This window comes from Achroia grisella, unplaced genomic scaffold (assembly GCF_030625045.1).
Source record: "Achroia grisella isolate CSIRO2021 unplaced genomic scaffold, CSIRO_AGI_Agris_v1 utg2896, whole genome shotgun sequence".
NCBI lineage: Eukaryota > Metazoa > Arthropoda > Insecta > Lepidoptera > Pyralidae > Achroia > Achroia grisella.
This window is the reverse complement of record NW_026712778.1, coordinates 193993-266081: the sequence shown is the minus strand read 5'-3', so window position 1 is coordinate 266081 and position 72089 is coordinate 193993. Positions and strand designations below refer to the sequence as shown.

Here is a 72089-nt window from a genome sequence, read left to right as displayed (position 1 = left end):
ACTCTTGAAAATCATATAAATAGGTTTCACTCACATACTAAAAGAAATTTCTACGGCGAAGTACATAAGAATAGAATAGAAAATCATTTATTCAAATAAACTTAATTTAAGCACTTTTGAATAGTCATTGTTATCATTCTTTTAATCTACCGCTCATTCGGGAAGCTGTCTCATCAAAGAAAGAAAAAAAAACATTTATTGTCAACCATTATTACATATACACCTTTGACAATTGTACACTTTACATATATATATATATATATCATCACAAGAATAACGAGCAAGAAACTTGCGTGTTGCTCTTTTAAATAATCCTTGTAAGTTTACATTTCCAATTCGAAACTTGCGTATACAAACTACCAACTAGCACTAATTTGTTAGGATCCAATAAAAAGACACAATAATAAATCAGTCCTAGTGATTAGAGCAGACCAGTCCCTACAAGCAGCACCCGTTCACGAGTATGACGTATGAGCTAGCCACCACTGCGCTCGACCTTATTTTAGTGAACCCAATAACTCGGCCCATCACGCCGCCACATGTCTGGACATTTTAGTGAGCATGACTACTCAAATCAATAATAATAATAATAATCTCAGGACATTTCACACAGCGCCATCTAGACCCAAGTTAAGCTAGGTAAAGCTTGTGTTATGGGCACTAAATAACTGATACAAATACATAGATTTTTTTTCGTAAAAACTTACATATTATATAAAGAAAACACCCGGACCTATAAAAACAATCATACTCATGAATACAAAATATTTATGCCGTGCGAGGAATCGAACCCGCGACCATCAAACGTAAAGCGGTGTGCTAGACCGCTAGACCGCCGAGGTCGTCATACTAATTACATAAAAAGCAGAAATAACTACATACCTTTATATATTCGTCCTCTTCAAGCTTGAATTGAATTCGAATTGAACTGCTGCTGTAGTTTCTCATACGCGTAGTTAATGTAGAACTGCTCGAACGAGTTGATTTCGAAGGTTTCAAACGTAGATGTCCAGTGTGCCAGACCGGTAGAGCACCGAGGTCGTCATAACAAGGTTGAGAAATACGATTTAGACATTATCAAGTAATTTTATATGTGCAGAATCTAAACAACGCAACATAATCCCAATAATCTACCGGCCGTGTCGGCTGCCCGTTAACCTCACATACTACCACAAGCTGATTTACCAGCCCGACAAGTGGGCGCCGTACGACTTCTGGGAGAAACTCAGCGAGTCGCTGCGACAAGTGCAAATACCTAGGTAACACTTGTGATATTTATCTGTACATATAATATAATATAATAATCTCAGGACAATTCACACAGAGCCATCTAGACCCAAGTTAAGCTAGCTAGAGCTTGTGTTATGGGGTACTAGATAACTGATACATATACATAGATTTTTTTTTTTTTGTAAATACATACATATTATACATAGAAAACACCCAGACCGATACAAACAATCATACTCATGTATACAAATGTTTGTGCCGTGCGAGGAATCGAACCCGCGACCATCGGTCGTAAAGCGGTGTGCTTGACCGCTAAACCACCGAGGTCGTCAAAATAAATATTAAAATATATCTGTAATAGAATAGAATAGAAATAATCTTATACAGGGTTACTGGTAACTCGACGTATTCCCGTCAGGACGAGATAGAGGAGCTCAAATGCAATAATTTTGACCCTATATATGTCAAGAGTTGATAGTTTTCGCCTTGTTTTGAATTTTGAGATTTTTAAAAAAATATCCAATACAGCGTCTTTAGAATATTATTAAAAAAAATTGGCTTGTTGAATGTCTTTCAACCTAATTTTTATGTGTAGAGGACATGGTAACAAAACATAATGACTCTAAGCGTACAAATTACTAAAAAACTTTCTCATCTAATAAGCTATCTAAAAAGGTATAATAGTCAATATTTAACTGAAAATGAATATTAAAAAAAAAAATTACGGTAAGGAGAATCTTTAAAAGGTGTCAATTCATTTTGGACAGTTCAATGAAACAAATTTATACAGAAATAAAAGTTTATTATTTTTACAAATCTTGCTCAATATGAAACCCCACAATTTCGAATGCATATACGGACACGTTTTCGCATTTCGGTTTTTGTAATCCGTGACGAAAATGTGCTTTTCAGTCGGTCAGTTTTAAAGAAACTCAACTGATACGGTTTGACTGTATTTCTATATTATACATAGAATCATTCAATTGAAATCATTTTATTTCAGAGCAAACGGCATGTGCTCTTCAACGTCGACTCTCGACATAACGGAAATGTCGAACACCATGACCGAATTCATGACCAGCTCGCAGCTGAGCGTGAGCACCAGCGACATGGACACCAACCATATCGTCATCACGCACCCTGATGATAGCACCTCCATCAGCGACTTCAGCAGCGGCGGCAGAGACAAGAAGAAGAATGGAGTGTTCCGTAAAGTTCGCAAATTCTTCCGGGGCCCGAAGGACCCATAGACTTTATATTTGCATTGACTCATGTAATCTTCGCTTGTTAACTCTTATTTGTATTGAGAATTATTTCTTTTTAATATGATGAAGTCTGTGGTGCAGTACATGTATATAGACAGTTGTTGTCACATTTTTTTTATGTAAGCGAAATAGCAAACAATGTGTTCGACCTGATGATAAGCAATTAAAAAGGATGGTAATCCTGATCACCTAGGTTACTGGCGGTCCTGCACCGAAAATTGTTGAGAAACCTTACCGCTCTTTGAGAAACCTAATTCTGGAATCAGCTCCTACTAGAGATACTAGATGGTCTCGGTGGTCTAGTGGTTTAGCACACCGTTTTATTTCCTATATTCGGGGGTTCAATTCCACGCACGGTACAAATGTTTGTATTCATGAGTATAATTGTTTGTATCGGTCTGGCTGTTTCTGTGTATTATGTATATATTTATATTAGTTATCTAGTACTCATAAATGAAGCTCTGCTTAACTTGGGACTAGATGGCGTTGTGTGAATTGTCCAGGGGTATTATTATTTCTGCACCGATATTCGAAACCAAAAAAATGAGCTTATTCCTCCTTAAAAGGCCGCCACACTCACCAGAGTAGTTACAGACTATATCTTAAGCATGTAAAAAAAAGTGGCAACGTCGTATCAGATGAGTCGTCAGTTTGTTTACTATTTCGGTTACGGTTTAGTATATATATACAAAAAAGAGGATGTTATATATGTATAAATGATTATATTTTTTGTATATTCGACACTCGATGTCTACGTCTTATTATTGGGCATAGGGGCTGTATGGGTATTTTATGTTTTATGACAATAACGTCTAGCGGTCTAATGAAAAAAAGTTTTTATGTATGTCTGTCTGTTATCTAGGGGCCATCTATAAATTTCGGTATACGTTTAGGGGGAGGGGGTTGATAAATTATAAAATTTTGTTACAAGGTACGGAACGGGCTTTCATTTCGTAACATTTCAAAATGTAGGTAGTGTAACATATAATAATTTAAAGGTAAGCATAAAAATCCAGCTCCTTCTGTATAAAGATAAGGTTTAAATTGCTTTGTTTCCTGTTTATACTCAATTTAAGAAGGAAATATGTGATGTCGTATGTCATATTTGACCCCTCTCCCATCCTTGGTACAGCAAGTCACATTTGTGACACTCTTTAGTCATAAATGTGACTTACTATAATAAAAATCCAGCTTCAACCTTATAAACATAAGGTTTAAATTACTTTGTTTATCAGTTATACTCAATTTGAAAAGTAAATATGTGACGTCATCATACATCATATTAGACCCATCTCCCATCCTTGTCACATAGCAAGTCACATTTGTGACTAGGGAGTGTCACAAATATGACTTGCTATGTGACAAGGATGGGGGAAGGGGTCAAAAACTATGATATTCTTGTGATCTAATTTATGATTGCCCCTAGGACCCAGTACGAGCTCTGTTTAGTTTGAAGCTAGATGGTTTGTGACGGTTAATTTACAAAATGATCATTTTCCACTTGAAATGTCTGCTATTCTGCTTGTATTGGTATTGAGTTCATGTTGTGTATACTGATATGAAATTAATATAATAAATTAGTTAATAATTATGAAGTATAATACTGAACTGTGCTGGATTATCATAAAACTGATTTTATATTAATATTTTCAAACATATAACATTAGAGACCTAATTATAGGACTTTCAATTATTGGCGATTGGATTGTCAATCGCAATAAGAAATTGTACACAAGTGAAATTTTGTTCTTGTTTCAAATAAACACAATAGCTGCATTTACACAAAATGTTCTTTAACGCTCGATATAGCGTGGGAAAGCAGGCGCGTTCATGATTTTTTGTGTATATAAATTTTTCTATTCACGTTTTGATTTCTGATTCAGATCAAATCAAAAATATTTTATACATGTAGGACATTTTAGCCGCTTATGAACATAAAGATTTTTGTATTAATATTTATTTCCTACCGTCCATTCATTTTCTTTCACATATAATTTCACTTTCTCTTAAAATGTTAATTTGTAATATTCCAGTTGGAAACACTATATTTATTTTATTTGTAGCAACATTAAATTTATTAGCTGGCAACTCTCTCTCTTTCTCCGTCCGTTCATCAACGTGCATACAGCTCGCTTATAAATATTATAAATTTAAACACTATTCAATTGTAAACTTCAATAAATAAAAAAACATCAATTAGGAGACGTATTATTGAGCCACTATCAACCATCACCCACGCAGGGAAATACATCGCCTCAAACAAACGAACAGCAAATACAAAACAGCACATGTTTTTTTTTTTGTGTTCTTAACCTAAATGAAAAAGATAATAAAAACTACAAACTAAATTCTTAAATTGATTTAATAACAATCATGATTTATGATAGAACTAGTAGATAAAAAAAGAATTATTAAAAGAATTATAAAAGGAAGAATTATTTTAGGTCATATACTAAAAAATGATTAAATCTAATCAATCCAAGGAAAATTCAAAAACAAAAATCACTAAACTAAAAGAAAGATGCTAAAATAAAGTCATGTCTCCTGTCTTGGCAACCTTCATCATCAAGTCATGGTTCTTATCATCAGTTCTCATTTGACCTAATGTTGAATGGCATGAGGAAACCAAAGCCTTCGCATTCTCCGTTAGCATGATGTCCTCTGCAACTTTAGATACCCTCTTGATAGTAATTAGTCCAAAAAGTTTAAATATAGCGATTCTAGCTTTCTCTGGAACTGCAGTAGATTGGTACCTAGCACGGTAATATATGAGAAGTTTAATAAGAGGGGTGACTACTTTGTCTTTCCTGTGTATGATGTCATCTAATTTGATAGCAGTCCATATCATCACAGGATGGAAATTATTCCCTTTTTCTTCCACTAATGAATTAGGACACACAGATGGCAATAAAGGGCAGCAGATGGCATGAGTGTCGGGTTTGAGTGATCCAGGAAATATCTCATATGCCACTATTTCCTTCACTGACTTCTCATGGAACATCCTGACTGCTGTACCAGGGAAGACTTTTACAATCCTAGGGAGTGTGATCCTAGATTTCTGAGAAGTTCCACTCTTGTGAATATTATCATCTATAACATACTTCTCCTTTAGCATGTTTAGTATGTCATCCACTCCTCCTCTGGCTTTCTTTATGATCTTGCCAATATGATTATTCGTGGCAAGGAACATTCTTATCAAGAAATTAATATCTTTGGAAAAACTCTCCTGATTAGAGAATCTGTTCTTCTCTTCTGATGCTGGTGTCCACTTTAAATTATCTCTATCATTTGCCAAATCCCATTGAATAAGGGAGTTCTTCTGAGCTTCATAGCTCTTCCTATTCCTAATCAGCTGGCTCATAATCACTCTGGGATTAAATCCTTGGTATTCCAAGGCTGTGCTGACTAGTTTCACCCAATCATCTTGGACGTTAATAATCTCCTTCAAATCAGTTTCTGAGATTACACCCTTAACCTCTAGGTCTGACAAGAAATTTTCGATTATGTCTGGTAGAGACAAAGCAGCTGATGCACGTGATGATGAAGCCATAGCTCTGACAAACCTGTGAGGGTTAAAAATAAGATATAGAATGTTGTCTAGATTCGCACCAACAATGCACCAATTATCACAGTGATAGTCAAATTAAGTTTTAATTGTTAACTATGACGTGATTGATGATTGTTGATTGTTAACTACTACGTTTGAAGCACCATTAATTAAAAATGGTATAGTCAATAATCAAGTAATCTGAAACGGAACGTCAGAGGCCAGAAACAAAGTAATCTGACATTGACAAGGGGATGACGGATGATTGAACGTAGGCAGCGGGAGTTTTGGAGCGAAAGTGTTTATATTATTATAAAAACAATAGGTATTGTGTGTGTGAATATTGTAGGCCTAAGTCGTCACTAGTGATTTTAAAAGATCAGAAGCGGTACCAATCCCGCCTACAAATTCGACCGTAAGGTAATTCTGACTAGAAGTTGTGGTAAGTCAATTTACGTTAATAACACGCATACCATTAAACGCAGTATCTCACTTGTTTTATTGAACTTTTGGATGAATTGCTTTCTACATATTAAATAGATTTAGTATGTACGATAACTTGCGAGAGTAATGACATGACATGTAGCACGATATTGAGGTATACAATATACCTAAGAAAGAAGTATTATGAATACATTGAGTATAAAACAACATGGATATCTAATTAGTTTAAAATACAGAGTAACTATTGTTATGTTATTAATGCCTATGATGATATCAACAGATTCGAAACAGTTACATTAACTATGTTGACATACATGTTGAACATGAGAACACATACATATAAACAGTGTAATGGTATTGCCGAGTTTGTTGCTAATTCACAGTAAATTAGTCAAACTTCCTGTTCAGTTTTGTGTGTTTGTTCTACGTGAATTGAATTGAAGAATTGTTATTATTCCTTTAAATATTCAAAATTCAAATTCAAATTAAAAATATCTTTATTCATGTAGGTCTATTACAGACTCTTATGATATGTCAAATCTACCGTCAGTTCGGAATGATTTCGAGATGAGAAGAACTGAGAAGAAACTCAGCTCGTATTTTTTTTTTAATGTTGTACATATTTACAATAATACTATTTCATTTAAATTCAAATTTGGGAGAATAGAGTGACCACCAGCATATGCTATATAAAAAAAATCATAGGTACACATATATGTTTGATGATCCCATTTCAGATAAATGACAATCACAGGCATATTCCAGGTATATGTCTTGATGGTGGTTATATTCCAGTAGTGATTAGAGCAGACCAGTCCCTACAAGCAGCACTCGTTCACGAGTATAACGTATGAGCTAGCCACCACTGCGCTCGACCTTATTTTAGTGAACCCAATAACTCGGCCCATCAAGGGGGATGGGGATTGGTAGTAATGTGGATTGATAACCCCATTGCTAGAAATGTACCATGTCAGGTCGACCTCCACGCGGTTCCCTCTGGAAACCATCGTGTTGAATTCCTGGTGAATTTGTCACGATGGGCTAACTGACCTGACCTCATGCTCATCTTATCATCCTCCACTGGTGCCCCGCCAGCGTAAATCGTTAGCGCAGGCGGGTTCACCATTCCATTATCATCCACAAAAAAAAAACTCGGCCCATCACGCCGTCACATGTCTGGACATTTTAGTGAGCACGACTACTCAAATCAATAATAACAACAATGATCTCAGGACAATTCACACAGCGCCATCTAGACCCAAGTTAAGCTAGCTAAAGCTTGTGTTATTAGTACTAGACAACTGATACAAATACATAGATTTTTTTTCGTAAATACATACATATTATACATAGAAAACACCCGGACCGATACAAACAATCATACTTATGAATATAAATGTTTGTGCCGTGCGAGGAATCAAACCCGCGACCATCGGACGTAAAGCGGTGTGCTAGACCGCTAGACCGCTAGACAGCCGAGGTCGTCATACTAATTACATAAAAAGCAGAAATAACTACATACCTTTATATATTCGTCCTCTTCAAGCTTGAATTGAATTCGAATTGCAACTGCTGCTGTAGTTTCTCGTTCGTGTAGTTATGAGGCCTATGACAAAATGATGCCGCTCAACTTTAAGTTTAATCGCATGGATTTACGCACACATACAGTAATACACGCACACAGACGCAAATAAACGTGTAGCGCAATCGGTGTGGATTTAGTATGAACCATTTTGATCCTTGTAATATTTTAATTAATAATGTGATATGTTTTTACTTAACTGAGTAACTAACGTACTTATTGGATTTTTTTAAATAACGTGATTTATATTATTTATCAAAGTGCTAATAATGACCATATTTTTTTAATATATTATTCCTAGAGGGTTGATGTCAGGATGCTGGACGATTGTACAACTAAAAGCCAAAACCTTAAGTAATATGAGTATCAAATAATTGGGATAAGGACAGGAAGATGAAATTACTATAACATAAATTTACTAATTAATTCCTCTTATATATTAATTCAATTTATTTATTAATAAGTACAATATAATTTATTATAAGAGTCGGATACATTATTGCCATATTCACTTGTTCTAAATATTAAACTTAGGCAAATAATATTTTATTTATATATAATAGTTGTTTTCATGGCTTTGTTTCGATTTAAAGGTCCCATCCTTATATGTATATTAGGTGTGTCCGCGACTTCGTCAGCGTGGTATAATGAAATTGACCAAATAAAGGAAATATATTTTGATTATAACCCAAAAAAGTTTCATTGTTTCACTTAAACAATGACGATACTTTTATACAACCTTTCATCTCCGCTTTCAATCCCCTACAACCCTTTTTATATATTCTTTATTGCACTTTTAAATACAGTTGTAAACTTAAACATATACAGAGTGAGCAAAGGTGGACTTATCTCTAAGAGAGATCTCTACCAGTCAACCCAACAATGTGGCATAGCTAGTAGTGAGTAGGTAACCTGTGCAATTAAAACTATTATGTTGAAATCTCCAAAAGTTGAGAAAAATAAAATATTTAAAATTCAACATATTAAATAAAGTTATAATTATATTATAATTATAATAAAATATACAATAATAAATAAAATAAACATTAATAAAATTTATATATATATATATATATATATACAATTACTATAGACATCTACATATATTACACAAAATACAAATAATAAAATACATGATGAAACGAATCATACTAAGGTCGATAAATAGTACGATTTTAACCTTTTCTTAAAACAACTTTTTTCGCACTATAAAGTAGTCTATGACCTTTCTCAGGGTATACTATCTATCTATATAGACTATCTGTGTATATATATGGCAGTGAATTTACAGGGTACAGGGGAATAACACCCGAGTTCTCAGGAATGGCAACGCATGGGGAGATCATGGGGGAAACAATATGCGGATATGAACATGTCAGGTACTGCTCATGTCTATAGGCGACGGTTACCCCTTTCCATCAGGAGAGCCGTCAGCTTGTTTGTCATTCTAAGTTGTATAAAAAGAGCTTCAACTGCTATCATTACTGTTCCTGCATCATTGACGTCGCCGCAAGATATTGGCTGATATTGCAGCTTCACGTTCTTGGTTGGCCGATTCTTGATTCTTGATAAATAATTACGAGCTAATATATTTTTTTTTTATAAATTATTACAAGACGCCTCATTGATTATGGTGATTTCATTGATAATGAAATCACCATGTAGTTCTCTATAACTCTCTATAACTAATTTATCTCCTTTTTTATATATTGGCTTAACTACTGATACTTTTAGGATTTCAGGAAATGTTCCTTGAATAAATGAGTTATTAATTAATATAACTGAGTATTGGAGCCAATATTATAGCAGTTATTTTTATTAACTTTGTCGGTAAGCCATCGTATCCTACAGATGTGTATTATTTAAAGAATGTATAATTTTATTGATTTCATAAGCGTCAACGGGAAATAAAAATATACTATTATTATTATTATTTAGTGTCATATTATATTGTCCTTTGCTTTTGTTATTAAATTTATTGTTTATTATTAGTCATATTAATAAAATATTCATTGAACTTATTTGCAATTTCAAGGGGATTAGTAATATATCGTTTATTTTCTATAAGTTTGTCAATACTTGGTTTAGGTTTATTTGTTTACATATTACGTTTTATTATATCCCATGAAGATCTACATTTATTTTATGACTTTAGAACGTATTTTTCGTTGCTCAAGCGTAATGCAGTATTTATGCAGCGATTTAAAATACGAGTATAGTTTCGATATTTTATTTTATTTGTTACATTCCGTGATTTATAATAAGAGAAGCGTAAATATCGCTTATTGATACAGGCTTTTCTTATTCCTGTTGTTATCCAGTTCGTGCAGGATTTTTTCTTTCTCACTTTTATGCTATAAGTGGGGAAACAAAGATTGGAGAATAGAACTATGTAATATTATGTTATCTGTGATAGAACTAACGTTTCATGAAATATATTAAAACTTTTATTAACGTCATTTTGAACTGTTGAAATTATTAGTGACAGGGAAATAATCAAGTAAGGTTTTTTGTTGTTTACTTTTTTTAATTTGTACTTTGTGTTGTTATCAGTATGCCTTTTTAAGTAACCGTTTGATATTGGTATCGGTTTTTTTATTAAAGTATAAAAATCTATTTTCGTAGTCAATTGTGTCAATTATAAAGTTTATACGTTTACATATTTTAGAAATAGATAGATTTTGTACATTTATAAAATGGCAATTAGTGTATTTTTTAAAATAAGGCGTATTTGTTTATTTAATTTACTTTCATTCAAGGAATTGTTTTGAATAACACTTAATAGAAGTATATTATTATTTTTATGTTTCTGTAATATCGTACATAGGTTAGACATTATTTTAATAGGATTTGAGTCATTTTCGCCAATATTTATAATCAGTTTGTCATCTTGATTTAATATAATACTCTCGCACCCATTCCAGACCTCTTCAGTTGGTGCATATGGTTTAGTTAATCCAATTATGGAGTACTTCTCATATGGGCTGTGATTTCGAGATTTAATAAGTTGTGATGTATTTGGATATATTTATTTCTTTTGTTTCGTTATTCAAAATTTGTGTCGAATCTTCACCTTGTTCTTGGATTGAATTGTCAATATGATATCTTTTCTATTAAACGATTCGTAATTATATTTGTAATGTTTCCTCTTATTTTCAAGGGTCATTTTTTCTTTTATTTCTGGTGTTCAATTTCTTTATCGTAGTTATTTTGGATTTTAATGGATATATTTTTTTATTTCTTTTGTATATCGTTATTCAAAATTTGATAATTTGGATATGTCTTCACCTTGTTCTTTATGCTTGCCGCGTTTTGTTATGAAGCATGTAGTACTAATTCAGAAAGACTTATAGTGTTTTCATTATCGTAACACATATTTTGTACAGAAGACAAATTGTTATTTTCTTGATATTTTGGTTCTATTAAACGCAAGTCATGTTTATTCAAAATTTTTTGTGTTATATTAATGCTTTGTACAACATAATATTTTAAGGTATTTAAAATTAATGTTGAAAGATGATATGTTTCCTGACTTGATTTTCAAAATAAATGGGATAAGGATGAAGCAATTTTTTGATTTTAAACAGTGATTCTCCGATATATTAATGTTCAATTTCTTTATCGGCACTAGTTATTTTGGATTTTAATTCACTAGGATTTATATATTTCTATTTTGAATTAGATGGCATCTAATTAGATTGTGAATTTATTACTAAGTAATGTTTAAATAGTAATATTTTTCGTAGTCGTACAAAAAATGTCAAAGCATAGGTGATTATTCCAAACTATGTACAACTGCTCCAACAGCTGCTTGTGAGTTTATGGTGAAATAGTGGATATTATAAACGTGTTCGTTACAACATCTTCATTTGAATAACGAAATTATACAACAACCGCACTTTTTCTGATTTTAAACAATAACATTTTTAACACTGACTTTTGCTGATATTTTTTGTAATAGTCGTATTTTTGTTAGAATATATACCACTGGTATCAGAAAGTATAATTTGCACTGTATTTAGCAACGTCAGATTGATATTTTTTTTAGTCTTGAAATCACTTATTTCACTTCAAATTAAACTTTCAATTATGCACTATTGTTGGGGATAACACTGTCACATGATATTTGGATAATATTAATTGTATATTTGAAGAAATTACTTGCAAATAATCAGAGATAATATTTATAAACTTTAAAATATGCAGAGCCTAATGTTTACAAGATGACAGCGCCATCTGTCTCTCTCTGTATATATTGCTTACTAAAGAATTGAAAGACAATTTAATTGTAGACCATTATAACCGGTACGTTACCTGGGTAACCAGCTCATATACCAAGAATACCGATGATTCCAACTGATCTGCCAATACCATTTTAACGGCTTCAATTTCCGGTTAAAATATCTTCTACACATGTAATAGATCTATGTACGTTTTGATCTTAAAAAACTACGCAGATTTTGATTCGTTGTTATTTAACAGACATAATAGATAGACTCAAGAGGAAGGTTTATATATAACGTCCCAATACTGTACACGGATCTTTAAACGCGCGATAACCTATATATCCCATGTTCACGCGGGCGAAGCCGCGAGCTGCAAGCTAGTCTCTAAATAAAAACATTTATAAAGTTGTTGACTTTTCACCCAAACACATATAATTATTTGACATAACTGTACAGTAATGAAAGTCCAACCAGTTTAATAACACAATGGCTGCAATTTAGAAATATCTGTATTGTGTAAAATAAAATAAAGTAAATTGGATAAAATATCTCTAAACATTAGGGAATATAATTTATATATAATTTGGTAATTTATTTACAATCCACATTGCATACTAGATAATATAACACAAGACAAATGTACGTAAAAATAATAATGGTATTTTTATAAACAATATATTTTAATTTAGAAAAAACTACAAAATAAACATAAAGTAAAATTCGTTTCTTACATTTTTCTCTCAGATAAGCGTTATTTTTAAAAATACTACTACGTTCTCTTTTTTAATTTTAACAATTAATTGCCATTAGTGTGACGAAATACCACGCTCTTGTGCTATTCATAGTGCAGCGGAGTAGGTAGGTTTTATTTGTAGCATAACTGTACTTTTGTCTTGGCGTGCTAAAATAAATATTATATATATAACAACTTTAAATTAATATTCGTAGAAATATGTATGTATTAGCAAAATTAATTAAATATTGCTTAAATTATCAAAATTAGTCGCACTATACTAATGTTCACTGACAAATGTTTACGAATGTCTTATCGTAGCGGTGTCGTATATTAATTATATTCGTAATATTAATATTTGTAATATCAAGTAATTCGTTGAACTGAGGTTTGTTATGTTGAAGTTAGGTTGGTCTAAAATTCGTATAAATAAAGAGGTAAAAGAATAGTGCATGATTTTAATCTTTTACTGTTTACATTCAAACAACTTTCTTCTGAAAACTTATCTTTAAATTTTAAAATTGTAGCCAATATACTTGCGGGAATCCCGAACTTATTAGCTATGTCTAATTTTTTCGTCATAGGTAGATTTTGGTCAACATAATTAATGATGTTTCGCTTTTCTGCGACCGATAAGGAACACCTTTTATGTTTCTGAGCCATTTTAACTTAAATCTTTAACAATAGTGACGAGCAGAAGTCTTTACATTACTTTCCATCAAACAACAATGTTTACGAACAAAAGCGTGTCGAAACATGTCGAGACATGAATCACATTATAAGATTAAAGATAAAGATAAGATTAATAGTTATATTATTGGTGGGAACTTTATATAAAGGTTTTGGGTTGACAATATTCGTTAATTAGAGGTATGAATACTTTTTCTTGACAGTTGAAAATTCGTTATAAAGAGTTTGTTCGCAATGTAAAGGTATGTATATTTTATATAAATGTATATTTTATATTGACTCTTATGGACAATTCAAGGGGATTACGAAGAATTTGTTAAATCGAGGAAGTCGTTATATTGTGGTACGTTATATTAAGGTTGCACTGTTGTTCCTTATTCAATTATTAATTAGTATGAAATCCAATTGAGATCTATTAGGATCCTCAAGGTTATCATAATCATATGATATTGATTATTAATGTGTGGAAAAAGCACCTAGAGATTGATATCCAATTCCTCGAAGGTGTCTCATATTGAATGTATTATATGTTTGAGCACTTGGTTCACTTCTTTGATGCTTCTCTTGAAATTCATTCAAATAGTAAAATGGAACCACTTAATCTAGTTCTTAAAAAAAATTAATAGAATAAAAAGTAATAGTAAAATTTGATGGGAGCGCATATAACCCCATAGTTGAGAGAACAGGCTTAAAAATAGATATCTAGTACTATTGCTGATGTATTTAGTGGTAAACAATGTAGAAAAACAATATAATAAAAAATATATGTCTATATAAAAATATATGTAAAAATAGAAATATCCAAGTACCATAAAGAATATGACTAGTTGGAGGCCGTGACTCCTTGTGTGCGCAAGCGGTGAATGCCTCATTGAGAAAATGGCCAGTTGTTAAATATTTGAAGTGTTTCAGTTGGAGGCCGTAGCTCCTTGTGCGGGCAAGCGGTGGCTGAGTCTAATAAAATCCAGATCTATTGAGACCGTAGCTCTTAGTGGGTGTTTGGTTCTAACATGTATTTCACTAATTAGCTAGGCAGCCGTGTTTGCAGAGATGCTGACTAATACCTGGTGTGAAAAATGAAGTGATACAACTTAAGGCGGAAAAATATAACAAAGACTGAACTCATGATGTTGAAATGTAATGTGTAGTTGTCAGTGGCAACTTTCATATTTTAAGTATGTAAATTATCTCGAACTAAATTTTATATGATTTTAATTTTATTATATTACCCGATGTTAACGGTTATGATAATATCGAATGAGGCCCTTCGATAACGTTGGATGGCCGAAATGGCAACGAATACCATCGACTAAGTATAAAGTGAATAGTAAGCTTACTAAACTCACGTTCGTTTGACGAAAGTTAGTAATTCGTTTTATGGAAATTGCGTAAGGTTTTACAACAAACTCCCAGAGTCTGTACTCAATTTGCCAGAAAATAATTCAAATGTATCATAAAATATTTTCTTTGTAAAAAAAAAAGCTTATTGTAAAATTGAAGATGAGCAAGTCAGTTTGCCCATCGTGATTTAAATCATGAATAACCAGAATTTAACCACATGGTTCCAAGGGGGAACCGCGTGGAGGTCGACCTAACATAGTACATTGCTAGCAATAGAGACCAATAGAGACACTAGACCCTATTACTAACAATTCCCTTTCCCACTGCGCTAACGGTTTACGCTGGCGGGGCACCAGTGGAGGATGATAAGATGAGCATAAAGTCAGGTCAGTTAGCCCATTGTGATAAATTCACCAGGAAATTATCACAATAGTTTCCAGGTGGAACCGCACCAGGTGGAACATGACCATTAGTCCACATTACTAACAATCTACTTTCCCCCTACTGCGACCTATTGTGCTCGCCTTTTTCAGAGTTCGATATCCGTCAGGGACAAGAATTGAAGGAAGCGATGGTTTTTATCTCCTCGGGAAAGAGTGTAAACTTTCGTTTATGCATGAGTGGGCTACAACCACATAGGATGTGTAGTGGCGTTTCCTCTTCAGTTTGGCAAAATCTGCAGATCTTTGTTGTTCATAGGCCAATAATTTGAGATGTCCCAGTTTTAGGCAACGAGGTACGCCACAGAAGGATTCGGGGTCCAGTTGGGCGGTCTTTGCACCTAACTTTGACAGATGGCCGAAATTTTCATTGCTTTCGATGTGTGAGTGCCCGGGGACCCACCTCAGTATCAATATTTGTTTAACATTCATGCGAAATTGGGAAGGGCCGTCGTTTATTAAATATAAATAAGTTCTAATCAATTATATGATACTCATAATAATAATAATCTCAGTACAATTCACACAGCGCCATCCAGATCCAAGTTAAGCTAGTTAAAGCTTGTGTTATGGGTACTAGACAACTGATACAAATGCATAGATATATTGTTTTTGTAAATACATATTATACATAGAAAACACCCAGACCGATACACACAATCATACTCATGAATACAAATGTTTGTGCCGTGCGAGGAATCGAATCCGCGACCATCGGAAGTAAAGCGGAGGTGGAACTCATAAGACAGGCTCAGTTTAGTTTGGGACAAAATGGAGCAGTATTGAAAACAAAAATGAAATTAATAAATACGTTTATTATCACGATATTGCAACGCTGTGAATACGGACGAGGTAGTCACTGCCACAGCTGGCCAACAGTAGCCGGTCGCCGCTACTTTCCTCGTGTTTTGGCCGGAATGACAACTGCTTCACTGTGAGATGATGAGCAGCACTGTAAATAATAATTTAATATTAATATATGTAATAGCCAACAAAATATATGTACGTTTTTATTATTTGACGACCTCGGCGGTCTAGCGGTTTAGTACACCGTTTTACTTTCGAAGGTTGCGGGTTCAATTCCTCGCAGGATGCAAACATTTGTAATCACGGATATGATACAATACAAACAGTATTGTATGGGTGTTTTCTATTTATATTAAACTACTTACTCGCCCCGGCTTCATCCGGGTGTGTACGTGTATTATATATATCAACCTTCCTCTTGAATAACACTATTTATTAAAAAAAAATCTAAATCCGTTGCATAGTTTTAAAGATTTAAGCATACATAGGGACGGACAGACAGCGACAGCGACTTTGTTTTATACTATGTAATGATATGTATTCATGTATTTATCTCAGTTGTCTAGTATGCATAACACAACATCTGCTTAGCTTGGGACTAGATGAGTCTGTGTCAATTGTCCAGGGTTATTATGCTGTTAAATGCTGTTGGTCGCAATAACTTACAGCTTCACTGGAGTTGTTTAATAAAATTATTTTAAAATCGAAGCTGAAATCGAAAACATAATTAACATCTAATTAGAAAATTTTTTCAATATATTATATATTCAATATTTTTTCTATTTGAGTATTTAATTGAATTAGTGCTAATTGGTGGTTTGTATTCACACACTTAAACTTAAAAATGTAAAGTAATAATAAAATTATTTAAAAGAGCAACACGCAAGTTTCTTGCTCGAACAAGAAGAACTTGTGATGAGACAGCTTTCCGAACGAGCGGTAGATTAAAAAATAATGACTATTCAAAAGTGCTTCAATGTAAGTTTATTTGAATAAATGATTTTCTATTCTATTCTATTCTATTCTAAAATATACCGCGTTGTAGACTCTGTTATAGTGCCATCTACCGTTAAAACAATGAATTAATACCAACAACTACTGTTTTAGTAAACAATTATACTCTGTGGTAGCATGGTGCAGGTGGCAGTTACTAATTTAACATTTAACAATTGCTACATTTAAGTTAATACAGTTATTAATATATTACGAGTGTAGTACAGCTGAAATACTAAGTCATAATTTGTAAATCGCCCAACTTTTAAGAATTAATGAAACTGTCACCTGCACCATGCTACAGCGCATGGTATACGTCATTTACTCACCCATTATCTAATTCGTACAATAAACTCCATCCGTCGATTAGAAAACTGTATATCCTCACGACGCCGGACTCGAACCCGGTAGCTACCACTCTGGCATCCCCGACCAGCAATGGGGCGAAGGCCAGAGCGGTGACCGAGGTGTTGGCCAGCTCTAGAGGCTTCCCAAGAAGCGCGTACTGTCCGAGAGATGTCTGTACACTGGCTTGAGATTCGGACTTTGACCATACGCACACCTATGGATAAAGTAGAAGAGACATATTAAACAAATATAAAAAATAGCTGATACGAGCAAATACGTCTGCGTCACACTTGATATTCTTATACTAACTACCGCGATATATTAGCCTATGAGTTATTCTGATGTATACGCTATATTACTGTAAAGTTTCATAAAATCAGTTCAGTAGTTTTTGCGTGAAAGAGTAACAAATATATAAACAGTAATAAACAGTTCTATAAAACTATTATATTACACATATAAACATTTCCTTCGAATTTATCTATTGCTGAAAACTGAATTAAAATCCGTTACGTAATTTAAAAGATATAAACGAACAGACAGTGGACACTTTGTTTTATACTATGTTAATATTTCGCCCAATTTACATAATATCTTTTAAATTTGTAGCCTAAGTGTTATTCTGACGTATAAGGTATATTACTATTAAGTTCCATGAAAATCCGTTCAGCAGTTTTTGCGTGAAAATGTAAAAACTATCACAAAATATTTCCTACATTATGAACATGTAATGCATAGGAATGAAGATAATATTTTAAGGAAGGTGTTACATATGCATGTGGATTGTTAATAAGGGCAGAGGAAGGCCGAAAAAGAGATGGATGGACTGTGTGAAAGATGATATGGAAAGAAAGGCAGTAAATAACGAGATGACTTGAAACAGGGATGAATGGAAGGGAAAAACATATTACGGTGCCCCAAATAAATAGGACAAGGAAGAAGCAGATGATCATAAATATTTCTCACCTTCCCGTCCCTGGAGCCTGTTGCGAAAGCATAACCGTCGTGTGCCCACGCGCAGCACCATATGATCCTCGCGTGGACGCCATTGCTCTTGTCTGTGGTCGCGACCGTCTCAAACCAAGTTGAACCCTCCTGCCTCTGGTATAAGGTCCATCGGCGGTCGCGGGATACTGACACCAGTTTGAGACCGTCGGGTGAGAACTCCAGTTGGGTGACTGTGAGTTGGTGGGAGACTAGCTTCTGTATCTGCTGCCAATTGGTTGTCTCCCTGTTGGTTATGTTTATAGTTAAAATAAAGATTAGAATGTACATTCTAAGCTTACATTACATGTAAATGTAGAAAAAGTGAAGAAGAATGACTGTTTCTTTTAGAGTTTTTATAAAATAATTAATTATCAATGAAAAATGGCGGATATCTGACTATGCAGAAGAAACATAATTATAATTATTAATAATTTACAAATTGTAAACGTGTTTCTGGAAAATAAAATAAAAAAAATTAAAACACGTCACATACACGCCAACTTGCGCCAACGAAAGACTGATAACTGAAAAATAAAATCTAAAATTTGAAGACAGTGAAACGACATATTCGCTATCACGAGCGAAAGCTTAAACAAAAATAGTTAAGTACAATCCTTCACGATTGCACGCGCAGATAGGGTGACAACGACGCACCCGATCCAACAAAAGTACTACGACATAAACACAGCTCTATCTAGAACTTGTTATTTTATAGTCTCGTGGCTAATTTGAAACTGGACGCCTCTGTCGGTGACATTCATTTTTATGAAATGGCACACAATTGACCTCTATAGTCGTATTTTTAATTAGACGAAGCTAGCTGACAGTAGCTAATGTCACATTGTAAAATAATGTTGCCATATTTAAAGTAATAGTGATGCGTTCAGTTCTCAGTTAGATGAATGAACAATGAGTGTGAATAGTTAATCATTACAAACTACAAAAGAAAATTGTATAAAAGTGCTCTGATATAAGTTACTAGTAACTACAATCAGTTTTTTGACGGCTTATTACAAAGCGCGCGGCTACTAGTGCCAACACAAATCAACGTCGCGAGCGTCTGTCGCCATTTTGTTCGTAATTCGGCTTCTAACCTCTGGTCTGAGAGCACCAATGTTTTTTTTTGCGCTCACGCTGTTTTATTAAGTTTTTCCTCATGTTGTGTTTGTGGTAATTGTTGGGTATATTGTATATTTACTATATTGTTTCATACAAACAATATGGATCCTCAACAAAGCACGTCAAGCCAAAGCTTGTCTCCAAGAAAGACGTTACCGAAAAACTTATGATACAAAACGTCTACAAATACGTATTTGAGAAAGCTGCTTCACTATTACCTATTGAGGCTCCCAAAAAAACAAATGTATTTCGAAAACAGCTGACATTTTGGGAATTGGTGTGACCTCAGTCTACAATGTATTAAAATAATACAAAGTGAACAATTTAAGTCTCCGGAGAAACGTGGAGCGAAACACTGTTTCAAAGATAAATTATTATCAATTTTTAGACAGATTTATAATTAATGTCACTGAAAGCGACAATGATTTTTTTATCTGATGATGAATAAAAACAAATTTTGTAATAAGCGCAGTTTTTTATTTTTATTACCTAACTATATTATGTTATATATTGTTATATTTTGTACATCTATAGTTTCAATTACATTATGAATTGTAATTAGGACAGTCTTAAAAGTTTCCACGCAATTTTTTCTTTACGTTTAAAATACTCGGTATTCAGTATAGGTAGATACAATAGGAACATAATCGTCGTAAACTCGTTGGTATGTATAAAGCACGGCTAAAATTCAAACCCCGTACCCGATATCGGCAGTTCGGCACACTAACTATTCACTAGACAATCGAGGCAATTCCATTAATTCAGAAATGATTCACTTTGTCACAACACTATTTTTATTTCATCAAATACTGACAACACAGTAAACGTCAGTTGACTTCGTCTAATTAAAAATATGACTATAGTGGGGTATCTCATAATGATAAAATATAACGATAGACAAAACTTTTATTGCGTTAAAGGCACAATAATATAAAAATGTAGATATTCAATTACATTAGTCAGTTAATAAAATACAATACAGGTACAAACGTGTGAGTAACGTAGTGTGTGCATCGCCCATACGCAAAAAAGGCAGCGCCTCAATATGATATTTATATTAAAAAAATATTTTGAACATTATTGTCTGTCCGTCTGTCTATTTATTTTCCCGCGCTAAATCACGCACGCTCCTGATTGCGCGCAAAAACGTATCGTGTAAAAGCCGCTACTGACTGGCTCCTTTCTTAATTAATTTAACGTACCATATGAGGACGGCAGCGTGCTCGGCGGTGGTGGCTCGGCAAGCAGATGCCAGCACGGCCGGCGTGGTGGCCGTAGCAGTGGAAGCTGCGAGACAGTACACCTCGTACCCGTGTCCGTACAACTTGTGGGTTTCTGGCCACAGCGTGTGCTGCTGCAGCGTCTCCTCCGTCGGGGGAGCTGGAAACAAATTTCATTATCAATTTAACCTTAAAATTAAATAACCTCGTCATCTGGTCACAAGGTAAGAAGAGATTGTGTTATTGGTACTAGAGAACTGATAGAAATATGTAAATACGTTAGTTGACGTGACGTGACGTCACTTTCACCGCTTGTTTCTCTCCCTGCCCAGCTAAATCTGGTAAGATCCTGATAGTGCAGCTTTAGATACATATTCTAGTATAGAACTTACTATAGTCTGGCCAAGATCTTTTAGAAATTTTAATCCAACCTTAAGAACCGAATCAAGCTATTGTCTGGAAAAATTGCTACAAGCCGCGTATTGGCTGTTTACGGCTATGATGGGGGCTCTTCACCTCTTACACTCCCCCAGCATGGGGGCTGGGGCCGCAGAGGGAGGTGAAGAGATTCTCTGAAGAGTATGAACCTGACTCATATTGTGGCTGCGTATATAATTATATTGTATATATTTAATCGAATTAAGTGTTATTTTGTGGAAGTCTATTCCACTACTCGATGGATTTATATAATTTTGTTTAATTCCGCTACAATTAACATGTGTGAGACCACGAATATTCGGTGTGGAAACCTGACCAGCGCTACGACCTTCTCCAGTGGTGATCAAATTCCGACAGATCCGAACAGCGAGTCGCTATTTGGTCGCCGATGAGTCAACACTAGGCTTCCGAGCTGTACCCGAACTCTAATTAACGCCTGATGATGCCTCGTTCAGAGGCGAAACACGTGTCGCGATATGGGTGTAGACTCAATAACGGTCGGAATTTGATCACCACTGGAGAATTTCGTAGCGCTGGTCAGGTTTCCAGCCCGAATAGAATATTGTAGTATTAAGAGTGTGATATATATGCATAGGAGAGTTTTCAACAGGATTCGGTCCCGAATGACAAATCTGTTATTTTTTCTTATTCCGAGGTCACTAGGCAACGGTTTTTTTATATAACAAAATGGACTAACGAACTTGCGGCTCACCTGATGGTAAGTGATTACCGCCGCCCATGAGCACCCGCAACACCAGGGGAATTGCAAGTACGTTGTCGGCCTTTTAAAAAGGAATAAGCTCTTTTCTTGAAGGTTTCAATATCGTATTGGTTCGGAAATACCATTACTGGAAGGTGAATCCACAATGTGGTTGTGCGTGGCAAAAAGTTTCTAGAATGTTAGTGTATTCGCCATACGCTTAAAACCCGGTACTGTTCTCATGGATGGTAAAACATGGAAGGTAGCACATATATATCAATGTGTTTGTACGTCTGTTCATTTACCCAGTTTCCATCTGGCAAACCATCATTTCTGATTCATCACGACACGATATCTCATTCATTCATTTAAGAGCTGTGCTCTTGTCGGTGGAGCTCCCGCCACCTTCCACGATCTTCTATCAGTCTTTTTAGCTGTTGATACGACACGACTCCAACTTTTTCCTTAACTGTCTTCCTTAGATATCTCATAGATGATTTTTTAAATATAAGTGTATGAGTGTTTATAAAAAGAAATCATCTAAATAAATAGCTGGAAGTTATCTAGACGGTCGCGGTGGTCTAGCGGTTTAGCACACCGCCTTACTTCCGATGGTCGCGGGTTCGATTCCTCGCACGGCACAAACATTCGTATTCATGAGTATGATTGTTTGTATCTGGGTATTTTATATAACATGTATGTATTTATAAAAAAAAGCATATCTATGTAGTTGTATCAGTTGTCTAGTACACATAACACAAGCTTTAGCTAGCTTAATTTGGGCCTAGATGGCGCTGTGTGAATTGTCCTGAGATTATTTATTTATTATTATTATTTGAACATATTTACCCTTCAGATCCACAGGGACGAAGTAACCGTCATCTTCGGTCTGGTCCGCATCACTGAATACAGCCTTGTTGGAGAGCCCTAGTGACGGCACAGAAGCCCCTTTCGGACCTAGAATTTTTTTATATCTTAATAATATTATAAACGCCAAACTAAGTATGGATGTTTGTTACTCTTTCACGCAAAAACTACGGAACGGATTTTGATGAAACTTTACAATTATAGCTAATGCATCAGTATAACACATAGGTTATATTTTATATTGAAATGAAATGAAATAAAATTTATTTGTTATAAAAGTAGTACATAATAGATGGTATGGTTATTTATGTTATATAGATCTCACTTTTAGTCTTTACAGACATGCAAATACATATTTGAATTAATCTATTATTATTCTTTATACAATTCAATTAAATTACATCTTATACATTTATTATTATTATAGAAGGAATAATAAAATTATGTCAAGTTCGTTTATATATTATGTTTTCTAATAATTAGTTAACATTGTTTATATAATCATTTATTGTGTAATAACATTTGTCAACTAATAAATTAAATAAGTGTATTTTAAATTGTGTCGATGGCAATTCCTTTAAAGGGGTCGGAAATATATTGAAATTCAACGCGGATGAAACCTCCGCGGTTTCACAGCTAGAATATTATGAAATGAAAAATCTCTTTATTATTCCTCTCACACAAATAAAATAACAATTACATAAACTATGTGTACCAAATACCAAATATAAAAATATATATGTATACCAAATATAAAAACAACAATTACAATACAGAGGTAACAATGGGCGGCCTTATCGCTAAATAGCGATTTCATCTAGGCAACTTTATAATGTAGAGGACTGATTAAACGGAGTCTGGTTACTATACATATTTTTATTTATTTATTAAAACTTTAATGCACAAATAAAATAATAAAAGGAAGTAGGTATAAATATAATTAAATTAAAATATAAACAAATACATATAAAATAAGTACATATATATTATATATATTTTATTTTTTTTTATCTTTATGTATATTGTATTAGTATCTGTATTTTGGACATTATATTTTTATGTTTAGTTTTAATTATTTTAGACATTTTCATAAAAAATATAATTTGCACATTTTAACAAACACTTCCTATGTCACGCTCTATTGGGTTGACTGGAAGAGATCTCTTTTAGAGATAAGTCCTCCTTTGTTAACATTAGCTGTAATTAATATACTTACAAATGTATTTAAGTGCAATAAAGAATATTTAATATATATACAATATTGTATTTAGTAAAAATTTATTGGTGTTCGTTTCGCTCGCTAGCTCGTTAGTCTCGCTAAAACTCGAGAACGGCCGAACTGATCTAGCTAATTTTCATTTTGAAATGTTTGTGGACGCTTAGGGAAGGTTTAAACGGTGATAAAATATGAAGAGATTGCATGTAAATTAGTAAAAACAACAATTATATTTTCCCATACAATATAAAAAATATCAATATATAATAAAAAAATTTTTGAACGCACCCCTGATTGTATACTGTGTGACTATAATCAGATATAGTCATAAAGCTGATGGCAGATGGAAAGAGAAAAGAAAAAAAAAAGAAACTTTCCCATACAAACATGCGTTCAGAAATTTGTGTAACTAAACTTTAAAAAACCTTTGACATATTTAATTTGCAATAAATTAACAACAGCAAGATGTTGCTTGTTGTTCTTGTGATCAGATAGATTTCCAAATGAGTGTTGACTATTCAAAAGTGTTTTAATGTAAGTTTATTTGAATAAATTATTTTCTATTCTATTCTATTCTTATTCTGTGGCCGCATGAAATAGCAGGGGTATCATTCCTACCTTCACTCCCCTCGTCGAGTACATCGCCTACAATATTTTTGAAGTTCTGCAGGAAGTTGTGCGGCGCTCTGAACACCCTGATGACCTTCTCCTCAGCTGCAGATGCGAAGACTGTGCTGGACACCATCGCCAGTGACGCCATGTCATAGCCGTGAACTTGTGGACGACTGATTTCATGCCACTCTGTACCTTCTCCTGTAACAACATTAGTACTAGATTTAAAGACAAACTTGATCTTCCCAAGGGGCAAAGCAGCTGATATAAATACAATATTTATTTTACAAAAGAGGGCCATTCGCTCCATTTATAGCATGGGTTCCAGGGAGTCTTTGCGAGAGTGCTTTAAGGAATCAAATATCCTCACCGTTGCTTCTCAATATATTTATGAAAATATCATGTATGTCAGGAAGAATATAGACAGTTTCAAAAGAGTTAGTGATTGCACTAATAAAAGCTTACGTAACAATAACAAACTGATTTTACCTAAATGTCGTTTGGCTAAAGTTAGTTATTCGTTTTATGGCAATTGCGTAAGGTTTTACAATAAAATACCAGAGTCTGTTATAAATCTGCCAGAAAAAAGATTTAAATGTCAAATAAAACACTTCCTTTGCAAAAAAGCTTACTATAAAATTGAAGAATTCGTTAACGATAATAATGTTTTTGTAAAAAAATTTTAAATACATAGCACTGACAATATTATCTGATTACACTAATAATGAGTGCGTAGCGATTTCTATGTTGATTGTCGCATGCCTCTTACTTGTTACACTGTAATTATTTATATAAAAAAAACATCTATTAAAAAGAGCAACACACAAGTTTCTTGCTCATTCTTCTTGTGATGAATCTGCATTCCGAATGAGTGGTAGAATCAAAATATGACTATTCAAAAGTGCTTGTAATGAGTTTATTTGAATAAAGATTATTTCTATTTCTATTTCTATTTCCAAGTATCGTTTAGAAAAAGTCTGGTGTAAAAAATGGGTCTTATTGGAATCGGTATAAAATTTTACAATAAAGATATACTTTTAAATAATTTTAAAACATCTGGTAAGTCATGTTTATTGAGCATTAATAAATGTTTTAATTTCAATTCTGACATATCTTATATATAAAATTCATGTGCCACAATGTTAGTTACCATACTCCTTCGAAACGGCTTGACCGATTTTTATGAAATTTTATATGCATATTCAGTAGTTCTGAGAATCGGGTACTATCTATTTTTCATACCCCTATATGACAAGGGTTAATCCTTAACATATTTTTTTATTGTTTTCGATATTTTTTTATTATTTTTTGTAATGTGGTGTTAAAAATACATACCAAACACACCCCAAATTTTCAGCTTTCTAACACCAACCCCTATTTTTTATTAGCGATTTTAATTTCTATCTCAAATAACGTTGTCAGGATCAGCTAGTACTGGTATATATTTTAAGTAAAATGGTGGGGAAAGGATGTAAATAACGAGATGACTGCGAACAGGGATGAATGGAAGAGAAAAATATATTACGCCGACCACAAAATGGGATAAGGAAGAAGCAGATGATGATGTATTATGCTAAGACCTGTAAAAATATCTGTATGTGTGGAAATAAAATAAATAAAAAAAGATTGGTGTGCACTGACCGTCTGGTCGCCGCCAGGGCGCGTGCAACCTCGTGGTCTGGTCAGCAGCCACACTCGTGAGGTGTAACCCGCGGGGCTCCCACTGCGCCGCCTCCACCGCCCCGAAGTGACCTCCACACACCACCTGCGGCTCCCACTGGCCCGTCTCCTGTAACATTCACAAGTATTCATGCGAATGTTAATCGTCTTCATGGGAAATATACTACTGAAAACAAAATAATAATAATGATAATCTCAGGACAATTCACACAGCGCCATCTAGACCCAAGTTAAGCTAGCTAAAGCTTGTGTTATGGGTATTAGATTACTGATACAAATACATAATTTTTTTTTCGTAAATACATACATATTATACATAGAAAACACCCAGACCGACACAAACAATCATACTCATGAATACAAATGTTTGTGCCGTGCGAGGAATCGAACCCGCGACCATCGGACGTAAAGCAGTGTGCTAGACCGCTAGACCACCGAGGTCGTCAAATAATAATGTTGTATTTCTGTATTAATAGCCTTGTATATTAACTTTGATTTGAGGTGTTTAACCTTTCGAATGTCCGTCCTCTGTCAAAGCGACCGAAAGCGAAGAGACAGTGTGCGCGCGCCAACTGCATTTTTTCAAATGCGTTTCGATCTTATTTCGTTTTAAATAAGGACTAAATTGGTTAAAAAGAAGTCACGGTTTTGCGGGTACAGACTGTGACAATAAGGTAATACGGTTTAAGAGGGGTGCACAGATATGTATCAAAACGTTCGAAGGGATGAAATGGTTTCTTTGAAATTTAATTAAAAAAAATTAATGGTTGAATTGTTTATAATTTATTAGAAAAATTGCATTTAGGAAAAAAAACTACAATGTTTTATTATTTAACAACAAGAAAATTAAGAAAAAACAACTGTTTTAAAAAATGTGTCATTATTAAAAATTACGTTTATCGAGTAATTTGTTTATTTACTACATTTTGTAACCTGTTCATTACTGTGGCTCTTATGTTGTTTTAAGTAGTTTATATTAATAACTAGCTACTCGCCACGGCTTCGCTCGGGTGTTTTTTCTCTATAACACAGGAGACAAACGAGCTTGCGACTCACCTGATGGTAAGTGATTACCGCCGCCCATGAGCACCCGCAACACCAGGGGAATTGCAAGTACGTTGTCGGCCTTTTAAAAAGGAAGAAGCTCTTTTCTTGAAGGTTTCAATATCGTATCGGTTCGGGAAAATCATCGCTGGAAGGTGATTCCACAATGTGGTTGTGCGTGACGAAAAGTTTCTAGAAAAGCGGTTTTCTATAAAACATATACACCTGGGTGTATATGTTTTATATATATATACCTTGCTCTAGAATCACTCGTATGTATCAAAAAAATCCGTTGCGTAGTTTTAAAGATTTAAGCATACATAGGGACGGACAGATGTAACGAAGCTTTAAAATTATCTTTATTAAAAAAAAAAGTTTAATCCATAGACCAAATCGTACTCTACCTCGCAAACTGACCATATGTGAAACGATCCATTATATCCATGTCCCATAAAAGATTTTCCGTTGGGACCGAACCTGCTACCGTAGAAGCCCAGACCGTTCCCGCCCACTTCTCCCACTCGTATCCGTTCCACCCACGCGCCCTCCCCCTCCCCTCGAGTTGGGGAAGCGTCTGGTTCCCAGACAATCAGCGTCTTGTCTAAAGATGATGATAGAAGCCTCAAGACTGGTACTTTTTTATTAGTATCTGTAATGTAAAATAGATATAAAAAAAATGATTAAAATGGTTAAATTTGATTACTAGTGTATGTCTGTTTTGTGCCAAAATAAAACAAAAAGAGTTTGTAATTGATATTCAATAAGTTGCACTTGTTAGTGTATCTTATTGATGGGTCGGTGGTCTAGCGGTTTACACACTGCCTTACTTCCGATTATCACGGGTTCGAGTCTTAGCGCGATACAAATATATACTTTCTCGTGATTTCGTCTTCCATGACCGTTATAGATTTTTTTTATAACGCAGGAGACAAACGAGCATACAGCTCACCTGATGGTAAGTGATTATCGCCGCCCATGAGCACCCGCAACACCAGAGAATTGCAAGTATGTTGTCGGCCTTTTAAGGAATAAGATCTTTTTTTGAACGTTAATATCATATCAAATTGAAAAACATTCTGTGTCCGTTCTATCCATAATGCATGAAATTGCATATTTGAAGTGAAGATTGAATGTAGTCTCTGATTACAAACAAGTTTTTTCCCACACCCTACTATGCTAAAATGTTATACAGTAGGATGGTGGAAAAAATTATAATATAAAAATTTGGTTGGAAAAATCATTCCTGGTGGTCACGACCCTCAGTCTTGAGGAATCAACAAAGAAAAAAAAATTAAAATCCAATAAAAAAAATCTTACCTTTATCAACCCTGTAGGGATGCCACTGTACCCCATACACCCATCCCTCATGTCCGGCGAGCACAGCGTCCAGTTTCACTGACCAACTAATTCCATAAGCAGTGAACAGCTTCTGTTCAACTCTAATCCCACCAGTTGCCGGCTCTTCCGTGTGGTGTTCGATTCTCCACAATCGGATATATGTATCTTGAGAGGCAGATGCTAGTAATATTGTGGAATTATCTGTGAAATAACACTAATCTGTCACAATATTGTTATTAAAATCATCATCATTGCCTTGCCTTTATCCCATTCAAATTTTAGTATACAGATATTGTATCCTGAGAAAGTATAGGCGGAGACGAAAAAAGGGTTGTAAGGGGTTGAAAGGGAGATACAAGTATGTCATTCTCTTCCACTGCTCTCTATCGGTCGTCATATCTAAACATACTTTTCTCTTATTCATATCATCTTTCACACAATCCACCCATCTTTTCTTAGGGCGTCCCCTCCCTTTACATCTTTACATACATACATTGTTATTAAAATGTAAACCATAATTAATATGTGTTAAAGTCCAAAATTAAATTACATAGCTTTTTTATTTTCATATCTTGCAATCGGCTTACTACGCCTCGAGTAAATTTTTGATGGGAATATGTTGACGGGGAGAGCAATTATATATTTGGATCAAAAACCCTACAATTAAGTTAAAGTTCCTTTTCCATTTTCACTTGATTATTATTTTATTTAATTGCTAAAAAGTTAGAAGGCATCCCGCAAATTATTGATAAATTCCACGAAATTATTAGCATTCTATAGATTAATACAGAGTCCAAGTCCATCGTGAGGTAAAGAGAGAAACTGCCAAGAAAAACTAGCCACAGTGGAATACCATAGGCTGTATACATTGAATATAAGATACCAACATTACAATAAAATAAATTAACAGTGTCTGCGGTCTAGTGGTTAAGCACACCACTTTACTTCTGATGGTCGCAGGTTCAATTCCTCGACTGGATGTTTTCTATTATATATATATACTTTATTGCACTTATTATGTACGTATTTACAAAAAAAAAATCTAAGTAATTATATCAGTTCCCAGTGTCCATAACACAAGCTCTGCTTATCTTGAGATTAGGTTGTCACTTAATCCCAATGTCTTGTATGAATTGTTCTAGGTTATTATTATTACTACATTCATCTAATAAAAGAATTGTAAGAGTAATACAAATATTAAAACAATAATATAAATAGAAAATAGATTTTACCAATATTTAGAACATCTAATCCTCGCACCCAATCTTCATGTCCAACAAGAGTATGAACTCTATGGTACTCATCACCAGCAAATATATGGATCTTGTGATCATCCAACGCACAGATCAGTGCTGGCTTGTTCACCACTGGTAGAAGATGAGCTTGGAATGTCAGGCATAGACCAGAGTGTAGGTCTATTGTTTGTCTATGAGTAGTCTGGCCTGAAAAATAATTGATATGATGTAGATGTAGATGTAGATGTAGGTTGGACTTATTATTACTACATTCATCTCAAAAACAAAAAATAAAAGATAATTGATATATATCATCAATAGCCTTTATCCCATATTTAGAACATATGTCATTCTCTTCCACTGATCTCTATCAATCGTCATATCTAAACATACTCTTCTTTTATTCATATCATCTTTCACCACATTCCATATATGGATCTTGTGATCCATCCACATTCATATTATACACTTTCCATAAGACATGGTCCTCGTTCCTCCACATAACATGCCCATGAATCTGTTACCTGGAATTTTCTATAACCAGAAACTTCCTCGTATATACTCATTCCTTATTCTGTCATTCCTGGTAAAAATATTGATATATATATATATGAGTTTATTGTTATTTTATTTTGTAGACATATTTGGTTGTGTCTAGAGATTCTCTTACAAGAGTTTAACTGTGGCTCTTAAATTATGAATAAAATATAGGTATTTATAAGAAATATATTTTAGTTGCTTTTATTAATTAACTAGCCACTCACCCCGGCTTCACACAGGTGTACATGTATTATATATATATAAACCTACCTCTAGAATAACTCAACAAATAAAACAGATTTTGAAGCGGTTTATTTTAAGAGATAGATTTGAAATAAACCACTTCAAAATCTGTTTTAAAGATTTAAGCATACATAGGGACAGACAGCAACAGCGACTTTATTTTATATAATGACTAGCTGTCCCAGCAAACATTGTTTTGCGTTAAAATAAAATAAAAAAATTTGGGAGTGGTGGATTACCCCTAACATTTAGGGGGATGAAAAATAGATGTTGGCCGATTCTCAGACCTACTCAATACGCTCACAAAATTTCATGAGAATCGGTCAATCATGTTTCGGAGGAGTATGGAAACGAAAACTGTGACACGAGAATTTTATATATAAGATAGTGTTCCTAAATTAGCTATGTTTAACAAATAATTATATGATAAAAAATATTTTTCACTATAATTAAAACTCATATTTAAAATGGCTGGCTACATTGTGTTAATTTAATAGATATTGTCATAATCTAAATAGAATACTTTCACATTTATAATATTAGTTAAAAAACGAGTATTACAGCCTGGTGGGTAATATCATATATCAATACATATTATCTACACATATAAATAAAATTGGAGTGTCTGTTTGTAATATTGAAAAAACTGTTTTTTACTACATGCATATGAATATAAATACGGTACATACAATAAAACAAATTTTTTTTACAATTTTTGTCTGTCTGTCTGTTCCCGCTAATCTCTGAAATGGCTGGACCGATTTTGACAGGACTTTTATTAGCAGGTAGCTGATGTAATAAGGAGTAACTTAGGTTACCTTTATTTTAGAAAAATAAAGTTAAATTCCATGCAGACGAAATTGTATGTACAGCTAGTATACTATATAATAATACCCAATTGACACTGAAAGGTCTTGGGTTGGCATCTGGCCGACATCAATATGAACATGTAAGTGTTAAGTTCACCACAATATAAATTTGACATCTCTGACTACCCCAACTGGATTAACAATAGTGAACATATATTTATATACATACCGTTGCACCTCTCCCATATCCTAATAGTAGAATCTATAGATGCAGTATATATAACTAAGTTATTTTCTTCTGTGTAAATTGCACACACACAGGTAACACCATCTGTATGACCTGTGAGAGTGCTTGTCACTCTCCAAACACCATCTTGTAAACTCCATATGACACCAGTCTTATCTGCAGAACATGACACCACTTCTGTACATGTATCATTGGGTTTAGAAACCCATTTCACTGAGTTCACTGTGGATTTATGATGGCAGAGTACAGTAAGAGGATCTTTGCCTTTTATAGTCTGAAAAAAATAAAACTTTTTATTATTATTTTTTCAGTAATAAAAAAAAAGTTACAATATGTTCGGCCTTATAAGTAATATTAATTTTATATCAAAATTGTTTAATAAAAGGATACCTATATGAAAAGTGTAATATTAAAAGTTGATCTTACTGTATCGTAAATAACAACAGCATTTGTGGCTCCAAAACACACAAGTCCTTCTGTGTTCCAGTCGGCTATTTCTGGTACTCTGTTGCAGGCAACAGAAGTATATACTTGGTCCACGGACACTTTCATATTTCACAATTTAAAAGCATTAAAGAATTGTATTTACAGATGTACTTTTGTTGATGAATTTAATTTTAGAGGTTATTATAACCTGCTTATTTATTTCTTATTACTTTTTGTTCGCAACAGCTGAACAGTTAAGACGTCAGTGTCAATTGTTAGTGACTTGTCAAAAATATGTTTCTCACTGTAGCGGAAACTCTATATAGCTTCAGAGGCAAACGGCTCACACTCACAACTCACAGCGGTAACAAAATAAAGTTAAGGTTTAAAGACACTGAATAGTAAATAACACTATGTAATTACAGTAATCTTCGTATTTTTTGGGATCTAAACATACAATCTTTTTTTACTATCCCAATTTTTTATCATAAAGTCTTTTATAATATATCATATTTTCTTAAAATTATGTGTCTCTATTTTGCTTATTGGTGATGAAAATTATAACATACAATTTTTTTCATTCCTCAGTAATAACTATACAATATTTTACCAATTGTCTATGGCAAATTGACAAATCCTCCAATACCTTGAAATAGAAAAAATACTGCAATTAAAATATTTACCGCCAAAATACAGCCTGAAATACTATTGTCCTAATTATTTATTTAATATACTTAACTATGACAGTTTTAATGTGAATATATTTCTTATACATGTGCGTAGTAAGAATCGTTTCAACATTATCATGCCAGAAATAATGATATCCGGTATACCCGTTAATTTCCCATTTGACCCATATGATGTCCAGAAAGCATATATGGAAAAAGTGATTGAAAGTTTACAAAACAATACTAATGCCTTATTGGAGTCTCCCACAGGAACAGGAAAGACGTTAAGCTTACTTTGTTCTTCGCTGGCATGGTTATTAGTAAAAAAAGCTCAGTTGCAAATGAACGCGCAAGTCGGCAATTTTTCGGAACACAGTGGTTTCAGTGGGTCATTGAAAGATAATTTGAAGTCTGGTGCCGGGAAAGGAAAGGATAATGTATCGTGGGGAATGCCGAAAATCATTTATTCATCCCGAACACATTCACAACTTACTCAGGCTATGCAAGAATTGAAAAGATCTAGCTATAGACATGTTAAGGCTGCAGTTTTAGGCTCACGAGATCAAATGTGTATTCATCCAGAGGTTTCAAAGGAGACCAACAATACCAATAAGGTCCACATGTGCCAGCTTAAGGTTAAATCTCGAACATGTCATTTCTATAACAATGTTGAGTCTAAAAAAGATGATAGGGCTGTAAAAGGTGATGACATATTGGACATAGAAGACTTAGTGGCTGTAGGGAAAAAAATAAAATGTTGCCCCTATTATTTATCAAAGGAATTAAAACAGGATGCAGATATTGTGTTTATGCCTTATAATTATATTTTAGATCCTAAATCCAGAAAAGCTAATGGGGTAGAGCTTATGAATAATATTGTGATACTAGATGAAGCTCATAATGTTGAGAAAATGTGTGAAGAATCTGCCTCTTTACAGGTTAGAACTACCGATGTTGCTGTTTGTATTGATGAAATAACTCATATTATGAGATCATTCAGTGAAAATAGTGAAGACCAAATGGATTCAACAGGTGATAGTGGTCAGACTAAAGATTTCACCTGTGATGATTTATGTGTACTAAAAGAAATGATGCTAGCATTTGAGAAAGCTATTGATGAAATTAATGTGGGCAGCGAAGGTGTAACCTACCCAGGAGAATTTATATTTGAACTACTATCGAAAGCTGAAATAAAGGATCACAATCAGATGGCGGTTATAACACTAATAGGGAATCTTATTCAATACTTATCAACAGCTAGTGCATCTCCATTTCAACGTAAGGGAATTGGTTTGCAGAAAATAGTAGATTTATTAAATGTTGTATTCAGTGGCACCACACATGCCTACAAAGAGAGAGTTAAATTATGTTATAAAGTTCATGTCCAAGTAGAAGATAAAAAGAACAATAAAAAGTCAGACAGCTGGGGATCTTTAAAAACAACAAATTCTAAAACTGCAGAGCGAGTCCTTAGTTACTGGTGTTTTAGTCCAGGGTTTGGTATGCAACAGTTGGTAGAACAAAATGTTAGAAGTATAATATTGACCAGTGGCACCCTAGCTCCCTTGAAACCATTAATATCAGAATTGGGTATTCCAATTGGAGTACAGTTAGAAAACCCTCACATAATTAAAAGTAAACAAATATGTGTAAAAATTATAAGCCAAGGCCCAGATTCTACACCTCTAAATTCAAATTATCAGAATAGGGATAATCCCAAATATATTTGTTCCTTAGGTAGAACAATATTAAGTTTTTGCCGTGTTGTGCCAGATGGACTTTTAGTGTTTTTTCCATCTTATCCAATTATGGCAAAATGTCAGGAAATGTGGCAAGCAGAAGGAATTTGGTCAAGTATAAATAACATAAAACCAATTTTTGTTGAACCACAGAGAAAAGATACATTTAACAGTGTAATTAATGACTACTATTCTAAAATAACTGATTCCAGCACTAAAGGAGCTTGTTTTTTAGCAGTATGTAGAGGCAAAGTTTCTGAGGGTCTAGATTTTGCTGATATGAATGGAAGAGCTGTTATTATTACTGGACTACCATTTCCACCACTTAGAGATCCAAGAATTATATTAAAGAAAAAATATCTGGAAGAGCTTCGTACAAAAGGAAAAGATTTTCTTTCTGGGGATGAATGGTATTCTTTGGAGGCCACCAGGGCTGTGAATCAAGCTATAGGTAGAGTTATTAGGCATCAAAATGATTATGGTGCTATTTTACTGTGTGACAGTAGATTTAATAGTCCTAAGCTGAAAGGTCAATTATCTGCATGGTTGAGAGATCATATTAATGTATCTAATAAGTTTGGAGAGACAGTCAGTGAGATATGCAGATTCTTCAAAAATGCTGAAGCATCATTGCCACCTCCGAAACTTAAACCTTTGCTTCCCTATGAGTCAAATTTGGGTTCCAAAGAAAATACGACAACTAGCATTACTGGTGTATCATTTCCTGCAACCAATGCTAGAGTTTTACAAAAAAGTAAAAAGTCAGTAAATCAGTATCCAAACTCAAATGAAGTGTATGCAAATTTTTCTATGGATTTTTACAAAAATGCACAATCTGCATATGTGAATGAATTTAAACCGAAACAAGCAAAGGATCTTTTTAGTGCTTTAGATTGTAGTAATGAGTCTGCTGTGCAATCAACATCACAATCTTTAGTCAACATTCACAAAAGGAATTCAGTTGAAATTGAAGGTGCAGTGGTTGCTAAAAAAAAGAAGTTAAAAATCAAACCATTTGGGTTTGAGGAAAACCTGCAGAGTAGTGTAACATTGAGTAATAAAGTAGCTCCAACATCATTAATAGATTTTGTGAAAGAAATTAAAACATTGCTCGAAGCAGATCAATATAAACAATTTCAACTATCCATCTCTGCATATAAGAAAGATGGTGACTACACACAATTTATACAATTTTTAAAAAGTGTAATGGAAAATAGAAAAATGTTTTATTTATTCAAAGGTATGAAAAGATTTTTAAAGGAAGAACATAAAAATGTCTTTCAAGAGTACTGTGATAATGTAAAATTTAATGACTGATGAAAGATCTTTTAGATAATTACAATGGTTAATATATGAAATAAGAAATAAAAAAAATATGTGAACTACATATTGTTTGTTTTATTGATTCTTAGTAAATGAGTTCCTAATACTATGTTTAAAATATATTTTTAGCTGGTTCATTGATCTTATTAGTAATTTCTACAGAGTTTATTCGAAGCATTGTTTGTTGTGCTCGTTGGAAGTTGATTCTCATAAATTGTTTCCTCCTCTTCTTCTTGAAATGTGTGCGGGTGTGCGAAAGTCCTTTAGAAATTATAGTAGCAGTTACATTAACTAGTCCTGGCTGTACAAGAGGTCGACCAATCAGAGAAAAGTCCTTTGTTGCAGCGAGTAACACCTTTTCCAATTTGATCTTATCTCCAATGTTCGGTGGCCAGTAACCTTCTACTACTAGCAGGTCACCGTCTGTCACTCGCCACTGTTTTCCCAGCAAATGTATTATGGCGAAGTTTCTTGATTTATTCTCTTCTATTAATTTATTGCAACAAGCAATAACGTCTTTAGTAGTTTCTGGCGCATTTTTTTCTGTTGGCGCTAAACTTGTGACGAATCTTGATAAAATGCCACCTAGAATTCATAAATAAAATATTATAATTCGTTATTGCTATCAATAAATGTATTTTTGTTGTCTATTATTACTAAAAAGATACTTCACCTGGTCCTTTACTAATTATATTGGCAAATTTCTGTAAACCAGTTCTAATCATAGCCATTTTTCTTTATTATATTAGACATACATTTATAAATTCTTATGATATTTGGTTTAAAATGATATTAATTTAAACTGCTATGAAACGAAATAAGTAACCTAAAATTCTAATGTTTTTTTATATAATTCCGAATTCCACAGATCTTATAAAAATGTCATTGAAATGTCAATCGTCATACTGCACATATGTCAGTCATTTTCAATGAGTTGCCAACAATAAATAGTCGAATCGTGCCATAAGAAGTTATTACATTATCAAATATTTTCGATCTATTCTTTAAAAATTGCCCTATTTATAAAGCAAATTATTATTTATAGCATTTATAAATTCATTACGAATATGATATTATGGATTCGGCTATAGATAATTCGGCTATAAAAAACTTAAATTGAATATATAAAATGTAAGGTATCCCATTTATTAAACATTTTCTATATAAATATAACAGTTATATTTTCTGATTTAATGAGAAATAGTCGTTAGATATTAATTGTGATTAATATTTTTATTTCGTTTTTTAACTTATAGCTATAAAAAACGGATAAATGGACAGGTACATATTTATTTTTATTTATTGAAATAGTAAACAAGTTGACTTCTTGAGGTTTAAGTGTTGTGAGAAATGTATGTTCATCATCATTTGGAGGAATTTATATAGATATGTCTTATATCTATATATATATTATATATACTTGATACGTCTGCGAGGTTGTTATCTATTTTTTATGCCACAAGGGAAAGGGGTCACAAATTTTTATTTATTAGTTTTTTAAGATGTTTGTTTAAAAAATACATACACTCCTCAATTTTCACCCTTGTACCACCAACCCATAACTTTTAATAGCGGTATTAATTTATATGGCATAACGTTTGCCGGATCTGCTAGTAAATATTTTGTATTGTGTTATATTTTATTTACTGTTTATTTCATATATTATATATTTTTAATTAATTAACTAATCGGCTTCAAGTATCTCTGCACTCCCTAAGCTTGGCTGGTAGAGAATGCTAATAGCATTAAGCCGGCCCATTGTACAATAAAGTTTAAATAAATATATAAAATCAGAACTTATACAAAATCTGTTTAAGAGTTCCAACCGCTATTAATAATATTACCCTTTATTTAACAATCTTTCTTCCAATATTATATAATAAGCCATTTATTCTGAAATTTACAAATATATTTTTTTTAATTATAGTATACAATTTTTTTTTTTTTTTATAATTTGTCTCTAATTTCAGTGTGCCTTTTGGCATAGGCCTCCTCCAGCGACTTCCATTGACTCCTATCCTGTGCAACTCTTCTCCATTTTGTGCCCACAGTTGACTTCAACTCATCTTCCCATTTCATCATCTGCCTTCCCCTCTTTCTCTTTCCTTCTCTAGGATACCACTCTGTTATTTTTCTACTCCATTTTTCCCTTGTATCTCGCATCATGTGGCCAGTCCATCGCCACTTCTGCTGGTCTATTTTTGACAATATATCTGTTACTTTCGTCCTCAACCTAAGATCACTGTTCCTTACCCGGTCCAGTCTTCGTACTCCGACCATACTTCTCTCCATAGCCCTTTGGCAGGTGGCTAATTTTGCTCTATGAGCCTTGGTCAAGGCCCAAGTTTCGCAGCCATAAGTTAGGCATGGGAGTATGCAGGTATTGAAGGTTTTTCTTTTGATTGCCATTGCTAGGTCTTTAGACTTCATTATTTCCTTAAGAATCCAGTATTTTTTCCAACCTGTAGCTATTCTCAGATTTATCTCTTTTGTAGTTTGATCTTCAGTAGAGATAACTTGACCTAAGTATATGTAGTCATTGACGTATTCCAGGTCCTCGTGTCCGATTTTGATGATCTTTGTCAATGAGTTGAACGGATTTTGATGCAACTTTACAGTAATATAGCTTATACATCAGAATAAGATAGGGTATAAATTTCATGCGGTTGAGGGCGCGGGCATAGCTAGTAAGTCATGTGTCAAATTAGTTTACTGTACTGAGCCAATTATTTATAGTACGTACCGGCTCATACCTAATCGTCAAATGTTTATTAAGTACTCTACACACTTATACATGAGATTATTTATGTAGAACATAATGTTACGAGGCAATTACGAAACTTAATTATGAACAAAATTTGAGAATTAGTTACGTACAACTGAAATTCACGTTCGTTAGTTTATAAATAGGACGAAACTAATTTAACGTCTAAACATGTTGATTGGATGTCTTTTATTATCTTAACTTGTAGACCGCCCGGTATTTGCTCGCGTCCATAACTGTTTGAGTCGTGTATAATAATAAATAATCTTGAACAATCAGCACAGCGCCATCTAGTCCCATGGTAAGCAGGGCTTCTGTTTTCGGTACTAGACAACTGATATAAATACTTAATTTTTTTGTAAATACATACATATTATATATACAAACAATCATACTCATGAATACAAATATTTGTGCGAGGAATCGAACCCGCGACCATCGGAAGTAAGGCGGCGAGCTACTGGATCACCGAAGCCGTTAATATATGATGACGTAGAGTGCATTATGTGTATACATTAACATAATATAGCCTATGTCATTCTTTGTAACGAGGGGCAAGGGAACTGTTATGGGGCCCTATTGCTAGCAATGTACTGTGTAATGTGTCAGGTCGACCTCCAAGCGGCCCCCCCAGGAAACCAACGTTATAAACTACTGGTGAATTTGTCACGATGGGCTAACTGACTTGAGCTCATGTTCATTTTATCGTTCTCCACTTTTTTTATTATATATTTTTTTATTAATTAATATAAATTCAAATAAATTTAATTTAAGCACTTTTGAATAGTCTCGTCGCAAGAAGAAAGCTGTCTCATCACAAGAAGAACGAGCAAGAAACTTGTGTGCAGCTCTTTTAAATAATCCTTGTAAGTTCACATTATACAATTCGAAACTTGTGAAGACAAATTATATACTAGCTCTAATATATATCTAATATTAAGGTTAAATATAATATAATTACCTCTCTGTCAGATTTAGAGTAGATTCTGGCAGTTTATTATAAAATCTTACGTAATTACCAAAAAATGAATTACTAACTTTGTGTAGACGGCATTTAGGTAAAATTAGCTTACGCTACCACTGGGAGCTCATGTTCATCTTATCGTCCTCCATAGGTGCCCAGCCAACATAGCCTCTAGTTTATGTTGGCTGGGCACCATTCTATTCTCATCTATTGGGACGGAGCCCCGCTGTTGCAAGCCTCCCGGACAGCAACATTCCATTTCAGAAGGTTGTACCTGAAACGACCTGGAATCTGGGTTGCATACCCAGATTCCAGGTCGTTCCAGGTATCTGGTACCAGATTCCAGGTATCTGTTGAGGGTATTCAAAGCAGGTCAACTATAAAGAGACGAACTTCTTAGCCGAGAATTCGCCATGCGGGTGCCAGGTCCATTATGTGGCAGAGAGAAACTTCGAGCAGTTCCCAGAACTTATGGATCGGGTGTAGGTATAAGGGGTTCCTTGCCGTAAGTCAACACTCACCTTCACTGCTCGTGTTTATCTTCTAGCCCAGCCAAATCTTATTGGAGCCTGCTAGTACAGTTTTCGGTACACGTTCTAGTATAGAACCCAATGTAGTTCTGGAGAGGCTAAGATCTTTTAGAAGATTATAGAAAGATTTCGCTGGTATTCCTCTTACGCCCATTTCGACCGCACAGAAACTGGACAGACCAAGATCTTTTAGAAGACTGTAGAGAGATTTCGCTGGTATACCTCTCGTTCCCCGTATACGAAATATTTCTTTCCCTGCCCAGAGAAATCTGGTAGGGGCATTTAGGTACAAGTTTTAATGTAGAACCCACTGCATATCTATTATAGATAGACCAAGATCTTTTAGAAGATTATTGAGATTTCGTTGGTATACCTCTCGCGTCCCGACAGCATATAAAATATTTCTTTTTCTGCCCAGCGAAATCTGGTAGGAACCTTTAGGTACAAAATCGAATATAGAACCCACTTCAGTTCTAGATAAATCAAGGTAATTTAGAAGATTGTAGAGATATTTCGCTGGTATTCTTCTCGCTCCCCGACCGCATACAAAATATTTCTCTCCTTGCCCAGCGAAATCTGGTAGGAGTGTTTAGGTACAAGTTTTAATGTAGAACCCACTGCAGTTCTAAATTGACAGACATAGATAGGTAGACAAGATCTTTTAGAAGATTGTAGAGATTCACTGGTATACCTCTTGCTCTCACTTCGACCGCATAATTTGTTTCTGTCCCTGTCCAGCCAAATATTGTATGTACAGAGTTTTGAGAAACGTTCTTATTTTCTCGCCATTACTCTTCGTCAGTGATAGCAAGCGAGATGCGATTTCCGGTTGTTCACGCAGCATCCGGTATCGACGAGAAGATTGGAATACATACAATTATACATAATAATATTGTAAATGCAAAAGTGATTATCTGGCTGTACCTTTTTTTCCTTGACATATTTTTTTAGTATACATATAGTTAACTCAGATGTCACCATTCTTGTGGTCTTGGCGGTCTAGCTTTTGAACCACCATCTTGATTCCGCTGGTCACGGGTTCGATTCCTCGCATGACACAAACATTTGTATTAATGAGTATGATTGTCTGTATTGATCTGGTTATTTCCTATGTATATTATTTATGTATTTAAGTCGTTTAAGTACCCATAGGGACTTGGGATCGGATGGCTCTGTGTGAATTGTCCTGGGTTATTATTTTTATTACTCCATCATCGGAAATTGTAAATAAAAAAACTTAAATTGAATATATAAAATGTAAGGTATCCCTGTTTTATTAAAATGGATAGGATATTAAACATTTTCTATATAAGTATAACAGAATCATCTGTTATATTTTCTGATTTAATCTGTTGTGAGTAGGAAGGAAAGATTGTTCTCCTAAGGGAGTGCAAGGCTTCATCGCTCATTGTGCCAATTCGTTATACCGTAAATCCTGCATTATGTAGTGGTACAGTCCGGCGCTTTATTCAGTACACTGGTAATAATATACGGGTACAGTCGTCTGAGGTTTAGTGTCTGAACTTTCTATTTCGATTTCGGTCAGCTTTTTCAATGAATGATAATAGAATGGCGACTTTAGGAGGATTATGAGATAAGTATAGGTCAGGCCAGTTAGTCCATCGTGGAAAATTATCAAGGAATTGATAACGATAGTTTTCAGGAACCGCGTAGAGGTCAACCTGAAATGGTACATTGATAATGTTCCCCCTGGAAACCATCGTGATAAATTTCTGGTGATTTTGTCACGATGGGCTAATTAACCTGACCTCATGTTCATCTTATCATCCTCCACTGGTGTTCCGCCAGCGTAAACCGTTAGCGCAGGGGGGTACACCATTCTAATATCATCCATAAAAAAAAAAATGGGGTTATTCATTCATTCTAATAATCCCCTTCCCTGCCAATTACGGTCAATTTTGGCGCCAAATTTCTATTTTAGACGAATCTACGACTGACGAAATTTGAACTAGGTTATAATAACATACAGGTAACGTTTTTAAGTCAAGTGAGGTATAGTATACAAAATTATGGTACGATTTGTTAATTGTAGTTTAGAACTTAACTTAATGTGCTATCGTTGTCGTCGATCTCATATTGTATTATTTTACTTATGAAGGCTATAACAGAATAGCAGAGAGAGTGGACTCACTGCCCTCACAGAGTTATAGACCGTTTTGTCTCCTTCATTAGTTTTAAATTATATTATTGTATGGGCAACAATTATATTACTTTTTGTTTGAGACAAATAAAGACTATTATTTTTTTTGTCACTTTTTATTATTATTATTATTACGGTCTGTTTTTTTGTCGGTTAGTCGTATCTGGGACAGATGAAATAATATGTATGCTGATTCATTCATTCATAATTTAAGAGCTGTGCTCTTGTTTATTTCCACGATCTTTCCCTTTAGCTGTTGATACGACACGACTCCAACTTTTTCTTTAACTTGCTTGATATAGCTGTGTCTTGGTCTTCCCCTTCCTCTCTTTCCATCTATTTTTCCTTCTATAATGTTGTTAATTAGTTCGTCGTGTCGTATCAAGTGCCCAACATTTTCCCGCCTATTCTCAATAATATCTATGATCTGTCTCTTTTCTTTAATCCTCTCAAGCACTTCTTCATTCCTTATTTTATCTTTCCAGCTAATTCTTTCCATTCTTCTCCAACACCACATTTCAAAGGCTTCCAGTTTGTCTCTTTCCTTTTGTGTCAATGTCCACGTCTCACAGGCTGATGATGTCACATAAATCAATAATGAATATAAGTTAATTCCATTGTATTATTTCAAGACAATGGTTTACGACTAATGTGTGTGTGCCTGTGATGACTTACGGCACAGAGACGTGGTCGCTAACTATGTGTCTCATGAATAAGATCAGAATCAATCAGAGGGCAATGGAGGGCTATGATCGGAGTTGCACTGCGTGATCGTATCAGAAATGAGGAGACCCACAGAAGAACCAGAGTGACTGACATAGTCCGAAGAATTCCAAAACTGAAGTGGCAATGGGCAGGGTACATAACTCGAAGGACGATGGCGGTTGGGGCAGTAAAGTCTTCGAGTGGCGACCGTGGATGCGGAAGGCTCAGCAAGGGAAGGCCTCTAGCAATGTGGACCGACGATCTGGTCAAGATCGCTGGAAGGCATTCGACGCGAGCAGCGCAGGACCGATCGTCGTGGAGATTTTTGGGGGAGGTCTTTGTTTAGCAGTGGACGTCATCCGGGCTGATTTCAGCCCATTCATTCATCATCATTTGATGATGATGATTTACATAGTAAAGTTTATTGTACTATAGCAGTATTTCTTTAATGGATAGTAGTAGTATTCCATTTTATTGTATATCATCATCAATGAAAGATGAAATACGACATTGGTTCAAGTCATATAACTCAATGATCGTGAGCAATTCACTTTGGATTCAGTGTGGATGTTTACCTGATAGTTTGTTATGAATGAGTATCTGATACTGACAATGCTCTCCCTCTGTCAGAGTTGTCTATAATTCACTGAGAATATTTAAACTCAACATAGAAAGAAGTAATAGTTAATAGAAAATAATACTCGTATAGCCTGTGCCACTTTAACTTGTAACCCGATAAAAAAAAACAATTTCTTTTTCACTGCGCGCGGGGCAATTTACAATTATCTGTACTGGGAATAGATCCCGAGAGAGACGGCGCTACATCATTTCTATTTTCAAAAATCCAGGTCTAGTCAAGCTCCGTAGTTTCAGCTGAGGGCTCGTGTGTTGTCGGCCGCGGTCGGGAAACTTCGACGGCGTCTGGGGCGCGTTGCCATAGCGACGGGTGGCACGCGGCGCGGCGCTCTCGCCACCGCGGCCGCTGAAAATAAACACGCGAGCAACGCCTCACATCTCCGTAGAGCGGAGAAAAAGTTATCCGTAGCGCAGGGAAAAGTTGCGTACTTCTATATTTTGTTTTTTTTTAATGTTTCGTGATGTTTTAAATATTTATTGATCGATAATTTTTTTAAACGAAAAAAACAACGTGAAAATACTAAATTTTCACTATTGCTAATCGTTTCATATTAGAGACTTTTTTATGGATTATTATAGGATTTTTTTGGTTTATAATAATAATTATTTAGATAATTTATAACCTGTATGGTGCCAAATTATTATACCTGGTAACCTATTAGTATACCTGATCTCTCAAATCTCGGAAGAGAGGCAGATGATAAAAATCTTCTTCAATCTTAATTACTCAAGTCGTTATAGAAGGAAAACTTGAGTCAAACCGTGTCCCGAATTTAAGATAAATAAATCTACCATCCAATAGGTTATTTTCCGATTTTCAGCTTAAGCGTAGTTCCCGCGACGTTCCCGAAGTTATCGCGTGTAGTGCTCGTGGGGTTGTTCCCGCACGAGAGCGCGAGCCGGCCCCGGGGCGGGGGTGCGTGCGGCGCCGCGAGGGTGCCGGGGGCGGAGGCGCGGCGGGGGCGGGGGCGGCGGGGCTCGGTGCGCGCGCACCGCTCTCGCGTCAGTCGCTGGGCGGCGCGCGGCCGGCGCACGGTCGATAGCTGCACGAACACGAGAGCACGGCCATGTTGCGCGACGCGTGCTCGCGCAAGCGGCCCTGACGCGCTGCCGCGTGAGTGTAGTGTGGGCGACTCGCCCGGGCCCAGGCCACTGCCGCGCACGGACCCACTCCTGTGATGTGATTTAGTTCGTACCCGAGTTTTCAATTCCACCTGCTGCGAAGGAACCGAGCTCAGACATGCGCTGATATCGGATGATTGAAAACAACTCGTTCATAAGGTAGGACTGGGTATATTTACAGCTGACTGAACGTGATTGATGGCACCTCGTGTACAGTCAGCGCTATAATTTATACATTCGTATCTGAGACAATTTATATTTGATTGGTACGAGATAACCGGCGGGCACGAAGTTTATCGCTCCGGCGCTGGTTTGTCATAACATAAAGGTTATTGATGGACGGCTTGCGGTGTGCGAGGCCAATAAACTTTGACAATAGACGTGGAGCGGGTGCCTGCACTTCTCCAGCGAACTGTGGATATGTAACACGACGGATTGTTTTATGACCGCAATAAGTAGGAAAGGGCGCTGAGTTATTGTCGTTTCGTCCAACTTGAATAAAGTATGCATTGGCATACGTAGATTATATTCTGGAGAATGCGGGCAGTAACTGATATCGTTTGCGAGTATGAAATGTGAATGTGTGAGAAAGGCTTGAGGTTACGCTAAAAGGTAACCTCAAATTATTCACATACATACACATGTATCTATATTATATATACATATATGGAAGGTAATGGATTCAGATCTGCAAACCAGAAATGTTATTATCATTAAAAAGACTTTATACAATAGACAATAGTTAAAAATAGTCATAATTAGAGTTTATTAAGAGGGAAACGTAATATAACATGAAAATGTAGATAAAAAATTACCTGAAACATAACGCCTGAAATTTTCAGTCCTAAACTAGGATGATGCTGTGAATGAAAATAAGATACAAATAATAATACCTCTAGTATGAATTAACAAGTTAACTGGATTATATTTCTGAATAAATATTTAACTTAAAATTCTCTGATTATAACTCTTTAGTCTCTTTAGACGTAACGAGCAATGTACCTTAGTAAAATTTAGAGTGAATAACTTATCCATACTATTATCATTAAGATGAAAGATTCGATTGTTTGCATAGAACAAACTACTGAACCGATTTGATAAATCTTTCCCATTATAATCCTACATTATCCCTGATGAATATAGGCGATAGAATATTTTCAAAAACGTTAGGGATCCGTATGAAACAATTATAATTAAAATACAACAAGTGATAATAATCCTTTTATTACTAGCGCTATGGAAATTATTGAGAACAGAGCAAAGAGATGTACTACAGTCTTATAGTGGATGCAGATTTATATATTATAAATATAACTGGAGAGAGATCAATGAAAATCGGTAATAATTGTACATGCATATTATTTCAAGCCAAAATAAAACATAAAAAATCATAAAAATAATCAAGTATAAAAATAATGTACATATCTATATAAAAAATGTTGGACAAGCTTCCAGTAATGAAGAGGGTACTTGTGTGTAAAATATTATACATTTTTTTTAATTTTTTTAATTGTTTGCGTATGGCGTGCGAAACCGGGGCGAGCCGCTAGTGCTATTATATTATTATATACTTATATATGTAACTAGCTACCCGTAAATGTATTATACATGTAAACCTTTCTCTTGAATCACTCTATCTATTAAAAAAACCGCATCAAAATCCGTTGCACAGTTTTAAAGATTTAAGCATACATAGGGACGGACAGACAACGACAGCGACTTTGTTTTATACTATGTAATGACTAGAAGTCATGTAAACGTTTAATAAAACCTCATTACAATAACAATAGTGTAATTAATTACACATCAAACTAAGCAGTGTAAACGCATTAAAGGTGCTACGTAACTGCTACGTAACTGCTACGCGCGCTCTACGACGCTCTATGACTCTCTAATAGTAAAACGGTAACGACTTGCTACGTAATTGTTCGTAGTACGTGAATTGATATAAATTAAAGTTATTATATGAAATAATCTATATTAACATTGTAACATCGTTATCAAATTACATCTAATTTAAATATATGTACACATATATAATAATAATCTTATCATTACATAGTCTAAAACAAAGTCGCTGTCGCTGTCTGTCCGTCCCTAAGTATGCTGAAATCTTTAAAACTACGCAACGGATTATGAATATGTTTTTTTAATAGATAGAGTGATTCAAGAGGAAGGTTTATATGTATAATATGTGTACATCCGAGCGAAGCCTGGGTGGGTAGGAGTTAATATTATAAACGCGAAATTTTGTGAGTATTGATGGATGTTTCATGCAAAAACTACTGAACCAATTTTGATGAAACTTTGTAGTAATATAGCTTACACATCAGAATAACAGATGGGCTATAAATTACATGTGAGTGAAACTGCGGGCACAACTAGTAATAAACATAATAAAGTACCCTGGACAATTAACTCAGCGCCATTTAGTTTCACAGTAAGAAGAGTTTGTGTTATGGGTACTAGAGAATTGATATAAATATTTAGATATTGTTTTTGTAAATACATACATAATATGCATAGAAAACACCCAGACTGATACTAACAATCATACTCATGTACAAATGTTTGTGCAGTGCGAGGAATTAACCTGCGACCATCGAAAGTAACGCGGTATGCTAACCCACTAGACCAACAAGGCTGTCGTATATATATACTAATATATATATACATATAATACTTTAATATTATTAAAGTATTAATAATACATGTTACAAAGTGTCAACATTACACCATTTGTGTCCTTACTAGGTCATTATAATGGCCTGTATGAAGGACATCCAGTTACATTCACAAGGTGAAAAACTTGTTTATAAATTACAGTATGCATACATTTCAACTATCTACTGTATGAAGAGTCGTGACTCACTAAGGGAGAAATTCAAAGACGCAAATATTCTCATCGTTGCTTCTCAGTTTTATATAAACTATCCTATATGTACATAAAAATCTTGACTTATTCCCAAAAAAAAGCAAAATTCATAATATTAATACTAGATTTAAAGACAAACTTGCTGTCCCCAAGTATCGTTTAGAAAAAGTCGTATCGTTTAGAAACAATAAGATACCAAAGGATATATTGGAATTACACTTAAATAAATTCAAAACACCTGTTTAATCATATTTACTGAGTAAAGCCAGTTAACTCACTAAACGATTTGAATTATGAGCGTGCATGGCAATAGTTGTTAATGCACTGGATTTTCATTTAATGTTACACATAGACACCTATATAAATATACATTGTAAGTAAACTAGCTATATAAAAAAATTCAATTGAGTATCTTGCCAGTTCTCCTCAATTGGATCTATATACCGAACTGGGCGGTAGGAAAAAAGTTTTTACATTATATGTAAAAAATTTGACGTTCATAAGCAGCTAAAATGTCCTACATGAATAAATGATCTTTGAATTTGAATTATTAACTAGCATTACGGAATGGACACCTCCTGTGTTATTTCGAGTTAACATATACTTTTCTCATTAAGAATTACAATTAATTCACTTAACGTGAGAACTAAAAATATAAACTTATGCAAAATTAAACAGTACTGAAAACATAAATGAAGGTACACATAATGCAGACGGTGGAATAACAAAATCGAAGCAGCTACCCGCATAAATGATAACATTTTTTGATTCACTTACTGACCGAGCATAGATGGTCTCATTGGTATACAAATGTACTATGTTTTTGTGTTGTATTTTTATTTTTTTACTAGCTGTTCCCGCGCCTTTGTCCGCGTGGAATTTAACCATCAAAGTCAAAATCTACATACACAAAGTCACTGGTAAATAAAAAATAGTTTTAAATATATATTTTTGTATTAAATATTGGACACGCTGGTAAATATTTGACATTTCTATTTGGTATATTTTTCGTATATCTGTCTATGAATATAGATGGAATGAAGCTACATAGTTTTTATATATTTTACTAGCTGTTATTGGAAACGCTGGTAAATATTTAACTTATTTCTATTTGGTATTTTTTCTATATCTATCTATAAATGTAGATATTATGGTATATACCAATCGTTAGACAGATCGGTTGGAAAACGCTGGAAAAATAAAACCACGTATACCATCCATGGAATGTGTGGAAAATAAAATATCGCCGGTGCTGCAGAATGTGAAATCATATATTTTGGATTGCAGATTTTGAACTGTGCGACTCCAATGTGAGAGTATTTGGTATGGAAAGCTGGAAGATGCTTGTAGAAAATATTTACGGCTGCAAAAAAGAAGTTTTGTTTAAGCATTTTTTTTTAAATCAATATGAACATCGTTAATTATAGCTCTTGCACCGACTTATGCCTATCATCCAGTTTAGATAGCTACTTCAGTTGAGAACTGGCACGAAATTCAACTGGTAAATTGATTAAATATTAGCTGTGTGTGTGTAGTTTTTAAAGTTGAATTTGTAGCGTTTATGTTATTCTAATGTATTAGCTATATTACTGTAAATAGAAATAGAAATAGAAATAATCTATATTCAAATAAACTCATTACAAGCACTTTTGAATAGTCATATTTTTATTCTACCACTCATTCGGAATGCAGGTTCATCACAAGAAGAATGAGCAAGAAACTTGTGTGTTGTTCTTTTTAATAGATGTTTTTTTTTTATATAAATAATTACAGGAAACTTTCATCAAAATACGTTCAGTAGTTTTTGCGTGAAAGAGTAATGAACATCCATTCATTTATTCATCCATAGTCAGACACTTTTATATTTATTATATTAGTTAGATATAATTGACTTGATTTTTTTATAAAGAAGCTATTTTGTTTAATTATATATTACTAGTTACTCGCCCTGGCTACGCACGGGTGTACATGTATTATACATATAAACCTTCCTTTATAATCATTATATCTATTAAAAAAACCCGCTTCAAAATCAGTATTCAAAAGTAATAAACAAGCGTTAGAAACAAAACTCCCCTGAAATAGCTTCACCAATGAAACTCTGTGTGTATATTCAGTAGGTCAGAAAATAGAACGTAAACTATTTTTCATACACTTATATAACAGGGGTGGTTCTATTAAAAAAAAATTCAAAAATTCGGCAGTGCAAAATATGTACAAACCCTGAAATTATCAATCTTCTACCATCAACCTATTTCAAATAGTGCAGATAGCGCTGAATGTCCTGCGAATTGTCCTGAGATTATTATTATTATTCGTGGGAATTTTAATCGCATTCAAATAGAAACAAAAATAAAGCTATAATTCAAATTCAATTCAAATTCAAAAATCATTTTTTCATGTAGGACATTTTAGCCGCTTATGAACGTCAAGTTTTTACATTATAATTTTTTTCCCTACCGTCCAGTTCGGTATATAGATCCAATTGAGAAGAACTGGAAAGAAACTCAATTGAATTACTTTTTTTTTAAATCCAGTTTATTTACAATGCATAGGTATTTATATAGGTGTCTATGTCTAACATTAAATGAAAATCCCGAACATGAAAACTATTGCCATGCACGTTCGTCATTCAAGTAATCGTTTAGTGAGTAATAGGCCTTGCTCAGTAAATATGATTTAACAGATTTTTTGAATTTATTTAAGGGTAATTCCAATATATCCTTTGGTATTATTGTATATCTTTATACCTATACCCATAAAAGACTTATTGACTTTTTCTAAACGATACTTGGGGACAGCAAGTTTGTCTTTAAATCTAGTATTAATATTATGAAAATTGCTGTTTTTTGGAAATAAGTCAAGATTTTTATGAACATATGGGATATTTGAATATATAAATTGAGAAGCAACGGTGAGAATATTATATTATAATATTGTGGTGCTGAGTTTATTATTATTATATTAATATCACGTTTCCATTTATTTATACAACATATATGTTTTTGCGGAGCGTTGGTACTATGGAACGATCCTTAAGCCGCCATGTTTGAAGTGAAATATACAAATTCAGCGATTTGTCATTTATAACGTTATTTTCCTGCACAAAAATATAGGAATCAATAGAAAGAAAATATGAGACATCGACAAGAGCGGGTCGCGCTCCCAAATCCCCGCTAAAAATACTATATGAACGAGTTGCGATACCGTACTCCCCGCTTGTAGGGTGCCCGTGTTCATGCGATTCATTTAAATATACCCAAATAATGTACTTTATAAAGATATTACAATAGTCTTTCGAATTATTTTTTACGACCTCGGTGGTCTAGTGGTTTAGCACACCGCTCTTCCTTCCGATGGTCGCGGGTTCGATTCCTCGCACGGCATAGACATTTGTATTCCTGAGTATGATTATATGTATTTGTATGTATAATATGTATGTATTTACGAAAAAAAATGTATTTATGTATTTGTATCAGTTATCTAGTAACCAAACTTTGACTAGCTTAACTTGGGTTTAGATTGCGCTGTGTAAATAATCCTGAGATTATTATTATTATTATTATTAATTATCAATATTATAAAATAAAATAGAAATTATTTATTCAAAGATAACTGTAACTATTCAAAAGTGCTTAAAACTCAATTTTAAGCACTTTTGAATAGTCACTGTTTACTGTACACATAGTATATAGTCATTTTTTTGTGCATGTATTTGTATTAGTTTGTACTAGTACCCATAACACAAGCTTTAGCTAGCTGAACTTAGAACTAGATGGCGCTATGTGTATTGTCCAGAGATATTATTAATATTTTTATATATATTATAATAGTTGGCATTTACTACCAGATATTATTAATATAAAATATTCCATGACGGGCTAACTGACATAACCTCATATACTCATCTTATCATGGGTTTGCCAATACCATTCTATTATCATCCATAAAAAAAACTCGCAACCGGTTTGCCAATACAGTTACATATTGTTAGGGTTCACATGTATATTTTCGAAAAATCTGATATTTTATATTAAAAGAAGGTAGTTTCATTATTACTCGGTATCGTTAAACTAGTTGCGTATAACCCCCACTCATATCTTCTCTGTATAAAAGGGAGGATTTTTGTAGGCCGCGGCATTCGGTCTTTGAGCACAGGATGTGCTGGTTGTATTTTAAATTGCTAAAGTGAATTGTGTTAGAGACATAGTTAAATTAATGTTATATAGTTGTTATTTTATTATAATACATACTTTTACTAGTATATAGAGTTGATATATCTAACAATATATAAAACTCGTGCAAAGCCAGGGTAGGAAGCTAGAGATCAAATTGATATTGCAGCTATTCCAGCCTGGTGGTCGCGGGCAGGCAAATCGCAAACAAAATCATGAACTGCGACATAAAATTTATCCCTTACATGGCAAAGCTATAAAGTTGCTTGTAAAACGTCAAGTTCACTGCTCTACGTTCGTATTTTAGATATACCTAAAGTTTGTAATTATAATAAGAGCTTTTTTAGAGTTTTCTAGGCTGAAGCTGGTGTTTGTGTAGTGTAACCACACAAATACTAGCTTCAGCCTATGACTTTGCTTAGTAGACCTACTCTTTGACTACTACGTATAACATATTACGAATAAAATTAAGTGTAATATTATTTTTTTCATAACCTCTTCATCGTATTAAATAATAATTATAATACCCCTAGAAATTTCACACAGTCATCCAGTGCCAAGGTAATCAGAGCTTGTGTTATGGGTACTACATAAATGATATAAATACTTGATTTTTTTTGTAAATATCTTATATAAATCAGAGTTCATAACCTGAACAGACCCGTTCGTGTTACAAACTCCGATTACACTATTTGTTTTTGGCAAAATTGTAATAGCATATGCTGGTGGTGACTTTATTCTCCCAAATTTCAATCTAAAAATGAATTTGTATTATTGTATACAATATTTCAAAAAAATACGAGTTTCGTTTCTTGTCAGTTGTTCTCATCTCGAAATCATTCCGAACTGACGATAGATTTGACATATCTCAAGACTCTTCGGGTTATGAACTCTGATTACACTATTTGCTTTTGGCAAAATTGTAATAGCATATGCTAGTGGTCACTCTATTCTCCCAAATTTAAATCTAAAAATGAATTTGTATTATTGCATACAATATTTGAAAAGAATACGAATTGAGTTTCTTGTCAGTTGTTCTCATCTCGAAATCATTCAAACTGACGATAGATTTGACATATCTCAAGAGTCTTCCGGTTACGAACTCTGATTACACTATTTGTTTTTGACAAAATTGTAATAGCATATGCTGGTGGTCACTCTATTCTCCCAAATTTCAATCTAAAAATGAATTTGTATTATTGCATACAATATTTGAAAAGAATACGAGTTGAGTTTCTTGTCAGTTCTTCTCATCTCGAAATCATTCGAACTGACGATAGATTTGACTTATTTTAAGAGTCTGTAATAGACCTACATACATGAATAAAGATATTTTGATTTGATTTGATTGACCTATAATAATATTGTTAATATATATGTAAAACATAACGTAACTATTGCAATAGTGATATTGATCGTTTGAAGAGATTTTGAATGAAGTTTTACGAAGCGTTGAGTAGTGTGCGATGTATTTTCGTTGTAATATACGTTACCTAGACGATATAACTGTAATAAAATTTATAACTTCATCGTGAACGACCTTCCGTACCCTTTTCGAGCTGTGCCGTACACAGAAACCGGCTGTTTCATAAATAATGTGGTGTTTATACAATTTATAGGGGATATTAATCGATACCATGGTGTACTGATGGTTACAGTAAACGATACATTTCACTAATACATCTATTTTTTTATACTACCTCGGTGGTAAACAAGCATACGGACCATCTGATGGTAAATGATTACCGATGGACGCCTGAGACACAAGGGGAGTCACGTGCGCGTTGCCAACTCTTAAGAAACCTTAATATACTCTTCTTGAAAAACCTCATGCTGTAGTCATCATTGCCTTGTCTTTATCCCATTATTTGGGGTCGGCGCAGTATGTCATTCTCTTCCACTGCTCTCTATCAGTCGTCATATCTAAACATACTCTTCTTTTATTCATATCATCTTTCACACAATCTATCCATCTTTTCTTAGGGCGTCCCCCCCTTTACATCCATCCACATTCATATTATACACTTTCCATAAGACATGGTCCTCATTTCTCCGCATAACATGCCCATACCAGCTCAATCTGTTACCTCGCAACTTTTCTATAACCGGCGCAACTTTCAAACTTCCTCGTATATCCACATTCCTTATTCTGTCATTCCTGGTAACCCCACACATCCATCTTAACATTCGCATTTCTGCCACATGCATAGGCCTTTCGTCCATCCCCTTTACGGCCCAACATTCAGATCCATACTAAACAATAGCGTTTCCAAGCTGTAGTCTCGTGTGAAAACGTCGGCAGGTAGGTCAATCCACAATCTAATTGTACGCGGAAGAAGCTTCTCTGAAATCGCACCGTCCGAGACCAAAAGCTGACTGGTAAGAATTTCTTACAAAAAATCGTATTTTTATTTGCAACGATAAATTATTAAGTATCATTAGGAGACACTATTAAGACCCTATCGTTGCTTTTCCCGTGCTTAAAACTTAAAAAAAGATTTAAAATCTTACAAACCATGGTTCAGAGTTTTATTTTGAAGTCTTTATTGTTAAACACGAAAAAATATCAATTATTATAATTCCTTACTATTAAAATAAAAAAAAAAAACAGATATTTTTTTAAATAATGATAGTGGCAAAAAAAACATACAGCCTACCTGATAGTAAACGGTTACCGAAGACTATGGACGACTCTTAAGAAACCTTAATATACTATTCTTGATAAACAATTATACAGATGAATCGAATTGTCGAATCGAACCTATGACCACCGGAAGCAAAGCGGTGTGCTAAACTCCTAGATCACCGAGGTCGTTGCCTATTTATAATATCTCAGATTCAAATTTCAAATTCAAAAGATCTTTATTCATGTAGGTCTATTACAGACTTTTATGATATGTCTACCGTTAGTTCGGAATTATTTCTACTATTATATAGTACCAGACTATAGCTGTATGACTATACTCATGAAATGAGTTGAGTCTCAGATAGGTATAGAAATCAATATTTTACGAGTTCCAGGACATAAGACAGATCGTTACTATCTAATATGGTGGATGATAACATAGTGCTATATAATCCAGCGACTCCATTAAACTTTGTTATTGAGTATCGGACGATCCTGCCTGGCTGAATAGTACGGTCGACGAACCCCACATCCATTGTACTACCACCCCAACTCATAACTGACCAAATGAATCATAAACTGAATAAAAAATAATTGTTCACCTTTTCTCCTAATATCTTTACGTTAGCAGTGAAAAAGTTTGAAAGTTATTAATTTTTCATAAGGATTAAAATACTTAATAAAGTAAATTTACAAGGCTGTGTAAGTTAATTTCTTTAGCCTTTCTGTGAGACTTTATTTAAAAAAATTAAGGTAGTTTAACAGGGCTGTATAGACCGTACACAGATTCCTTTGCCAATTCATAAGTATAGAGTAGAGAAAAAGTAGGTATGACCATAATGACCACAGATCAATTAACACCACGTTTCATAAGAATTGGCGCCAGTCTTATATAACGAAACTGAAATTTAATCCATGCAACAACCTGGAATAGTTCTAAAAAAAAAGTCTTCGCAGTTTTATACACTCTGCTCTTGTATACTATTATTGTATTAGTATTGTATACAGATACAAATGAGATACTATGTCGTGAAAAAAGTTGATAATGTTATTTTGTTTTAAATGACACTTTCCTGAGTATAAGCACAGAGCAATAACTGCGTAGTATTAATGCAAGATTTTTATGCTGTGGAATGTTTTAGCTACGTTGTTGCTATTCTAATTTTTTTTAACATTTTAATAAGAGACGCGCTGCGTGATTATCAGCACAGAGCAATAAACGCGTAGTACATACAAGATTTTTACGCTGTGGAATGTTTTAGCTACATTGTATTTACTATTAAAATTTTTGTCTAATAATTTATTTAATAGACAATTTATTTCATGACTAGATGGCATTGTGTGAATTTTCCAAAGTTATTATTAAAAAACATAATTATTTATGAATAACATATGCAAATTAATTTAAACACTCTCTCCAAGTAACAAAGCGTAAATCTGATAATATATTTCGAACTTTGTGTTTAAGGTAATAAAGATTATTTTCTCTATCCAGTTTACTTCTTGAGGTATGTTTAGTTTTGTATATAGTAGAGTAGACTTTCAGTTCGGTATAGCATTTATGAGTAACCCTGTACATTTACGTTCGTATCCATACAAACGAACTATAACAAATGGCTACATTACTATACTATGAATTTCAGTTAGAAACCTAGACAAATTACATAAAGGTATATTACGCAGGCCGTCTTAAGAGCATTTGATCGTTAAGACCACGCCTCTACAACGGGAACACCTATAATTATTAGCGTTACTTATACTAGACTGGGCCGTGGCTTTGCCCGTATTTACAGCCCGACCCTGGCCTAAACCCTCCATAAACTATGCAACGATTATGAGTGTTTCGGACGCCATTGTCGCTTTTAACAATAGACTGATATTTCGCTAAGGAAATTTAATGATGAAAATAACGGTTCGGTATTGATGATTTATAAATTTGATTTGGGTATGATCGTTTGGTTTTATGCTATATTAGATCGTTTGTCAACGACGTGACCGCTGTATCGTTGGATTTGGATGTTAAATAATAGAAATTAAACGGAATATATTTTTTATCTGTAACGTTTGACGATTTATGATTTTCGATTCAGAAAAAAAAGTGTTTCACATTTTATTTCTCTATGTATATTATGTAATTCGAACGTAATTTATATTGCGCGATTATTACTTATTTAATAGAAAATTATGATGTCCAATCTTATATTGTTTTATTTTGAAATATGTGAACAGAAAATTATAGTACGATACATTAATAACTTAACATTAATTTAACATTGTTTTATTTTATCATTTTAGACGAAGTAAAAAATGTATTATATTTTGATAATTTGGCTCTGTATTTTGACCGATTTCCATCTAAATCCAAGAGCACTAGAACATTTCGAAACAAAATTATAAATAGACATTTTTATCTTATAGTTTAGCGGACGTGTTCACGATTTTATATTCGCAGCACTTAACACAAACGACCTCAACCCGACAAGGCATTGGCGTGTTTTAAAAAATGGAATTTAAAAAGTTTGAGCCCGCTTGCGTCACGGGGGTGTGATCGTGACGTCACGCCCGGAAATAGAACGCAGCAGTGCGCGCCTCGCCTACGTGAGAGGTGGTACGAAATTTGCTACAGCTGTTGCACCCTATATACTTGTACGTGCACTCAGCTTTGGGTTGCCTTTATAAGGTCCTTAATATATATGTCTTCACGCCTATAATCCCAGACGGGGTAGTCAGAAATTGTTAACTGTTAATTGCTACATTTGTATTCATGAGTATGATTGTTTGTATCAGTCTGGGTGTTTACTATGTCGATTGACCGAAATATGAGTTCTGTTTAGCTTGGGACTAGATAGCGCTGTGTGAATGTACAAAGATATTATTTGATAGGCATATATTTCGCTGAGTAAATATATCAGAATGTAAGGTAGCTGCCGGCAGAATTGCTGCCCTTATTAATTAATTTGTTGCAGATTCTGTTGCTGCGGGAAAATTGCATCAGGTTTCTGCAGCAATAGAATCTGGAAATATCTCATTACATTACCACAGAGTTACTCGAATATTTAATTTAAATTGATATACGAGGTTTTTTTTTAAATACTTCGAATTCAGATTAGAAATTCAAATTATTTATTTGTATAAAATACAGATTAATGATTTGGATATGAATTCCGACATTGAAAATTTGACACAGACTAATTCTGCATCTATGCCCAATATTTCTGTATCTATGCGAGTTTTTTGTATTACATTTGTATGATAATAAATAAATAAATATCCCAATACATCACCATAGAGTTAGTAGGAAAATTTTGAGATACCAGTTTTTTTGTCTGTCAGATTCAATATTATAACCTTTGAGGTTTATAAGTATCTGTAGCAAATTACTACGATCACAAGTCTCTATTCGAAATATTCGAATTCAGATTCGAAATTCAAATAATTTATTTGCATAAAATACAGATTAATGATTTCGACATGAATTTTGACATTGACAATTTGGCGCGGAGGAATTCTGTGCAAATGCAATACTTCTGTATCTATGCGCTAGCATTTTGTTTAATTTAATGCCTCGCATCGGCATAACAATGATGCTGTACTATGATCAATGATAATATGCCGCTTGATTGATGAATGCAATGATCTGTGCCGATCGCTCACTCATTAATCAATTATATCGGAACGCTTGGATTGTTCACTGTCCTTGGTGAGACCGTAGTAATTGTTTTACTTTTTTATCTATAACAAAAATACTTATATATATACTGAATGTTTCATTTTAAACACAAGCCTGTCGCCAGTGTCATATGGAAAGATATATGCATCCATTTTTTTATTTTAGGTAATTGGTTAAATATTTTAATATTAATTTTAAATTATTAATAATTTAATTATATTAATATCAATTAAATTACGAAAAAAATATTTGTGTTAATAAATAATTTAACAATGTTAAATTTAAAAAAAAATCTTTGTAATATAAGCAGTATGTTTGTTGATAAAGGTTTGCAGTATGTTTGAAAGTATACGTCTACAGTTGTTTGCAGATTATTTTAATATTGGGGTGTTTGGGCTATTGTAAGGTGCTAAGATACTCATATTTTAAATATGGATAAACGTATATAAAACTGCCAGTCCTCGTTGTAGGTGTAACAGTAAGAGGTCAAGTCAGTCAGTCCATCGTAAATTCATTAGAAATATAACATGATGGTTTTCAGGGGAAACTGAGGAGAGTCTGACGTAGTACCTTGCTAGCATTGGAGTAATTAATCCATATTATCAGGAATCCCTTTCCTCCTTATACAGTAGCATTTATTTTTTATATTGGGTAGTTTGGGCTGTTGTCATGTGCACAGACCTGACACTGCGACCTGTTTAGATCTGTGCTCGCCCTTATTCCAAGTTCGCTACCTAGACCCGTGAGGGACAAGAATTGAAGGATATTCCACTCATGATAAACTAAATATCTTCTTAGAATGTATTTTGAGAGATGATTTTTTCATCTCTCACAAAAACTACTTTCCAACCACATATGATATGTGTCCACTCATGCATAAACTAAATATCTTCTTAGGAGATCCTTTCTTAGCGGATGCCTACGTTAGGCATCCGCTAAGAAAGGATTTTGATAAATTCCACCCTTAAGGGAATAAATTAAAGCGAGCGAAGCCGCAGGCAATAGCTAGTATACATATATAATCATACATGTAAATATATTCATATACATGTATTTTACATTTAGAAAACAAAGAAAGTATATGCAGAATTACACAATAACACGTAGTTTTAAGTCAGCTCATGTCAGAATATGTATCTTTATAGAAATTCAGTAGGTGTTTATATGCATTTCTATTGTAAATGTGCAATACTATTGCTCCGAGTGTACGCGTCAATTCATGTAGACCATGTTACGTGCCTCAACGTACAATACCAGGGTTGCCAAACTTTGGCTGCATGTCCTGACTCTAATAAGAATAAAAAAAGACATACATTTCATAGTTACTATGAAAATGTTCTGCAATCTTACTTTAACAAATTCAAAAATCATTTATTCATGTAGGATATTTTAACCGTTATATTTTTTTTCATACCATCCAGTTCAGTATATAGATTTAATTGCGAACTGGTAAGAAACCTAACTGATTTTTTTTTTGTTTTAAAAATTAAATAATACATTATGTAAAAATTCCCTGTATGAACTAATATTGTCATACACATTTGTCATTCAAGTAATCGTTTAGATATGATTGAAATAAATATTATATATTATGCATATAATAAATATGATTGAACAAATAAAATTCTATTGAATATCTTTTTTTTTAAAAGCCAGTTTATTTACAACCAGGTTCTTTTCGGAATATTCTAATGCTATCGGCTGTAACTCTTCTTTAGTGCTTCACCGGACAAAATGGAGGCAGTGAAGAGGGCACTCCTGCGAAAGGACTTACGGAACCTCTAAAGGCTAACTCCTGCATTACAGATATCTGGTACGAGGAAATAAAACTGGACATTGGATTAATAATAGATACCTTAGATAATTCAACACCATGCCATCTAGTCCCAAAGGAAGCAAAACTTGTGTTATTGGTACTAGACAACTGATATAAATACTTAAATATTTTTTTGTAAGTACATAATATATATAGAAAACACCCAGACTAATACAAACAATCATACTCATGAATACAAATTCTTGGAGGAATCGAATCCGAGACCAGAGAAAGTAAAGCCGTGTGTAAAACCGCTGGACCACCGAGTACCTCTAAGCTACCAAGCCGTCGAAAGTGTATTTATATCGAAATATCTAATAATCTAATTATATATGTATAAGACCAGTACAAGGGTCCTCGTACCGTCAACGTTGGCAACCCTGACTACGTTTAACGTAGACATATCTACGACATGCTCGTAGCACGTCGTAGAGATGTCTACGAAATTACGTAGCATTTTAGATCATCCATATTTTACGTAAATATTTTGTTGCAATAAACTTATCATTCTACGGACATATTTTGTAATCTATACATATATAATAATAATAATAATAAGCTGAGAAAAATAAAATAAAATAAAGAATAATAATAATAATAAAGCCCTGAGCCTTGCCATCTCCTCTCCTTAAGAGGGGAGATGAGAATGTATTTAAGTTTAAAAAATATTAATGATAAGAGGAATATTACCTTCTTTTAATTTTTTTAAAGGAAGAGAATTAAAGAGAAAATATAACAATAATAATAATAATTCTTACTATTACTATATTCCGTTAGCAGAAGAAATAAAGCAAAAGTGCTAGCTAAACCACGGAGGACGTCTATGTATATATATCTTGTATATTGCAAACGGAACTATTAAAACTTGTTTAATTCAAAGATAACATCTCAATACTGTCACAGAAGTACAAGATAGCGCTATGTGAATAGTTCAGAATAATTTGATCATGTTTTTATTATATAGGTATATTAAAATAAAATTTATAACATGTTCCATTGGGCAGTCAGTTATAAATATTACAATAAATGTAGTAAAATTCAAATTCAAAATATCTTTATTCATGTAGGTCTATTACAGATTCTTATGATATGTCAAATCTACCGTCAGTTCGGAATATTGAGATGAGAAGAACTGACAAGAAACTCAGCTCGTATTTTTTTAACTAATAGTGGAACATGTTTATGATAGTACACAGTCATTAAAATTCAAATTTGGGAGAATAGAGTGACTACCAGCATATGCTATCGCAAAGAACAAAAAAAATTATCAGTGTTCGCAACCTGAACAGACCAGTCCCCACAAGTAGCACCCGTTCACAAGTATGACAAATGAGCCAGCCATCATTGCACTCAACCATAATTTGAGCACATCGACCCGGCCCACCACGCCGCCACAAGTTTGAACTTTATAGCGAGCATGACTGTTTCAAGTTACTCCACTACTTCAATTATATTATTTACAGCATAGGCTGTACCGATCATAGTTTTCACCCATTACAATATTAAATTTATAATATGTCATTACTAAATTTATAATAAGTTTCTTTAATGTTTGTTTTATTTAGTCATTGTCTAAGTCAATGCCAATTATATACCTCATAACAAAAGTTAAAATTGTAATTAAGTCCACACATTGTAGTCATTTAAGTTGTAGATCCGAATTATGTATATGTTTCAGAAATTTTGCGACTGTAATCGGTATATTAATCAATTATCTATTTATAAATTAATTATGCTTAAATATTTAAAACTACGCAACGGATTATGAAGCAGTTTTTTTATATAGATAGACGATCTTCGAATTCTTAAAGAAGGTTTTTATATATAATACATTTACATCCGTGTGAAGCCGGAGCGAGTAGATATTATGATAAAAGTCCCTAAATAATTCTAAGATTAAAAAAAAATGTTTGTAAGGTGCGAGGAAAAAATCTAGGACCATCGGAAGTAAATCGGTATACTAAACCGCTAGACCACCGAGGTTGTCTTGGGGGGTCATGTGTGCAAGTTAGTAATATTGTAATGTAATGATATGAATATTTATTTGTATGAAACATTGTAGTTATATGGTAATTATATGGAGTAAATTAAATATTTTTACAAAGTAGAAGTTATTTAAATTATTAACCGGGTCTTAACACGAATAATTTTATGGCAAATAAAGGTATTTACCTCTCTCCTGACGTTTCGACTAGGTTGCACTAGCCGTGGTCACGACTGGCTGGAGTAACAGCGATGTCAATGTAGACAGGTGATAGCAGTATTTTCATCTACCGTCACAAGATTGTTCAACAAAATTTCGCGACACACAGCACTCACGGTATCCATACATAAGACCCAGTTAGTAATTTAAATAGTATATATATTAAACACGAAAGTTTAAAAATAACTAAAGTAGAAGTTATTTATTTAGAAGTTATAATTTTTATAGTCCTACTTAAATGCAATTTTCTACATCTATATTAATAATAGGTAAAGATTGTAAGTTGTTATCTCTGAATCTACTGATCCAATTTTAAAAATTCTTTTAGTGTTGAATAGTCTATTTATCGAGGAAGTCTGTAAGAAATAGAAATATTATTATCTAAAGAAACTCAATACAAGCACTTTTGAATAGTCATATTTTTTATTCTACCACTCATTCGGAACGCAGTTTCATCACAAGAAGAATGAGCAAGAGTGTAGCTCTTTTGAATAAAGGTTAATTTATATACATTATTACACAATGACAAGTAAGAGGCATGCGATAATCAACTTAGAAACTAGCGGTAGCACTAATTCTTAGTGCAATCAGAAAGTATTGTCGGCGCTATGAATTTTAAATTTTTTCTACAAAAACATTTATAAACTCTTCAATTTTATAGTTTTACAGAGAAAATAAGCATATATATTCAGGATACGACCAGTAGGAGTGGACCTGCAATGAAATATGTAGCAAAAACAGGGGCAGAGTTACGTAAACGAAATAGCGCGGGTCATCTAGTCATTACATAGTATACAGTAGTTTGTATTCACACGTTTCGATTTGTAAATGTAAACTTACAAGGATTATTTAAAAGAGCAGCACACAAGTTTCTTGCTCGTTCTTCTTGTGATGAGACAGCTTTCCGAACGAGTGGTAGATAAAAAACAAATTGTTATGACTATTCAAAAGTGCTTAAATTAAGTTTATTTGAATAAATGATTTTCTATTCTATTCTATTCTATTCTACAACAAAGTCGCTTTCGCTGTCTATCCGTCCCTATGTATGCTTAAATCTTTAAAACTGTGCAACGGATTATAAAGCGGGTTTTTTTTAATAGATAGAGTGATTATAGAGCAAGGTTTATATATATATAATACGTGTATATCCGTGCGAAGCTGAAGCGAGTAGTTAGTTACAAATAAAATAGAGTTAGTTGAAATTTCTTTTTGCTTTGTTTGGTGATTTTTTTATACATATTGATATATTTTTCAGTCTATGTCGAAACCAGTGTTTGAAAAAAAACACCTTTAAGAATGTCAAAAATATCATCAATTGCATATCGTCGATTAAATAGAAAAATGATATTTTTCAAAATTAGAAGCTACAATTGCCTCCTTTTATCATCATCATCATCATCTGCTTCTTCCTTATCCCATTTATTTGGGGTCGTCGTAATATGTTTTTCTCTTCCATTGCCTCCTTTTATATAAGTCAATTAATATAACCACAAAATCTTAATCATTATTTAAATATTTTTAAAATGACATATAACACTTCTGTGTAAATTTAAAACTTTAAAGAAAAAAATAATTTAAAAACTTTAAATTCTTGTCAACAAAAATGTACATTTTGAATACTGCTATTTTTCTATTAAACCGACGATATTTCATATTACATACTTCATATATATTTGATATTTCATACTTTCGACATAGCCCGAAGAATTGCGACTCTGAAGTGGCAATGGGCGGGGCACATAGCTCGTAGGACAGATGGCCGTTGGGGCAGTAAAGTCCTCGAGTGGCGACCACGGACCGGAAGACGCAGTGTGGGAAGGCCTCCAGCAAGGTGGACCGACGATCTGGTCAAGATCGCTGGAAGGCATTGGATGCGAGGGGAGGCCTATGTCCAGCAGTGGACGACTTCCGGGCTGCGATGATGATGATGATGATGATTTCATATTACTTACTTTTACTTCAACATAATTACTACTCTCTCTTTATAATATTACTAACTTTTGCCCACGGCTTCGTTCGCGTAGTAGTAAGTATTAATTATTAGGTGTAGTTTTTACGGCTTTACTTTTGTTTAGCGTGTGTAAAAAATTTTTGGGTGTAAAAAACTTTTGGGTAGAATTAATCAAAATCCTTTCTTAGCGGTCTTAGATGTCATAACATGTACCTGCATGCCAAATTTCAGTCCGATCCGTCCAGCGGTTTGGGCTGTGCGTTGATAGATCACTATGTCAGTCAGTCATCTTTGAGTTATATATGTTTAGATTAAAGATATCAAAATTACATGAACTTAGTCACTTACGTCTGTCATTTTTTTTATTTGTTGTATATTTGTAAAGTAACGAAGTTTCTTTGCAACTCTGTGTTGTAAGCATAAATCAAACTTATGTGTAACAATAAGGAAAGTATCTAGAAATAAAGGGAAGCTCTCGCTCTGGACTATATTTATGGCAACTTTCACCGCCCTCCCCCCTTCTAACCTCCCCCCCGCATGCTACAATCGTATTTAGAAATCTCCCTTTCAATGCTAGCCGGTTATTTTTAACTGAAGTGAGAGTTGATCTTGAATTTGTTCATCGATCCATCTTACAATGTTTATTTTTGTAAGATAAGATAAGATAAGATAAATAAGATTTATGACCCACCAAAAAAAATGTATCATAACGATACGATATTGAAACTTTCAAGAAAAGAGCTTATTTCTTTTTAAAAGGCCGACAACGTACTTGCATTTCCCCTGGTGTTGAGGGTGCTCATGGGCGGCGGTAATCACGTACCATCAGGTGAGCCGCATGCTCGTTTGTCCCCTGTGTTATAAAAAAAAAATTTTTACATTGACCAGTCATTGACCAATTTTACATTTACCAACCATAGACTGATATGGCTGGTACGCAGATGGATAGATTGATTTTGATGTGGTTTTGCTGTTCTAAAGCTAACGTCATCGAAATGGTTCTTAACTGTAACTTATATGTGTGGATTTTTAGTTGTCTTTTTAAATATAATTCTAAGCCTTCGATTTGTATGTCACAAAAGAGTTATATATATATATATACATAAATTGTATATTATATGTCCTTTTCTGTATAAATACATTAAGTAGCTATGCCTGCTGTTTCACTCACGTCAAATATATGTACATGATATGTGTTATTCTGATGTACAAGATATACTATTGTAAAGTTTCATTAAAATCCGTTCAGTAGCTTTTGTGTGAAAGATTCAAATTCAAATTCAAAAATCATTTATTCATGTAGGACATTTTAGCCGCTTATGAACGTCAAGTTTTTACATTATAATTTTTTTTCCCTACCGTCCAGTTCGGTATATATAGAGTAACATACAACCATTCATCCATACTCACAAATTTTCGCGTTTATAATATTAATAAGAATTAAGATCACAATATAAGATAACTTCATCATATTTATAGTAGTGTTTACAGTCGTGCAAAGCCGAGGTTATTCGCTAGTCAATGCAGTTTAATGGGAAATGTAATAGCACTGATTACACGAACGGGGAACAAAAATAAACCGCGCTATGACGGGAGTGCTAAAAATAGAACCGATGCAGTAACATTGCACCTGCAGTACCTCAACAATGAAATGGGGTCACGGTCCACAATAGCTTTCTCCCGGCGCCTGGATTGGTTTCTGCTACAGCGCTATAAATAAAATCAAAAATAAATCATATTTGGCCTCGATAGCCTAGCGGTTTAGAACTCTACTTTATTTCCAATAGTTGCGGATTCGATTCCTCGCACGATACAAAGAATTGTAGTCATGAGTATAGAATAGAATAGACTTTATTAAATCGTCTTGATACAAAAGTAATGTTAAAAAAATATATGAACAACAATTTACACACATTAAAAAATTTAAATCGATGTGGATCACAGCTCTGCATAATGCTGGAAACTTATTTCCAGCGCTGATTTTTACACAGTTACACAGTACGGACGCACAGATATGGCAATTTAAAATTAATATAAATATCCAAACAGATTTTATACAAATATAAAATAATTATATGTAAGAAAAAAAGTATTTGTACAAAAACATATTCATAATATTTGTGTTTTTTAATGCGAAGTTTTACACTTTGCATTAAAAAACAAGAATACGACCAGAAAGAGAGAAAATAATAATCAAATTTAGGATTGTTACAAAATATTCAAAATATAATATAAAGAAAAATGTATGATTGTTATACAATATTCATAACTAGCTACTCGCCCCGGCTTCGTATTAGTGTACATGAATTATATATATAAACCTTCCTCTTGAATCACTCTATCTTTTAAAAAAAACCGCTTCAAAATCCGTTGCGTAGTTTTAAAGATTTAAGCATACATAGGGACGGACAGACAGCGACAGCGATAGCGATTTTGTGTTATACTATGTAATGATATTTTTAATTGTATAATAAACAGTCAAAAAAAGTCTTTTTTAAAAACACAAAAATCAATTTTAACAAATCAACGAATGACAAAACGCCTACTAAATATAAAAATGACGGGCCACGAAAAAACATTTGTACACAATTGCTCGTTTTTATATTGGTCGAAGCAGTGACCACACAACGAAATCGTTTAAAGGTCGAAGCCTGCGAAGACACCAGGAGACTTCTGCGCTTCTGGGAATCCAGTATAATATGAATATAAATTACTATATATTTAGTGTAACAATCTTATACAATTTGTCACTTGCAAGGACGAACTAAATATTTGACATACCCGTACAAGAATGTTGAATTGGCTAGTAGGCATTTTAGGTGCGGGCGTGGTCCATTTTAAAATCCTGTTAGCTGGCCAAAAGGTTCCTTCACAACTACCTTTCATTGTCACATGGCCGGCAAAGGGCCACCAAACTCCGGCCCTCCAATTAAGATATGGCTTAATTAAACGCGAACCCGTACACGAGACAAGGCTGCGACCCTTATATTATAAAATATGGCGAAATCGTGGAATATTTACGTGTAAATAAATTATTTGCAGTGTTAAAACGATTTGTTAGTTCGAGGTGTCGAATGGACGGCGTTATGATAACTTTAATTAATAATGTAACAATTTATTGCCTACGAATATGGAATTTACAATATTGACCCTTTATTTTAGAAATTAGTGAGATACCGGCCCGACTATTTTGTTATTATTGGTTTATTTTGACGGCCTCGGTGATCTAGCTCTTTAGCACTTGCGATGGTCGCAGATTTGATACCTCGCACGGCACAAACATTTGTATTTATGAGTATGATAAAATCGTTTGAATACATACGTAATATGTTATACAGGTTTTTTTACTTTATCTTATGTAAAAACTAGCTACTCACCCCGACTTCGCTCGGGTGTACATGTATTATATATAAACCTTCCTCTAGAATGACACGATCTATTAAAAAAAACCGCTTCAAAATCCGTTGCGTTGTTTTAAAGATTTAAGCATACATAGGGACTGACAGACAGCGACAGTGACTTTGCTTTATACTATGTAACTAGCTAACTCGACCCGGCTTCGCACGGGTGTACATGTATATTTATGTAAACCTTCCTCTAGAATCACTCTATCTATTAAAGAAAAACCGCTTCAAAATCCGTTGCGTCGTTTTATAGATTTAAGCATACTCGTACATAGGGACAGACAGACAGCGACAGTGACTTTGTTTTATACTATGTAATAATATTACAACTAGAAACTACTTCACCTCCGATCGATCCCCCGTCCAATTCAAACGAGGGTCAATATTTCAACGGCCTGAGCCGAGGTTCGAACCCCTAGTGGAGCCCTCAGACTAAAGTCGTATACGTCAGGCAGGAGTTGGCCTTCAGCCGCTCCATAAGTCCTTCCGCGGGTTTGGAGTGCCATCTGCACTCGCCCCATAACGTCCGGTGAAGCTGTAAAGGCCAGCTACGGCCAACAGCATTAGAATAGTCCGAAAAAAAAAGAAATTACTGTTGTTTTATTTAACAAATACAATATTTGATATATTGTAATTGTTAAATAATTATTATATGTATATATACGTTTGTTTACGGAGATTTATCGTGAACAATGAACGCACTCCTGATTTATTAGAATCCGAACAGTCAGCAACTAAAGTACCGTTAATCGTTTATTAATTAGTATTTTATTAGCGGGCTGCCCGCGCGGGCAGTCATAGTCTTAATATTATGATTAATTATAACGGATCGAGCAAGGAATAATCTCATATACAGTTTTAGAGTGGTCCTCGGAAGCAGATGCTATTTTGTTAAGGTTGAGGATAGATATGGAAGCGAAACGAACGAAACTTAATAGAATAGAATAGAAATAATCTTTATTCAAATAAACTGAATATAAATGAATTATGTCGCTGTCTGACCATTAAAGTAGCGTTGTGAAGTCAAAGCGCCTACTTATTTTGATTTACTTATAATATTACCTGTAGAGTGTTGGGATAAGTTTATTATATAGTAATTTATACAACCAATAAAATACATACATTAAAGTACTGTCTAAATAACATAATGCACCTACTTGTTCTGGAGTAAATAAGAGAGAATGTCTAAATGACATATGTACCTGCAGTGAAACACCGACACGAGTTTTGCAGTAAAGTGATTGTAAATATTGTAAAATTGAAAAAATAAAACTTTTTAATAATAATAATAATATGTGCAATAACACATGCCGCATTATGAGAAAATTTCTACAAACAGATTAGGCCAACATTTATATTATAGCACAGATAACGTAATAAATATATATATATTCAACGTCGAGAGGAAAAATAATAAAAATAATGATTTATATACATAACAATAATAATAAGTAAAACCCAAGCAAAAAGGCTGAGAAAGCGAAACACAATAATAATGATAAGGTTTGTGTAAAGAAATAGAAATAGAAATAGAAAATCATTTAATCAAATAAACTTAATTTAAGCACTTTTGAATTGTCAACATTTTTTTAAATCTACCACTTATTCGGAAAGCTGTCTCATCACAAGAAGAATTAGCAAGAAACTTGTGTGTTGCTCTATTAAACAATCCTTGTAAGTTCACATTTTACAAGTCGAAACGTGTGAATACAAACTACCAACCAGCACTAATTTATTTAGGCTCAAATATAAAAACACAATAAGATTAAATCAGTCGTAGTGATAAGAGGAGACCAGTCTCAGTAAGGAAAACCAATAAAAGCTGAGAAAAAAAATTTACATTACACTACAAAAGGCTGTTATCTTAGATATATGTGCAATAGTCCGTCGCTTGCTAAATGCCACAGAGTGAACCATCCAGCAACATAAAGTAACGAGAGATTTGGCATGTCCCGTCCTCGGTAATCGATCATCGGTCGTAATGATTAGTATTAGCTTAGGCTGTGAAAAATAGATAATAATAATAATAAAAACTCTTTATTGTGCATAAAAGAAAAAGAACAAATAATTACAAAAAAGAAAAAAAGAAAAATATGCGAACATAATGCGTCCTTATCGCTCAAAGCGATCTCTTACTTTTTATCTATTTATCTGTCTATAAGCATTTTTGAATATATTTTTTTTATTCTACCACTCATTCGGAATGCAGACTCATCACAAGAAGAATGAGCAACCTTCTATATTGCTCCAAACTCAATTTAAGTAATAGTTGCTTTTCAACTTACAATTGAATTATGTTTTATCGACCACATCTGTGTCCAATAAAAACCTAAATATCATTAAAAAAATGTCTGACGCACCTTTTTTCAGTCATTTATATTTTAAAAATTATTTTTTAATTCTCAATTATTGTTCGTTAACGTCATTGGAACAGCAACCGTCTTTTATCATTAGGTAAGTTATGATATAGTCCTGAACAACCAAGTATTGAAACACCTGTACTCACTCGTACATACAGTATGTATATACTCAACGTAATCATGTCTAAACGTGGACAGCTGACATTTTCCTGGCGAGTCCTAAAACAACTGAACGTAACCAGCACGGTCAAACTTCCCAACTTCCCGGGACAGGCGACTACACCCCGGGCAATTTTAATAAATTCCCTTCGAGTACTCTGATTATGGCCAATGAAGAATATTAACTCAGTTCGTCGCAAATAAAATCGGCGGAAGTTAAAACAGAGTTTTGTTTACTTCGCCTCAAGGAGGCGCAGTTTCGGCACTCACATAATGTGTACTTAGATTTTTCTAAACTAATATTAGAAAGAAAAGATTTCAGCTTTCTGTTTTTATTGGATGAACTCTTAAAATGCTTAACTTATTTTATAAAATTCTTTCATATAGAGAATACATTAATAGTGATGTTTTATGAAATATTTCATATACAGAATACATTAATAGTCAGTGATATGGTCTGTCTATATTATTAAAAAAATATTTCACAACATCCTAACATCCAGTAGAAATAGTTCTGAAAAACCTCAAAACTTAAACACATTTATTTCATTTCTCGACATGTTGTTATTCTCAAACTTACTGCTTACTACAACAACAACTTTTTTTTATTAATTACAACAGCATACTGAATGCATCTGTGGCAAAATAAAGAGGGTTGCCAATCTATGCAATTATATGTTTAATCTTTAAAAAGATAGTACAGAGTAACAACTACATATCTTTTATTTTAATTAATTTCAACAGTATTCTAAATGCATCTGTAGCAAGATAAAACGGATTGCTAATCTTATATATCTATTTATAAATCTAATGTCTAAAAGACAAAAGATTTGATTGTTTATATGCCTGCTTATAATTACACAGTATAAAACAAAGTCGCTGTCGCTTGTCTGTCCGTCCCTATGTATGCTTAAATCTTTAAAACTACGCAACGGATTTTGAAGCGGTTTTTTTTAATAGATAGAGTGATTCAAGAGGAAGGTTATGTATAATACATGTATACCCGAGCGAAGCCGGGTTTGGTAGCTAGTTTACTTATAATATCAGAATTTTCTTTACTAAAAAACTTAATAGAATAAACCTAACCGAACACTATCTTATTATTATTATTATCCTATTAATATTTTAAACGCGAAAGTTTATGAGTATTTGAAGAAGTTATTTTATTTTTAGTAGTTATTTTATTTTTATATTTTAATACATCAGAATAATACATAGGTTATAAATTTCATGCTGTTGAAACCGCGGGAACAAGTAGTCATTAAGACAGCATGGACTGTTCAACGGACGCACTAATTTCAAATACTATACAACCCTAGTGAAATCCAGACTACTGTAGAATATTAGCAAATAAAAACTACACGAATCATAGTTGGCACTGGCCTTACTAGAACTAAACCTTTTTTTTTTTTTTTTTTTTTTTTTTTTCACGTCAGGAAAATCCATCATGGAGAACCATCCGCTTAGGGACGAATGGATACTGTCGGACTCCTACCTGCTAAAAACCTGACGACTGTTCCTCCTCGACATAATCGCCGTGGCCATGGGATACGCAAGCATTCACCAAGACCACCGGCATGGTTCCCATCGAAGGGACCTCCATCTAGGCGCGCAGGGAACAGTGTCTGCACGCCACCTCCAGACCCTAAAACCTCCCCGGCGAGCTTCGGATTGCCCTTACTAGAACTAAACCTACACTGAATCTATGCAACCACCTGTAGTGTTGAAACGTTATTAAAAAACGTGCTAGTAAGGTTTTACACTCGAATTATTTTTTTTTATAAGTTAACCTGACTTTGTTTTGATAGTAATCGCTATACATGATGTTTACCATTTTCAATTCCGTGGATCGTCAGTTTATTTATCATTTA

The 72089-nt window shown here is 33.8% G+C and overlaps 5 protein-coding genes across 5 annotated transcripts in view; 2 read left to right on the top strand and 3 right to left on the bottom strand.

Annotated features, from left to right (window-relative positions):
- Positions 1-2680, top strand: part of LOC131843224 (myeloid differentiation primary response protein MyD88-B-like) — a gene marked incomplete at its 5' end in the record, with an annotated part of 3471 nt that extends 791 nt beyond the window's left edge. The window contains 2 exons of the mRNA XM_059191830.1: positions 1100-1259; positions 2234-2680. Coding sequence (XP_059047813.1) covers positions 1100-1259; positions 2234-2480 — 407 coding nt within the window. The remainder of the gene's footprint in view (positions 1-1099; positions 1260-2233) is intronic.
- A 2206-nt stretch (positions 2681-4886) lies between these two features.
- LOC131843220 (uncharacterized) lies at positions 4887-8486 on the bottom strand. The gene is made up of 2 exons (XM_059191827.1): positions 8009-8486; positions 4887-6058 (listed from the first exon to the last, which is right to left on the bottom strand). The coding sequence occupies exon 2, from the start codon at positions 6043-6045 to the stop codon at positions 5020-5022; it is 1026 nt and encodes a 341-aa protein (XP_059047810.1). The 5' UTR covers positions 6046-6058; positions 8009-8486; the 3' UTR covers positions 4887-5019.
- Positions 8487-16293: 7807 nt separating this feature from the next.
- Positions 16294-32619, bottom strand: LOC131843219 (elongator complex protein 2). The gene is made up of 12 exons (XM_059191826.1): positions 32368-32619; positions 31924-32215; positions 30100-30309; positions 28847-29068; positions 27934-28178; positions 26447-26594; positions 24812-25006; positions 22960-23067; positions 20955-21132; positions 18613-18877; positions 17628-17860; positions 16294-16450 (listed from the first exon to the last, which is right to left on the bottom strand). The coding sequence occupies exons 1-12, from the start codon at positions 32491-32493 to the stop codon at positions 16318-16320; spliced, it is 2355 nt and encodes a 784-aa protein (XP_059047809.1). The 5' UTR covers positions 32494-32619; the 3' UTR covers positions 16294-16317.
- Positions 32620-33055: 436 nt separating this feature from the next.
- LOC131843217 (regulator of telomere elongation helicase 1 homolog) lies at positions 33056-36115 on the top strand. The gene has a single exon (XM_059191824.1). It carries the CDS (start codon positions 33173-33175, stop codon positions 36089-36091), a length of 2919 nt encoding a protein of 972 aa, XP_059047807.1. The 5' UTR covers positions 33056-33172; the 3' UTR covers positions 36092-36115.
- Positions 36116-36155: 40 nt separating this feature from the next.
- On the bottom strand, positions 36156-36843 carry LOC131843218 (large ribosomal subunit protein bL21m). The gene is made up of 2 exons (XM_059191825.1): positions 36771-36843; positions 36156-36682 (listed from the first exon to the last, which is right to left on the bottom strand). Exons 1-2 carry the CDS (start codon positions 36826-36828, stop codon positions 36210-36212), a joined length of 531 nt encoding a protein of 176 aa, XP_059047808.1. The 5' UTR covers positions 36829-36843; the 3' UTR covers positions 36156-36209.
- Positions 36844-72089: the final 35246 nt, after the last annotated feature.

Bases quoted from the DNA above. Each gene is read 5' to 3' on its own strand.
- LOC131843217 (XM_059191824.1), top strand. From the start codon at position 33,173: ATGCCAGAAATAATGATATCCGGTATACCCGTTAATTTCCCATTTGAC.
- LOC131843219 (XM_059191826.1), bottom strand. From the start codon at position 32,493: ATGAAAGTGTCCGTGGACCAAGTATATACTTCTGTTGCCTGCAACAGA. The intron at 28,179-28,846 runs GTAAGATTTTTT...TTTACATTACAG, and splicing joins TCCCTACAGGGTTGATAAAG to ATACTAATAAAAAAGTACCA. The intron at 18,878-20,954 runs GTACGTTAAATT...CATAACCAACAG, and splicing joins CACGCTGCCGTCCTCATATG to GGAGACAACCAATTGGCAGC.
- LOC131843218 (XM_059191825.1), bottom strand. From the start codon at position 36,828: ATGGCTATGATTAGAACTGGTTTACAGAAATTTGCCAATATAATTAGT. The intron at 36,683-36,770 runs GTGAAGTATCTT...TATGAATTCTAG, and splicing joins TATAATTAGTAAAGGACCAG to GTGGCATTTTATCAAGATTC.
- LOC131843220 (XM_059191827.1), bottom strand. From the start codon at position 6,045: ATGGCTTCATCATCACGTGCATCAGCTGCTTTGTCTCTACCAGACATA.